Consider the following 72,089-nt stretch of genomic DNA (forward strand, 5'->3'; position numbering starts at 1 on the left):
TATTGTCCAAAAACAATATGTAATGTTTTTTATATTTAATAGTTTAACTTTTCCTCCCTTAGGACTAAGCAATGTGCCCTTTGGCCTATCAGGACGACGAATGCATGAGAAAAAAACAAAACAAGAGAAAGCGAGTTGCACAAGAGGCTTGCACAGCGTGTTGATGTTCACTAGAAACGCCACAAGGTGAGGAGCTAGAATATCAGCCTCCTGCTGTTAAAAAGCAAAACACCATTCATCTCTGAAGTGCCCTCCACACTCAGAAATAATGTAGAAATAATTTCACTTTTTATTACAGTAGCTTTCAGTTAAGATATATGCTACTGCTGTAAAAAAAGTATTTAAATATGTCTAGCACCTGTAGAGGGCGCTGCGGAAGTAGCTGAAATCAATGCAAGGGTTAATGCCGAAGAGAGATTTTAATTCCATCTCTGTAAAATGAGATTCTGCTCTGTGTGCTGATTACAGTCATCTCCCTGCGGAAAGGTCGCGAGGTCAAATCTCAGTGAAGGCCTATATGTGTGGAGAATAGTGTGTCTGGTTCTTTTCCCAAATTGAAAGCCATGCATGTTAAGTTAAACTGCCTGCCGTACATTGTGTGCCTGCAAGTCTTGTACGAGATGCATTCAGTAGGTGCAAAAATATGAGCAAGCAGGGTTTTTAAAAAAAAGAAAATTCAGATTAATTACACTGGGAAAATCTTCGGCTTTGTAAATTTAGATTTTTCCACATGACAAGTTACGCTGACTGCTTACAGACAAAAGCAGAGCTTCTTTAAAAGGTGCACTTCTTCCTCACAACAAGCAGAAGAAATCAGAAATCATGAGGAAGTGAACATGCCAGCTCTGTGCAGACCTCTGTGCAGCATGATCTGAGTAAAAGGTCATGAGCTGCAAGGGAGGTCAGCTGCTCAGAAACCAGGGAGCAAACCCTGAAGGGGAAACTTTTTTTTTGCATTTTAGACAGGATGTCATAGCAGAGCTGTCCTCCTCTGGCAGCTCACTGCCAAAGTCAATGCAGTAGGGAAACAAAATTACAAAGTGTTTTCATCTATAGTTCAAAAATAATAACGGTCATTTCAAAATCTGATCTACTCGCGATCGACACGTCAATCTACATGCTAGAGGAAGACACTGGGCTCAGTGGGAGTGGGCACGAGTGCCAAAACAGACGTGGGTGGGAATATTTCCCGCAGTTTCTCCCCACTTCAAGCCGACAGCGACTCCCTCTAAAAGTGCGCGGAAGCTCACCCAGGTTAAAACTCAGATATGGTAGAAAAATATATAGTTTTGATGAGATTTCTCTAGTTATTCTTTTCATCACTGAATTGCACCCACACATGTAGTGTTAACACATTGCAGTAGCAGTGTAAAGTGACAGGGATCATGATCGGCACTACTACAAAAACGACTGAGGAAAAAAAAATCAAAAATCAAACACACTTCCTCTCAATGCTCTCTTTCTCTCTAGACACTTCTGGTTATATTCTGTTTTGTTTTACTTGCACTTAAAAATTCATGGTTAATAGTTTGTCTTTCATTGGCATCATTAGGCAACAGTTTGTTTTTTTTAAAACAGATACTCTACAATATGGTTACAATGTAAACACCACAGTACTGAATTATTTTACCGTCTCTGCACAAAGTAAAACACGTTACAAGGCATGTGGCTACTTAAGCATAGATTTGTTCATGAAGAAAAAAAAAACAAAAAAACAGGAAACACACCACAAAAACATTAAACAGCTGGCATAGAGTTTGTTCAAACAAAAATAACTTTAGACTTTGTTCATCTGCAAGTCACCTAGGTAACCTTGTTTTAAAAGCTGGTGATGATCAGTTTGTTTTTTTTTCTAAATCACTTTCACTTTCAGACAAAATGAGATCAAAGGGATAGTTCAGGATTTTAGAAGTGAGGTTCTGTAAACAGATAATAGGAAGCTAAAATCTTTCCTGCAGCAAAAAATGGCGTCTCCATTAGGTTAAATGCAAACATGTTAATCCAGAGGCCAAAGCTAACTGCTCATATGAGTGACGCCAGTTTTTAAGCCCATCACCTTACAATCTTAAATGTGATTTTGGCAAATGCTACTATGCTAATGCTAGTGGAGATTCACTGAGAAATTATTTTCACAGCCAGATTCCAGCTCAGTGGAAACCAAATCTTTCCGCCATCAGTGAATGAAGAGCTGCCAGGTCGCAATAGCGAAAACACTCTTGGTGGTGTTGAAGCTGTGACTGAGGGAAGTAAATTCAAAGTTTCTTCTTACTTTTAGCATGAGGAAGGTGCTTAAAATATCAGATTGTATAAATTTAAGAGACCACTTAAAAAAGGAATAATATCTCTGACATGACTAAATTTTTCGGTGTGATCGTAACTCATAACCTGTCATATTTCATAAGAGTAAATTTGCCCAAACAGGGAGTGGAAGCAGAGTTAATGGTAAATATCCACTGAAATTAAGATTTCAATGTTTTTATGAGCATTGGGAATTAAAATCTCTTAGCAAAAATAAATTAATAAGTAATGGTTAAGTTTCAAAATAGCTTGTTTAAAAGTATTTAGGTTTGGACAAAACGGCTTAAGGATGAAGTAAGGAGACAACCTTTCTTTGCCTTATAAATAATCTGCACATAAAACGCTGGGATATTTTTAAGAGTTGGGTTGCTAACAAAAGTCTGTTTTTGAACCGACTCTGCTCAGATTAGCAATTAGCAGTAGCCTCTAATCCCAGTTAATTGCGATTTATATAAACTTAAGATCATAATAGTACGTTTAAGTCAAAATTTCCAACATCCAAGTCATAAATACAATAATGCCCCTTGAAATCAAAACTGAAATCAAGACTTTGAAAGTTTGGAGGTATCCAACAGTCCTAGGTTTAACATCCAAAATGGCTGCCAGGCTTACTGAATGTGATTGGTGGAGGTATAAACTACGTTTCAGTGCTTCTTACGGTTCGTCTTTCATAAATCAATGGGACACAGTGCTCCACAATCACTAGTTGTAAAACTGTTCCTTCAGAGTTTAAATGCATTAAACAAAGAATTTTGCTGTGATCATTTTTTATTGCTAATAGTTACCATGGATACCACTACCAAACAGTTTTTTTTTCTGACTTGCAGCTGGAGTCTGATTTAACTTCCAGATATGAATTCTGGCTTCAGAGGCAATATCATAAAATAACAAATCGAGTTTCCCTCTACAGGTTAGAAATCAACTGCTTACAAACTTCTAACAAAGCCTCACTTCTTGTAGTCCATGACCATCTCTTTAAGACAGATGTCTTATGATATTTAGTGTTATGAGCAGCCTGAAATCCTGCACCAGGTGTTAGGTGAGCCTTTACTCTGACTGTATGGAATCAAATTGAACCTTTAGCACCGGCGGGCAGAAGACGCCTCTGCACTGAGGCTATGCTGCTTTTTGCTGGAGTCCTCTTTCTTTACACGTTTTAGTGTTCGATATGATACCATTTATCATGTGAAAGTAGGGTTCGATATGACAGTGACTCAGTTGTATGTATGAAAATAAAGGCATAAGGATAAAGATATGTTATGGGACCTCGTCAGTTTGCGCTCGCACGCCTCAGCTCAGTTTTAGTGTTTTGGCATCTTTCGACTCTAAATTGGCATGCTGAAATGTTGACTTTGGCATGGATCGACTCTGAGGAGAGTGACCTATCTTCCCCAACCCAACCTTTCTGGTTCATTTCCTCAAACTGAGCTGTTTCCAATCAAAACACACTTTTTTCTCCCCTACTCTGAACCTCGAGCATGAATCATACTTTGTATGATGACGATAAGATGAAGAGCCAATCCCCGCCCCCTCTCTACAACAATAAAAACAAACCAGGACCCACTGCCAAACTCCATAAAGGACAGTATTTACAGTACAAATTACATTATAATACATCATTTAAAAATATGAGACTCATCTCTAAAAACATACAGGAGCTCTCCACAAAAATGAAAATCAAATTCTTTAGTAAATTAGGTTTCTATGGTATCATGGAAAATAAAACGTTGCACGACTCTCTTTTTCTGAGGCATCCTTTCCTTTTGGCCCCGGTTGTACCTAGCTGGCGTGTTTAAAAACGGACATGATGGATGGGTTGGTTAACCACACGCATGTCTTTTCTTATTTTTTTGTGCCAAAGCAAGCCGTAATACAACAGATCACACTCAGTCAGAACGACAATATGTACACTTTTTTTCCTTGTTCGGATATCAGATATGTGCTCACTAGTATGGTTACTTTTTTTTTTAATTCTTAATTTCTTTTTTTAATTAAAAGGTAAATTTCCTATTTTTGTATTTACAGCAGACTGAATGATGCATTTCCCCCCAAAAAGAGAATAAATATGAACTGATTGAACTCAAAGGAGTTGAGAGAATTTCCGGACAGAGCCAGGCAGCGTGGGAACCAACCCTCCTCACAGTACAACCAAAGTCCATTTGTAAACCTCTGCAGCTTCCTCAAACTCTTCTCCTTCACTTCACTCACTCCAGTTCCTACTTGTCTTCCCTCAACAACACCCAAGCTACGATTTCCTTCCAAGTTTCCCCTTCTCTGACTCCCCTCTTCCATTCTCCACCGCTCGCCCTCCCGGCCACTTCCCCCCTCAGACGAAGGGCAGGATGCCGTAGACGAACAGGGCCATGACGGCGGCGCTGAACAGGCCAGCCACCGGCACCGTGACGAACCAGGCCAGGAAGATGTTCCTGAAGAGGCGCCAGTCCACGGCTTTCTGGGAGCGGATCCAGCCCACGGCTACGACCGAGCCCACCTGGACGGCGGGGATGGAGAGAAGAGACAGAAAAACAATCAGCAGCAGAACTGAACACGTTTGAAGGTTGCAGAGATGGTGAAGAGCTGCAGGGTGTCTTTGCGGTTCTCAGGACTATGTGGCCAGAATATTTTCACTTCCATTAGACATCACTGTTATTTCTCAGCTCAGATATAGAGCTGTTAAAAAAATTTATTGGCACCTCAGGTAAAGACTTGTAATAAATTCTTCTGTCATCACAGCTGCATATTAAATATCCACCCTTTCTTGAATATTTATGCAAGTAAGGGGAAAAAAAAAAAGTAGCTCAGATATTGGTAACTTCTGGCTGCTCGTTCGTACATTTCCCCTTCTGTCAACAGGACAGCATGTTCCAAGACTGCAGCACGCGGAGATGGATTTTAGACGGTACCTCCAGATCATTCTGAGTCCTTTTCTTCTTCCTTCAGCTCACCCTACAACTTTTAAATATGATTTGGATCTGGAAGCTAATTTTATGTCTACTGAACTTTTATTTAATTCCTGATGTAGCCCAGGGGTTTGCAACTCCAGTCTTCTAGTGTCAGTGTTCTGCATCTGCTGGATGTGTCCCTGCTCCAGCACACTTGAATCAAGTAAATTGCTAACGATCAGGTCTTTGCAAAATTTCCTGAGTTTTCAGGTGGTTTCAGCCTTTAGATTCAGTCCATGCTGGAGCATGGATGCATTGAAAAGTCGCGTGACAGAAGATTCACTGCAAAAACACAAAATCTTAAGAGTATTTTTGGTCTGGTTTCTATTGCAAATATGTTAGTCAATGTGAAATAAGACAAAACTTACTTACAGGTAACATTTCCGCAAGATATAGCAGCTTGTTCTAAGTATATAATCCCGTCATTTTGATTTTAAAAAATTTTCTAGTTTCACTGTCAAATTATTTCACTTATAGGAAACATGTCTAGCTCTAAGTGAAATAATCAGCCATTGGAACCAATACTTTTTAAACAATATTAAGGCATCATTCACTTAAAACAAGCTCCTACATCATGCTGAGAATTTATGTGCAAGTTAGTTTTATGTTATATTAAGTTTACTAAGATTGTCGCTAAATCAAAATTACTTTGTAAGATTTAGTATTTTTGTAGCGCAGACCTCTGATTAAGCCATATAATTGCTTTAAAATTAAACAGTTTTTTATTTCTATGTAGAACTTGAATGTATCAGGAGGTAACTTGGTCATTGAGTGATGCATTGTAGTACTATTTATTCATGCTTTTTGCATATCTTTACCAGGGGTGCCAACAAATCGGTCTGTGTAGCTACTAGCTTCTTCAACAACTAAACAGATTGAATGCTACACTTCTGTGTAATCAGAAGCACTTGACTGGATTTTGTATATATTATTTATTTATATCTGCAAACCTGTAAAGGTTCCTATCCTTTCGCAATAAAGTTTAGTACCAGCCTTCTAAAAAAGAAGAGCCTGAGTAAAATTGCTAATAATATTTGAGCTGATAAGAAGTGACAGGTCAGCTGTGAATAGAAGAGCGTGTGCAGCCTGGAGCTCTTTACATTTCAGACTCAAATGAGTGTTAGTAACGGCAAGCCTGGAGGTTATTACCGACTAAACCAAAAAAAACAACTCTCGTGTGAAAGCCTGACACAAGCAGGTCTAGCCTATGAAACACACTGTGTCAGACTTTCACTTATGCATTTTTTAATTTACCTTAAATAGCAGGAACCCAGTTCAGTTGGAAGAAAAATACGATTTCAGACATGTTTGAGAATCATGTGCAGTGACTTGCTGTCAGTCAGAGCAGCAGGTAACACTTAGCCGTCTGCTCACATGCAGCCAGAGAAACGTGAGACGCCGAGCGCACTCTGATCTCTGCCGACCTCACCTGACACATTTAAATCGGTCCACATTTGTAGATGAAAGGTCGGACGGACAAACAGTGAGCAACACTAAGACCTGGAGGTTCGTATGGGAGATTCTTGTCAAATTGTTTGTCACCAACATGAACCTCAATACTCCAAGAAACAGTAAAAAAACCACAATTGTTTTTAGATAATTTACATGCAGTAACCTCAGTCTTAGTGTCACCTGCCCACAGATCCTCTGAAACAGCAAAGTCACTGTACAAGATCATCTTATATTGACTCACACCAAGGACCGGGCATCGATTTAGCCTCAACAAAAAGAGAAAAGCCAGATCTAAGAAACAGATCAGTCGGACCCGACACAAGTTAATGAAACCCAATCAATGCCCATAAATCCTCACACTCTCTCCTTCACACAGACTGAATCATTGGAGATGCACGGATATGAAGTTAATTTATTGCCAAAGACTTGAAGGACACTGAGAAATCTCAGTTTCACTCTCTCAGTTTAAAATAACAAATGGCTTTAAATCCAATCAATCTACAAATTAGAATTTAGTTTTTTAGATGGCATTTCACCAAAAACATCGGTACATCTCCAGACCAAGTTATTTAAAAATTACATAATTACCACAATCATAAACCTCTAACCATCATTAGATTTAACATCTTGGCAAAGCAGCAGATTATTCAAAATTTTAGAGAAGAAACATGATAGGGTTGTATGTGAGAAATGGAGATAAGGAATGGTGCTGATGGTGATAAGAGTGATATTTAGACAAACTGATCATCAGTAACTGGACACCAGTTTTGAGTCTCCTGCAGTTTCCCCTCAGGGAATTCAAGCCTCAGGATATGGACACCCAAAGGCACCAAATTCAATAACTCAACTACTAAATAACTGGGGAACGTTGATTTAAAAAACTATAGGCAGAAAATTTGTAAAATACAGAATTGTCTCAAAGAAATGTTTATGCTAAAGATGTACTATTCAATGACAGTTTCAGTATGCAGATTATTTGAAGCTTTTATGACTGAAATCTAAAAGTGCCGTCATTCAAAAACCGAATAAATTATTAACTACTGGTTTGGAATCAAAAATAAAATCATATGTAGATAAGTAAATAACTGAAAAAAATTAGAGATAATTCAATATGAGGGCCAATTATTATTATTCTACAAAAGAAGCAACTCATTTTCATTAATTGAAGTTTAAATATGGTAAGGGATTTAAAGCCTTATAATTTCAGGGTGAAAATAATAATTTGTTAAAGTAGGCTAGACTACGAATACATTTATGAGTAAAAAAAAAGTATCAAACCAAGCACAATCTTTGATGTTGCAAAGTTCCCCTTAAGAAAAATTGGAAATTTAGTTGCTGGAGAAAAACTGCAAGAGAGATCAAAACTTCAACTTCAGGAGTTGTGATTGATTTCAGTGATCAAGAGCTAGAGATGAATCGCTGAGGAAGAGCTCTCAAGGTGGAGGCTCCTCACTCAACTGCTTATAAACTCCAATACCTTGCAGTGGGTGGAGCTTATTGGGATGCCCACATTTGATGCAACAAGCACTGTTAGCGCACTCATTACTTCAATGCAAAATCCGCTGTGAAGACACATGAGTGGAGAGACAGAAAGATGAAGAGGGAGAGGTAAAAATAGTGGAAAACAAAGTGTGACGGGTGGGATCGGGTAGGAGGACGCCGGCCGGTGATGGGGGACGGTGGGGGGGAAGTCGGCTTACGACCGAGCACAGGAGGGTGGGGACCCACGCGCCAAACCATGCCAGTGTTGAGTGGGCAGCATTATGAGAGCTGGTGGAAATGAAACAGAGTAATGTAGGTGTGGAGGAGGGAGCAGGGGGCGGGGATCAGGCAGGACTGGGACTGGACCGGTCTGCCTCGCCTTCCAGTCTGGATCTGGTGTTCCTGAAAAGAGCAGGAGAGAGGAGCTGCACACTGAGGCCCAGGGCTGTCCGAGGACGGCTGGATGGGGCAAAATGTCCGATAGTGTTCTCCTCTAACTGGACGGTAAAATCTGGACTTTAAAAGGAAAAGTTGATAAAGGTGTGGCTGCAGAGAAATAGCTTTGGCAATCATTTGAAATGATAAAGTTGCTGGGGTTTTTTTAAAGTGTATATTATAGAGATATTTGTGTCTAAATAATGGCAAAGCAAAACCTCTTAATCTTAAAAGGTTGTTTAAAAACATAAACTACATTGAAGGCAAGAATATTTCCTTCAAAAACATTTTGGTGGTCATTATTACACAAAAATTGAGTATTTCTGACCAGATTTTATGGTTTTTCCAACACTTTTAATATTATTTGAAAATAATGATTTTTAAAAATTTGCTTTTTTATTTACTTGAGAAAACCAAATAAACTGTTTTGTAAAAATAATCTTTCCTCTTTTGTGGGTCATATTTCATACATTATGCTTTTGTGATCATATAATTATCATAAGCAAAAAGATCTCGCATGTAAGCTCCAAATTGTTTCTAAAACTTTTAGAAATTGCATGTATTTTATAATTTTGTGAGTGTCACAGTTTTTTGATCAATTGTTTAGTCACGATGAAAAAAAAACTCAACTGCTTATAAGCTAGTTAGCTCCTGCAGTCCAGCTAACACTGCTAGCACAGAACCGGTTTCACTGGTAAACACCATGTTGTTTATCATGGTGGAAGCTGATAAAACCTGAAACTGCTGCTGCACATGTTACTCAACAGGTTGTTGCTGGGCAACCAAAGAGTGAGTGAGTTAGTTGATGCTGCCCACCTTGTTTACCTAGCCTACATCCCCCAGAATGCTATGGGGTTCAGTGAAATTATTGAAAATTTGATCTGTCATCATATATTGATAATGATCACATGTCTATTGGGATACATATTGTTTTTGCTTTATTGCTCGACTCTAAAGGTGTGAACTGAAATTTGCTTACCCAGCTTCAACAGTTAATGCTGAGGATTTTATATAAATGACACACCAGGAATTAAAATACTCAAAAAATCCACCAAATCTCTGCTTTTTTTTTTTTAATTAATAAATTTGTCATATTTTATCAATGTTGTAGTCTTTCCATGTTTAGAGATGAGCTCAATCAAAAATATTTTCAGTAAAAAAAAAAAAAACAAAAACAAAAATGATTGTCAAAGCCATCAAAAAATTGCCATAAATCAGAAAATTTTAACGACAATAATTCAAATGTTAGAATTCAGCAATTTTTAGAGGATTTACTTTCTGGCTCCAGGGATAATCTAAGGCCCGGCGCCCTGGGAGAAAGTGTGAGCTCCCCTCTCCCCTGGAGGGACCTGCAGGGGTCAAGAGGTCAGTCTGAGGGAGTGGGAGGGGCCACTCGGTCATACCTTGCAGTGTGTGGTACTGACAGGGATTCCGATATTTGAAGCCAACACGACTGTGACTGCAGAGGCCAGTTCAATAGTGAACCCACTGTGGAAGGAGGGAGGGGAGACGTTCTTCACTGTAATGACTTGGACGGAGCTGCTAGAGGCACCGCCTCCCCAGCATCCACATCACCAAGCACATTTCAACAGTTCTTACATGTTTATACATCACACAGTCAAACAATAACAATGAAACTGTAATTACTAAAGCCCTTCATCAGAAAGCCACACACAAAGACCTTCTGTGAGGTCTTGAGTGTTTGCCGGTAATTTAAGGTATGGTGGCATGTGATCACAGACGGGTGTGACTAGGAAGAGCCTAACGCTTACAAGAAGACATAATTTCTCCAGAAATCACTCCCCGTTTCCAGGGATCTTTGGCTCTAGAACAATGGATGAACTGAAAGAGAAAATCGTTAATGCATTCACAGAAAATACACAAACTTTATGTGCATGTGTCAGAAAATTACAGAATTAAAATTATAGAGCACAAAGGCAGCAGCTTGAAACTAGAGGATTCCTTTGTACTATTTCTATTATTGATATTTGCTAAATAAAAAGCAGCAACACTGAAGCAAATTTCTGGGTGGATTTCATTTAAAATGTCATTCCAGTCACTGGTCACTAACAGCAGGGCTAATCTGTATCCCAGCAGGGCTCCAATGATTTCACCAAAGGTACTTTTGAGCAAAGCTTCAATCCCTCTGTAAACGGGAACTACTTCAGCTAAAATTTTAATGTTTCAGAGGCTATTTGAATCGCTAATGGGGCTTTAGTCCAGATATATTCCTAAGCCTTCTGTGAAGGTGTAAAATGGCAAAAAAAGGGAATATTGTTGCAGTCTCTTTCAGTAAGACATTATTATCTGCATAATGTACACCTAATATTCCCCTGAATCTCATCTAGAATCCTTCTGGGGAATCTCTCTCTGAAGACTGGTTTGCTTTAACAATCGAAGTGAGCTGGTAGAGTTCAGGCATTGCAGCAAGCAGAAATATTTAGAAGACTTGTTGAAGTTTAGCTATTAGTCCTTGGCAGTAGTCTAAGCGTTTTTGACAAATCAACTTTGCTAAACGTTACTCTAAATAGGTAGACAACTAAAATATCTACCTTAAAAAACTTAAAGTGACATGTTCACAGCAGTTCAAGTGGTATTTAGCTGACGTGGATTTCCTGATAAATTTTATTGTTAATTAGTCAATTATGATTTGACAATTCTCAATATGGTGTCAGAAACTGATAACACTCTGAAGTGAACAAAATAAATGCCATTTTGTCCCAGTCAGAGGTTTTACAAGTCAGGCTTTCACACAGGTTTCCATTTTTCTGTACTACATTTTTGTATGAAAACCACAAAAGTATGCTTTTTCCTCATACTGCTCATGCCTACTATAGGTGTTAGAAATATTATTTTGAATGTGCAGCAAATGTACTACAATAAAGCCTCCCTTTATCTCCCTCTGGTGTGATACACAATGGATAACTAGAGAGGACTCAAATTAAATTTCTATGCATTGAGAAAAGTTACTTCACTTAAGAGTGAAGTAAGCGTGACTATTGAGATTGGAAAATATGATTCTCTAACTTGAGGTTGAACTGACCGACTTATCTGGTAGTATGAAGATCTGGTTGCTTCAAACACACTTCAAACACACTAACTGCTGAAAGCTCAAAAAGCACAAGCAACATCTGCACCAATCTGATCAGGCCGAGGCTTGAGGGGAATGATGAAAATCCATACTCCAGGTTTGAAAATACCTCACCGTGCCAGGGATTACTGGGCTGATAAATATATGCCAGGGCATGTACTGTATACCACACAAACACACACAATGTTCTGTTTTTGCCCCAAAACAAATTTCTTTGTCAGGCTGATTCATGAAAACGGACTCTGGAGAAAAGCGAGGCTTTTGAACTGTGAACCAGAGCAAATTTGTCTTAGGATACTGGCAGCCCAGTTAGTGTGGGATGGAAGGAGAGAGATTAAGTGGAAAAAAAGGGTACACACACAAAGAGAAAGGAGAAAATAAAAAGGTGGAGAAATAAAGAAAGAGGGAAAATAATGAGATAGCATGAGCGTGGGAAGGACTGAGGGGAAAAGGGAGACAGATTTAAAGGAGAAAGATGAATAAAAGACCAAAGGATGAGGAAATCAACAGATATTTACTAAAGGGTAAAAAAAGAAACGACAAAGAAAGGGAAAAAAGAAAAAAAAAGGAAAAGTGCAAGAGGAGTCGCCAGGCTGTCGTCTCTCCCTGTGGTTTGAGAGGAGAAGTTCCCACTGTGGTTTGTTCCCTCATTCTCTCATCCTACTCTGCTTCATCCGGAATGCCAAACAACTTCCTGTAACCCTCTGTGATGCTCCTGCCAGGCAAAAACAACTTGCACACGCACACAACCTCATAGGAGCTTGTTGGAGTAATTAGGCCTAAATAAGCATGCATGCATACAAGCGCACATACAGTACATTCAACACAGTTTGTGCAACCCGCAGGCAAAGTGCTGTTTTTTTTCTTAACAGACATTGCTGAGGTTTGCGTGCACACATTCTTTAGATAATGCGTGGGAAGACTTAGGAGACAGCAAGAGACAGAGAGATGGAAGCAAAGACGAATGAAGAGCAGGGAGCGATTAACGATGAGCTCTGACTGCTGCTGCGGCTGCGTGAGTTGTTGGACAGCGAGCTGTAGGGGTTCATTTACTGTGGTCTGAAAGACGACCCAATTATCCACACGTATTATGTAACAGGTCAAACCAGAAACAGAACATATACTGCACTGCTTAGAAATGTTGATTTTTAGGAGGATTCCAACAATTAATAAGAACCTGCATGACAAAGAGAATATTGGACTCTTTATTTATACATCTGCATAAGTTCTTTATTGAAGCAATTTGACCTGTTCTCTGGATCTTTCAAATAAATTTCAAAATGTTGTCAAATTAAAAGCAAACTGAGGATCTCCGTCATATTCTTTTAAGCTTCTTAATGCAAACTTATTGGATACAATTTAACTAGTTTAGAATGGCATAGATATATTCCTTTACTGAAAATCTTTAGAAACACTTTAACAGATCTAGAATATTAAGATGTTAAAAGTGGTTGGAAAATTTTGCAAAGTACAATAGATAAATAGGTTCTGATTCATCTGAAGCGACGATGATTCTATAAATATTGTTTGAGCAGCTGGCGTTGTAACTTTAGTCAGTAACAGGAGTGTTTGTGTGAATTGGAGCATGTTCAGTTTAAACATAATGAGTCACAGGTAGCTCATGAGGCGTTTACAACCGCACAATGGAAGTGACTGTTTCCATGTGTTTGTGTTTTTCTGTCTGGCTGTTGTGGATTATTAACTACCCTCTAAGTGATCAATTACTCTAAACATTCTTCATGACCCTGAGTGCTGGGTCCTGTTAACGCTGTGTGTGTTTACTCACCACAGAGTCTGCAGAATTGGATGAACCTGTTTGTGTCAGCCTCTTTGGGGCAAGTCAACACAATCAAGTAGGAAATTCAATCTTTATCACATGTTCAACCACCCAGCCACGTACAAGCAGACACCTTTGCACCGTGTGTCCTGTAAGGAGACTCTCTCACCTTGAAGGGGTGATGGGAGTCAGGTCCTTCCCCATGGTCTGGATGACGCGCCGTCCCCACACCCACAGGCCGGCACAGATGCCCACACCGCCATAAAACAGCAGCCAGATCGGAGTGGTAGCGTCCTGCATGACTCCGCCCTGTTCATAAATCATCCACAGCGCCACCAGGGGCCCGATGGCATTACTGCAAATATCAGAAAATAATGCCTTCAGTTTATGTAATATCTCTGATTGAAATAGCTAACCTGAGTTAAACTGATCACCAAATATTGACCACAAATAAGAGAAGCACTACTTCAACATAATTTTACTTGTTTTTAAAAGTAAAAAGTAGCTGCTCAAGAAACTATTCAAGAGTAAAAAAGCATTAGATAACACGGCTATTCAAGTTCTGAGTAACTGATGTAAATATAAAAATAACATCATCAGACAGACCAAATTATAAAGTTATGTGGAAATGTTGATATTTTAAACATCAAAATGAAAATTCATATAAATAACAATTACAAAATGAAAACATGCAAAAATAATTATGTTTCTAAATCAATTTCTTTCAATATGAAACTTATGAAACATTAACAAAACATGCAGGTGTGTTTCCATATCTGGTGAGTTTTTGGTGACAACGTTTGTTCTTCATTTGATTTAAAATTGGTTATTGAACATTTTGAAACGATTCACAATTACCAGGGCTAGAAATTGTGATTCTTTATAGAATAAATTTTTCCTCTGTAGAAGTAAAAGTACTCCTAAAAGATAAATTTTTTCCCAAAAGGTTTCTAAAGTAAATGTAACTGAGTAAATATAATTAGTTACTATCCAACTTTACTCACCTGACATCATTGCCTCCATGGGCGAAAGAGCCAAAGCAAGCGGTGAGGATCTGCAGGAAGTGGAAAAGCAGAAACACCTCGGACTTGTCCTTCTCCTCGTGCTCTTCCTCTACCAAGTCATCAAGAGGCACCGGCGCTGGAGCTCCTTCTTCCTCCACCCCTCCCAGCTCTGTGGCCAGCTTCAGCTCCACTCCTCCCTCCTCTGCTTCGATCTCAGCCTCGGCCACGGCATTGCAGTACGAAGAGTAGCTGTCGTAACGTACCCGCTTTTTGGAGTAGGATACGCTGTTGCTCCTGCCACCGCCCTCTCCCACCAACTTCTCGCTGTCGTCACGGGACTCAGAACGCCTGACAGGCTGGACGGGCATGCCACATATCGCGGCTGTGTAGCAGGTGTAGCTGTTGTTGCGGCGCAGCAGACGGTAATTGTTGTCAGGCTGTTGTGACCGGTCACCATCATCCATGCGGCCCAGGTGGATTTTGTGGAGCAAGTCTTTGTAGAGGCCGGAGTCCTTGTGGACCGTGTGGTAAACCTGGCCGTCGCTACGCATGTGGCCATCGAAGGTGAAGCTGCCGTTAGCGATGGGTGACTTGAGGCAGCCGTTAGTCATAGAGTGGGTTCGACCTAAAAGGTGGAAACAAGGAGGGCATTAGGGAGAACATGCAAAGCCCTTTCAACAGTCAGTTTATTTTAGTTTTCCCTATTCAGTTTGAAATCTGAATGGTTTGAGATACATACTATAAATTTGGATTTAGGCCAAGGGCATTAACTGGACCGACCACGCTTACATAAATATGCTTTAATCTAAATATGTCCATCATCTCTCTGGCTGCACATTTAAGTTCTATTCCACTTCAAATCACCATTTAAATCAAGAATAAAAACCCTTAGAGTCACCCTTGATTTATAATAACTGGCACATTGGTCAACATATTTGATGTATATTTGCTTGATGATTTTCATGATGACATTTGACAAAGCGTAATGTTTATTGCCGTTTCATAATTGGTTATTATATCATGTTTTTATGGTGTAAAGCACTTTGAACTGCCTTGTTAGTGGAAGATGGTATGATTCTTCCACATGAACTGTGGACTTCTTCACTATTTCTTGGCTTAATGCTCTCCTTGCTGACCTGTGGATAGTCATGTCTTGGTAGGTTTGCAGCAGGAAGCTATGGATTTTGTTTTAGAACCAAACCTGTAATCTGCTGCTGGTTGTTCATAAATGTTCTCTAACAAACCTACAGAACTGCTAGATTTATACTAAGGTTAAATTACACACATTTGGACTCTTTTTACAATGCTGGTGACTTCTGAAGGAGCTGGCTGCATTTTATTTTATTTAGGGGTATTCAAGTAAGAGAGACAAAATACATATCCATGCAACACAATTACTTACTACAGTAAGAATAAACATAGTTATTCTTGTGCTTCTTTGTGTTTGTCTGCCACATAACATCCCCATAAAACACACAGAAGGCCATGCATCTCAGAAAGTGCTTTCTACAGGAACACATTCTTACCGTACACCCTGCCGTTGGGCAGGACGGTGCCTCCATTGGCCATGTTGGAGAGCTCTCCGCTGGAGTCCCGGGTGTTCCTGTCACTGCTGCCCCCTGTGAGCGGCACCACGGCCTCGTCTGTGCCTTTTGCCCCAGGCAGCTCCTTGAAGACGGGGCTCTCTTCTTCTTCTTCAGGGATTTTGTCCAGACTTTCATCCGATATCCTGGACAGAGCCTGTTCCTTCTTTAGGCGACCTGAGGAAAATCCAGAGATAATTAGAAGTCATGCAGACAAAATATTTCCAAATAATGCAATGTTTACAATGAAGAAATGAGGTGCAATAGGTGATTGTTCACATCCCTGTTTGAGTTACCACATAAGGTTGGAAACAAAGGTTTTAGTGTTTGTAATTAAGAATGAGACGACTAAGAAACTAAAGAGCGTAGACAACTGGATAATTAGCAGCTTATATATTTAAACAAATGGATTTATGAGACAAGGCCAACGCAGTAACTAGAAAACCTTCAGATGATTGTGAAATTGTGCCAAAAACTGATCATGAATCAGCCTTGTTGTTTCAAACCCATTAGGACTTTGAAATGCTCCATCTGTAATAACCGAAGCTTTACAGCTCAACTTTTATTTTAAAGAATGTCTGTGATTTTTATTCTGAGTTTAAGTTAAAACCTTTTGTTGAATTCTGGAAATGTTGAATTCTATAAATCATCTAACTTAATTTTACTTTCATTTTAATTAGAGACCTAAGGACCAGCCACAACAGAATTAAATAGAATAGAAATAGAATATATTGTCCCTCAGTAGGGTAATCCAAATTAAATCTAAGATCCAGACACCAATAAATTGCTGAGTTGCTAGTTACTACGGTGATTTCCACTTTTCCCAGGTAAACGTCAGAGGGGAAAGCCACAGTTCACGCTTTTCTTTCGAGGCAAACAAAAAAAGACAAGAATCTATACTAAAACACAAAGAAATTCTTGACACAAGTGGCCAAAATGCCTTTTGTTAATGATTTTTGAAGGAGATATAACAGGTTTAATGCACTGTTGACCTGCTGTTTTGAGAGAGGTTTGGGAGGAGTGTTACAATGGAAGTGTATGGTAAGTTGTACGTGCATTTTCTCTGATCTGTAGGGATTTTACAGAAAGCCCTGGGTAGTACAATGATTTGTAGGAATTTTAATTGAAAACAGACAAAAATTCCTACATTTTGATGCATAGATTTTATGTGTAATTGAGAAAATGTGGGCATAAAAGAAGTTTCAACCAAAACATTTCTGAATATTTCACAGGGTCAAATGTAATACTGGAATGCTGCAGGTAGCTGGATTTGGACTTTAGGCAATGTTTCTCTGTGTTAGACAAATGTACATTCTGTTGACAACGGTGTAGGCGAGGAATAGGTTAACTAAGAGTTTTTTCTCCAATCTCACCATCATTTAATAAGTTCCCAAAAAGAAGAGAGCTTTGTTTTGTTTTGGTTCTGCTTTTAGAAGCATTACAGCAGAACATTTTGCAATTGTTATGAGAGAAAACACATGAATACTTATAACTTGTTACAAAGAAATATAAAAATGAACTGTAACAACAGTACAACTATGCTTTTCCCTTGGCACCCTTCATGACTTAGAAAAATCCTGCTGGAACATTTTCACAAACACACACATCCATCAGCTGATCCAAACTAATCCCAGTGCTGGTGCTCCTGATGACGTGCTCCTGTACTGTAAGTACACAAACACTTTTTAAATCATTTCATTTTATAGAAATAACCAGCTTAAGACCCCACTACGGTTAATAATCCTGAAAGGTATTTAGAGTTCATGATATTCTAGCCAACAGGCCAATTCAGACTTAAAACTGCGCAGAGTTAAAGGACGGAGAGAACTAAATTTAATTTGAACAATAATGTTTTATGAGTAAAGTTAAGTCTTTAAGTTCCATTCTTTTAACAAAGTAAGTAATGTTTGTATGAAAAGAGCTTGGCATGTTAATTTAACCAGGTAGTTCTTATTTATTCAACACCAAGCCAACCTAAACAGACAAGTTTCCCTCCTCTATTCCAGACAGTCTTTCCACCGTTTTGGTTTTCTGTGTCATGAGTTTTATAATAGTCTTCCATGCTGTGGGCTGCTTCTTCCATTAAGAAAAACAATTGCTGGCTTTGATCTTAAAAGCTTTCTACACTGCAGGCATTGATCCTAACCATTTTCATCTGGCATAGTAGCTACATACAGAGAATACCTGCTCCTGAGGGGAAATAAAATGCAACATAATAAGAGCGCAGAGTACTTTGGTGGTTTTAATGACTCTAACCAACAAACAACAAAACCCACAGCAGCTCAACTCTGTTATTTAGCATCAGAACTTTACTAGAATAGAGGAGACCTCTCAGGATGTTGATCCGATGCTGAAAAATGGTTGGAACCACGCACACAAAAACATGCAGATACTCACTTGCTATTTTTCTTCTCATCCAAGGACAGACGAATATCCAGACCAAAGCTGCACAGACCAGCGACCCGGCTAATGTGATGAGGAAGATGGCCCAAACTGGTAGCATCTCTAATCCAAGCACTGTACATCACAAAGCAGCAGGGAGAAAATATTTCCTTATCTTACAAGTACAGTCACCACCTATTTTTCTGTTCTTTGTCATGATACATAAAACATTATATTAGTTAAGAATAACTATTGTCCAATACTTACATGGGGCTCCAGTGTACATGATAGAGAAAGTGTTAATCCCGATGGTGGAGGCATAGAAGACAGGCAGCGCACGCAGACCATTTGGGACAGAATCATCCTTAAAACAAAGCAGAGATTAAGTTTTAAATTATTATTCCAGTATTTTAATTTTATTTCAGTTATTATTTTTAAATCTTTTAGCATCCTTCCATCTAAAATAGTGAGTGAATGCCCTGGACTTGGGATTTCAATTCAACAACAAAGAAAAAGACAAATGTGATAAAGTGAAAGCAAAACAATTTAGTTTTCTTGTACAACTTTGCAGTGGTGACCTTAAAATGATCTGAAACCATTTTTATCCTCCTTATCCTTGAGTGCCTGCTATCACCTGTTACATAACATCAGATTTGCATGTGTTGCCAAATCAAAATGGGTTTTTATCAGTGCTGAAGTTCTCTGGGCAAGTTATGTCTACACATCAGCCAGAGTTTGACTTGTAATGTTTAAACTCACGCCACCTGAGAAGACAGGCATATCTTCATGTAACTGTGCCAAAATCACTTCCAGCAATCCAAAAAGACAATGACAGCTGTCCACTACCTAGACTTTATGATAGTCTAGGCTTAATTAGTATGAGATTGAAACAATTTGTGAAATCCACCTTATTGAGGATGAAGTGCCTGATGAGCATGAAGAGGAGTCCAGACATGAGTCCAGAGAGCAAGGGTGAGATGAACCAAGAAGAAACTGGAGGAGAAAGAAAAGCTTATTAGGAATTAACAAGACACAAAGAAAATCTCATTCCAAATGTTTTTGCTCCATTTCTTCTACTTTAATGTATTTCTGTATAACAGCAACACAATGCACAGATTTTTCTCCTGATATCCTTACCGATTCTGACCAGCTGCATCCACTGCACGCCCTTTGTGCCGATGGCCACCATGGAGAAGCCAATGGTCGCTCCAACAATGCAGTGAGTCCCGGAGATGGGCAGTTTGAGGAAGGAGGCGATGAGTTGCCAGACAGCTGACCCTGTGACCCAAACATGCACATCTATATGCTTATAGCTCATGGTGGCAGCATGCAGGAGTTGATCTGTTATTAAAATTCTTATTTGCTCTTTTTGTAGAATTTGTTTAATCATCTCTTTTTGGTTGAAGTATAGCTTTTTTAGACAAATAGTCTTTCAAGTTTTGAATGCTGTATCGCAGGAAGGATTTTTGCTCTTAGTTCTTTACTTTTTCTATCAGCTACGCTTCGTAACCATGGCAACAACGTATTTTCTTTACAACCAGGAACATTTGATTAGATGCTTAGCATCTAAAGCTCAAATAATACCTGAACTATGACCTCCAAATCTCTGTGGAGTTGAAACCATCGCTTTATGAATGCAGAGTGCAACCAAAGAGGAGAGAGGAGGAGAAAGTTAAGCCATCTAGACCTAAAAACCAACAACTAATAAACAGTTTTTGATGCACTAACATTTAGTGCAAAAGATACAGAAATGATGCTAACATGAACAAAATAAAATTCACCTGAAATTATTTTAATTATTATTATTGATAAAAAAATAGATTATTATTATTATTATTTGCTAAATGCTAGAATAATCAGAGGCAGAATGTTTAACAGATATTTTTTTTCCTTATTCAAATTCAGAAGTTTGCAAACATTTTCTGAATATTTGGTTCTTTCCTCATGATGCTATGTATTTTATGAACACATCAGTCCCTCCTGCATCAAAACACCCACATATCCTAAAAGCCTATAAGAATTTCATGTATGGTTTGACGCAATACTATCTAAATACATTTCAAATAAACTAAAGTAATAAAAACAATTTACTAAAAAGATGTACTTACCGACCATGGCGCTGACCTCCCCCGCCATTAGGACGGGCACCGTGTTGTTATAGAGGCTGACGTCTATGATGCCCTTTCGAATGGTCTCTCCCACTTTGGCCCCAAGCAGCATCGAGCCCAGCGTCTCAAAGATGGACGCCAGGATGCAGGCCTGCTTCAGAGTGACCACGCCGGACCCCACTGCTGTGCCGAATGAGTTAGCCACATCGTTGGCCCCGACGGAGAAGGCCAAAATGAAGGCGATGATGAAGCCACTAATCACCATCCACAGATACGGTTCCATATCCATCTTGATATGATTTTATCAGAGCACAAATCCAAGGAGAAGAAAAAAAAATGCAGGTAAATTATTCTAAAAGGAAAAAGGTGCTTCTCGTCTTTAGCGGAGGACTTGGTAAGTCCACTCCTTTTCTTCGTCCCCTGGTTTGGAAAAAGTTCGAGGGGAGAAGCACAGCCGCTAACTAAGCGTTTGGAGCTCAGTCCAAATATTGGAGACTAGTGATGCTGGGAGCAGGAAGCATTCCATAGCTTAGTGTGAGGTAGCCTGTGTGCTTGCTCTTTCACCTGCCAGAGACAAGAGAGGAGACATAGAAACAGATTAGCGTCATAAGCCATGATTACTCAGCTACTAGCAGACAACACCTCCATGTGACTTCCTCAGTAAAACTAAAACAGAGGAGTGGGGGCACAGAGAGCAAGAGGGAAGCAAGAGTAGGCGGAAGCCAAACACAGGGAAAATTGGTTTCGATAAAACAGGGAGAGCTCTCCAGCAGGGAAAGCTGGGGACATCTCGATTGCTGTAACAGGAAATTATAGAGCACACTGATAAATCAGTCCAGACCGTTCAGGGTTATGGCTGTCAGCATTGACAATGAAAAGACCTTAGTGTCCACAGACAGAGAGAAGAGCAATGCTCCCAACAACAGACACACCGTTCATAAGTAATCTGACAACAAAATTATACACTTTGGATAATGGATGAGTAGATGGATGAGTGGACGAACAGACAGATGAAAATCAACAGGCGATGACCAAACCAAAAGGTGGATGGGTTGGTGTATCCATTTGAGTGTCCGTCCAATAGACAAACTGACGAATGGAGATAAAATAAGGGACAAATGGATAATAGGTGGATGAATGATGGAAAACCAACGGAAAAGACAAATGGTTAGAGGTGGATGGGCAGATTGATAGATCAACCATAGATGGACAAGCAGATGTAGAGATAGATGGGTAATAGCTGGGTGATGGATGGATGATAGGTGATCTCTATAAGATTTGGAAAAGAAAATAAGATAAATTTCTGAATTATTGACATATCATATGGATGTCGCAATAAACTTTGTAAACAGAGGAGAGTAAATGTAGCAAATAGATTCAAGTATGAAAGTGTATGTCTACAAGCAGTTTGATCAAACAGATCTCTTTGAAGAAGCAGGGGAAACGTTAGCACTTTGACTGTCGCACTCGCTGACAGACGAGGATGTTTGTGTGTCTCAGACTCTCCTCCCATCGTTCTCTCCTTCACCATCAGCACTGCTGCAGCAGAGCTCTCAGAATGACAAAGTTATACAACAGTTTTAGAAAGCAGCTTCGGAGCACAAGTTCAAACAGAATCGAAGGCTTTGCTGCAGTTAAAAAGTGAGGAAAAAATGCTGCATTAATTTAAGACTGCAATGCAGCAGGAGCAACAGGGATGTTTTTCTGTTCTCACAAAAGAAATGGCTTTTTTATGGACCAAAATATGTGGCAGTGGGAATATGACCAAATTGCTTTGGATTCTTGTACTCTCTAGGTGGAAAGAACGCCTCCCGAATATGCTGAGGTCTGACTTAAAAAGCTAATGTAAACAGCGTTGTATATTTATACATATACTATGCTTAGATAAGATTTGGAAAGTCTAATTATTAAATTAAATTTTCCTCCAAGTCAGCTTCTATGATGATGAAAATTTGTAATCCATCCCTTTTATTGAAGATGATACGAAAATAAAAGGTTTTTCAGGGTTTTCCTTTTGGCACCAAGTTAACCGGGTTTCAGCAATGTTCTAGGTGAGTTTATCTCCCAACTGATCACATTAGATCTGCTGAAAACAACTTGTAAAAATGTACAAATGCGGGCTGTTTACATCATAACAAAATCAACATGCTTTAAACACACATGGCCACCAACACCGGAGCTTCTGGTCCCTGAGAACCCACCATCACAAATCACTTCTCCGTAACCTAGTTAGAGTCATTGAAAAGGAGTTAATGACATCACATGTCCCTCTAAGGTTTAAATCTGTTGTTAATGCGAGGCATCAAATGTAACCAGCTTGAAGGCTGAATTAGTACATTCTCTCGGCATGGTCCTTGTTGCATGGGGGGCAGGCCCCTTATTTCGAAATAACCCCCAGTCAGTCATGGCTCCCTCCTCCCAACAGAACTCCATCTGGAACAGTTGAGGTCATTCACAGCTCTCCTTTATCCTTTGTTGAACCACAACAGACACAGAATGTGTCTCTAGATCACATCTGTAGTGGAGCTCTCCACAAAATTAGGATCATGATACAGGCGAGACTCAAGTGTCTGCACATTTATTATAAAAATCAAGTCAGGTTAGATATAAAAGAGGTAAAAAGAAATATGAAGATAACCTATTGTTTTTAAAACTGACATAACCCTCAAGTAAAATCGCTACACAGGACTTTTCAAGAAAAGTTTCTAAGATGCGTTAGAGCTTCACAATCTATTTAAAATTCATCAATATCACAGTATTATTGTCAAAAGTTAATTTCAGTAATTTAAAAAGTTAAACTCCTTCTTATGTAGCTTTATTATAAAGGGATATATTTTGAGTGTTTACTTCTGCTCATTTTGATTGATTATAGCTTAAAGGTTAATAACACCACCAAATTCAGTTTTTAAGAAGATCTTAATATTACATAAGATTTTTAATGCATAAATTTAATATAATATTCTACACAATCATAAGAACAACTGCTGGCTTTAGAGCTGTCCAGCAGATAGTCATTGACGGCCTCGAAAAGGATGGTAAGCCACAAAGGATATCGCTAAAGAAGTTGGGTGGAAGGACAAAATGTAGCAAAAAAAAAAAAAAAGGGTATTGAAACAACAGGACTGACAGGCACCTTAACAGTCTATTCAAGAGCTTGATGCATTTTTATACTATGTGGACTGCAACTGGAGTCAGAGCTTCAAGAGACAGATGTACCCAGAATCTGGGTTAAGAAAAAAAAAGGACTGTTTTCTTTTCAAATTTTCCATTTCATTTAAGAAATCAAGCTCTCAAAACCTGGAAGAAGAGTGGAGACGAACAGAAATTATGTTACTTAAGGTCCAGTCTGTAGGTTTCAGATTCAGCTAAATTCTCCCAGCTAGGACTTCATAACATCTAAAGCTGTTAATTTACTTAACTCTTAAGTTATTGAAATTGTTCAGTTTTTAAACATGTATGGGCTTCTTTAACACGTCTGTTCATTGGTTAATAAACAATTTGTTTTGGAGTCAATTTTAAAGGTTTTGAAGGACTGATGATATGGTGTGTGAATGTTTAATCAAGTGAGCGGAGCTGCCTCAGGAGAACCAGATCACACAGGTCAGAGGCGAGCGTGACTCTCCACAGAGGACATCCACACACTCTAGATTCAAACAGAGGGAGCAGACAGAGCTCCCGCCAACTGCGTGTCAAATATACGCTGAAAGAAATGAAAAAGAGGAAGTGGCCCATTTATAACCCCATTTATTTTAACAGTATAACTCAACATGACAGCTGTACCCGAAACATTCTGGACACCATGAAGACCAGTCTGTACTCTAGCACTCCCAGTTGTAAACATAAAAACTACTTGTCAGCGAAATTTTTAACTCCCCATGATCGCCACGATCCAATTGAGAGTTTTTGTTTTTTATTTTTCCATCAATATTTATTTTGCTATAATAGGAACCACAACTGCCTCCAAATAGCAAAAATACTTGAGATCGATTCTAAAAATGCTTCCAACTACCTATTTTAATAGTTAAGACACCAAATGTCCCTTATATAAATATATATTAATACTCACTGTGGAAGCTGTCTTAGCTGCACCACAGAAGACAACATCCATGGTCTTTCTTATTTCTGCTCCTGGGGGCACAGCCAATCAGCACTAAGGAAAATTAATGGCACTCCTACATTGGCTACTTTGAGGATGCCAGCCAATAGCATGCCAAGTAGCACTGTGGCTAAGGTATTTTAGTTCCCCAAGCTGCATTTTTTTTAGAATATTTTATCTAGGCTCTATAAAAAAATAAAAAATAAAAAAATAAAAAATGGGAAAAGGCAACTTTTCCATGAAACAAATTTTAAATTATCACTAATAATAATTAGAAGATAAAATGAGATGAATAGTGTATTTACCCAACTAATTTCTAAAAAGAAGGGAGCAGATACTTTTCAGAAATAAAAGACATGAAGAAAATGCTATCAAAAATTAAAGTGTAACTATGCCAAAATGGAAATAATTGTTGGATTGTTGTCTGATTCTCTTTTTAACCATAACATAGTATTTAGTTATCATAATGAACAGGTCCAACTCCAGTTGAATAGCCGTCTGGGACTGATAAAGTTTTCTGAATCCGAGTGTTAAAGTGAACTATCCCTAAACAAAATAGTCTGATTGTGAAACACATCTTGAAGTACATAATAGCTATTCAGATTCTGCAATAGCACTAATGAGATCGGACATTTAGTAATCCAATAAATTGATGTCTTAAAATATCTATTGGTCAGAGGAGACCGCAAGCCAACATCTACAGCTGAGCTAATGAAATGGGCTCAGCAAAAGAGCTGAGCCCATTTCAGCTCTGAAGACAAGATGCAATCTGTAGAAAAGAAAATCAAAAAATGTAGATTCATTATCAGTGATGGCAACAATTTTCTGCAGTTCGAGTAAGAGTGCCATAAATGAGTCTGTTTTTTTCCTTTCTAGTGGAGAAAAATTAACCTGAATAGGAAGGTGAGATTCTGAATACAATTTGGAATTGGAAGCGTGTGCTATTTGGCTCATAAGAAAAAATGTTACACCTCTTCAATCAAATGAGCATTCTGGAGGTCACATTGAACACTGGCTTCTTTCACAGGCATAATGGGATAATATTAGCTGTGCTACCCATTTTAGCAATATCTAGCTGAATGTGGAACCAAGTTATCAGCCCAAGAATTAATTAAACATTTCTTTTAATTAGCAACTTTGCCAATTACCTAAAAATTTCTGACCAAATTTACACAAAACATCCTTCCAACAAGTATTACTTAACTGGCTCAAATAATCCAAATATAATTTAAGGATTAGGGAATCAGGTGCAATCAAATTCAGTGTCCTTGGACTGTTGACAAAGGAATACTATTCATCTAGATACTTTTAAATAAACAGATACATTATTGGTCATGTTTGACTGTATTTTTTCTGTATTTAGTTATTTTGACCCAATTTTGTGGCAATGCTAGACAACACAGTTTTTAGAAACTTGCCAGTAACTCATTGTGGTCCAAATCTTACGGTTTACTTTGCTGCAATGTCAATCTGTCCTCTAATAACACCCACCTCAAATTGTTTCGCCACAATTAGCACATCAGAGATATAGGAATATTTAGATTTAAAAGGTTCCAGAGAAAGCTCCTCTAATAAAAAACCTGAGTGACACATTGTATGAAGTGCCCTAATCGTCAACTTATTTCTGGCAGACCCAGTTTCTTTCTGTGAGCGTCAGGTGGCAAGCAGTTCACATAATGAGAGTTGTGACGCAGGCACAGCCACAACACGGGCAAACAGGACTAAATTGGGGGCTGTATGTCTGTTGGTGAAAATTGAGAATGAAGCAGAGGTCAAAGATGGATGTTTAGGAGCATCGCTGGCATCAGACATGCCTCAGAGCCTGTGGGAGTCACAGACAAGCCTCACAGGGCAAATGTGTCAGAATATTCAGACAACAGTGAAGTCAAGTTGTTATTTTTAATTCAAGACATTGTCTTTGTCAGTAACAAAAATCTACTGATCTTTTTGCTGTTGCATCTTTTTCCTACAGTTCTTTTACACTGACAGTCTTGGTGTCTGTCGCTACTTGCTTGTCTAAAAGTGAATGGTAAAAGTCAACAACTTGATGTAATCTGCTGGGTTTCCTTAGTTTTGAAACTAATTTCAATAACAAACTGAACTTAATGCCCTGTTTATTAAGTAAGATCAATGGAATGTATGCAAGACTGAACCTATATAAAACATAACATGTTGATAAGATACTTTCTTACCAGCCCTTAATGACCACACTTTGTATTATATATATTTTTACTCACTCAGTTGTTGAAACTCACCTAGAGTGATGGAATTTTGTATAATGGTATTTGTTAGTATGTTCCCTCTATGTTTAACTGCATACAATGGACAGGAACACAGTTATTGGCTTAATGCTACTGCAATAAGAACTGCAACAACTGGCAAATCCCATTTGTTTTGCAACTTCCAGCTGGAATAGACTCAACTTGTCTATGTTGAAAGAAATTTTGTTTGCTCACGTAGACCAACATTTCCCAAATGTTTCAGATTTGGCACAAGACAACTTATCTCACGACAGCACTGAAAAAAGCTGGGGAGCAAATTAAAACAAGACCAAACTAACACAAAGCAATAAAAATCTAATATGTGGACTTCATGTTTACCATTATTTTTATTAATTTTTTTTAACTTAAGAGTATCTTGAAATGCTACAAGAACATCTAGTATCTCAACATTTAGTAGGCGACCGAGAAATCGTCTGAGGAAAGAAATTGCTCTATTTTTAGTTTGATTTCGCTCAGACCACTGACTGGCCAGTTGGAAACTCAAAACTCCAAACACACTACTCACTGCAGATTTCTGCTAATGACACTCTTCCTCGCTGAAGTTGTTACTGAGCAAAAAAAGTCTCAAGAGATGTAAGTAAGTAAAAGAAGGCAGTTTAATTTGTGGCACACTGAGATATGTCTATGGTTGGTTCAGAAAGATGTTTGCCAACATTTCAAATTCTAGTATGTTCTATGAAGGACAGAGGTTGAAGTCTTTTAAAAATCTCAATATGTATAAAGGACCACCGTTTCCAGAAGCTGCAAACAAATACAGCTAATTTTGTAACAAGACTGTAAATTTTTGTTTTACATCATGTTTTACATACAATTTCTATAGAGAATTCAGAATATCAACAAGAAAAAATTACAAGAACTGTAGAAACTTTAAATCTGAAATTGGGAGCAATGCAACAAGACAGGGACAGAAAACTGCAAAACAGAGAGAAGTTTAAAACTCTGCAGACTATGCTGTTTAATTTTTCTTTTTTTGTTGTTGTATTGCTTTTAATACCGCAATGTGACTCTCACCCAGCTCAGGTTTTGAAGTCTGGCTCCAACTATTCAATTAGGGTTCACAATTACCTGGAGAGTCACCTGAAGGACATTTGGTCTTGTCAACTGAGTTACCACATGTACACCATAAAACAAGACAACTCAATTTGCATTCCAGCTGTAATCAGTTTCTGTCACATTAGTTCAACACTCTAAACATTTATACTTATGCTTTTATTCCAATATTGCCATCATACATACATAAGTTTAGCTTTAAGTTAACAGTTCAGAGTAAACTGACCTCCAGCATCTGGTGTGGCAGCCATTTAAAAAAAAGAAGGAAAAAAACAACTTGTGTGCAAACTACTTAGTGTGATTATTGTCCGAACCATTTGCTGTCACTGCTGTGTGATGCTCATTAATCTGCCTGGGATGCCACTGCACCACAGCTGGTGCAAAACAGTGTCACGAGCTGAAGTCTGCATTGACACGCAGCTACGCTTTCCACACGCTGATTCAACCCCCTCCTCTTAGCAAGCAGACTCATCTTTCAGCACAACTACATTGAACACACACATACAGAGTCACATGATGACTCACAACAGCATTGTTGCACCTGAAGCATTAAAAAACTGTAGTCTATGCCTCCAAGGACACAGAGTGGCTGTAGCTAACAGATGGCGTACCAAGTTAAAAAGAAAGACTCATAATTAAGGACAATGAGGACGAACCGGCAAGCATGAACAAAGCGTCAGAGGCAGTAAATATAGTCCACTCACCTTCGTGTTTCCTTACCTAAACATAAGATGGAGAAGCGGCAGAGATGAATGAATGCTTCAAGACAAAATGACACAGAAACAGAGAGAGGGAACGGAAAGGACAGGTTGAGTCTGAATTCAAGACATGAGTGAGAAAGAGAGCAGCTGATGACAAGAAAAGAGGAGCAGTGAGAAGGAGCATGAGGAAATCAGCAGGTTGAGGTGGTGTTGCCGGACAGAGGAGGAGGAGGAGAGCACCAGCTAACAGGCTTGGGGGTGGGGGGAAATGTGCAGCGGAGCCAGCTGAGCCGAGACTGCCTCTTAAAGGAGCGTATCTGCACTCAACACACCGGGCTATGGGGAATAAATGCCTGAGAAGCCAAGGTGTTCTGCTGGTCGGAGTATGGAATTGATCATTGATAGATTAAGAGGAGAAGGCGCACCTCTGGGAGAGAGAAGAATACAGTTTGATTAAGGAGCACCTCCATTTAGCTTGCCCACAACAAAACAGAGGAAGCAGATTAATCTAAAAGCCTCTTTGGCACACAAGAGCTAGAGAGTGCCATTAGAGAGCAACAGTTTAACAGCAAGTGAAAAGAATGGGCTTAATCTTCATCTCAGGTGTTTTTTACTGAAATCAGAATAGTTTTCTTCTTCTTGCCACAAAAGGTCGTCACACCAGAACCACGACTCCATCTCAACAGTATTTGGTTACAGTCCTCCATTTACTTTCTCTGCCTTTCTCTTGTTGCCACAATTGTCCCTTTTATCAACACGCTGAACAGTGTGTCTTTATGTCGCTGAGCTCTGGTGGGCAGGAATAGGAGCACTCAGTTGCTGACACAATGAAGCGAGAAGACCAGACTCGCTGTAGGCAACGAGACACAGGACCAGACTTCACTACTCAAGTGCCATAGTTCTCCAAGACATAGAGAATGCTAAACTGGCAGAAAGATAATTCAGACGCAATGGGGATGAAATGATTATAATTTTTTATGACAGTGAAACAGAATCAGAATTAAACAAATAGTTGGTTACAGAGTTATTAAAAACCGTCTACTGACTTCCCCAAGGCAAGGCAAGGCAACTTTATTTATATAGCACCTTTCAGCCGGAGACAATTCAAAGTGCTTGAGACACAGCGACTCATATTGTTTTGCTGCAGACAAAATCAGAAAAAAATAAAATTACAGCTGGGATATTTCAACTACTGAGAAGCAACATGTTTTAAATACTGCTGTATTAAGACTTTAAAACTGCAGGGAAGGTTGTTGGAAGATAATTTGTTCTTCACTGCATCCAGAAGGACACAACATTAGCAGTATTTTGTTTTCAGTAGCATGGAACACTAAGAACTTTTAGGCAGATGCTTACATTATTCAGCATGGTCAGGTTTGTTTATCAAACTTGCTATTGACATGTCAGATTTTCCGGACTATCTCTATTTTATTTAAATGTCTGGTTATAGTCAGCAGGATGGCCAATATAATAAAATGAGACTGTGGTTCAACAAGTATTTATGCTGCACAAGCATCAAATGAGCTCACATCAAACTTCCTATAAATCATCACAATAAAAGTTTTAAGAAGACTGTAAGTCTCTCAAGTTCAAATAAGAAAAACATCTTACAGTATTTACACCACTAGTATAAACAACAGTGTGATGGCGGGGTCTGCTGTTTGTTCAGGCAGCAAACTGTATATTGTGTGTGACAGCATTTAATAAAAAGGACAATTGTTAAATTTGCTAACTTACTGATTTGCAGTAAGCAGACATAAATTAGGCAGGTGCATAACCTACTAACCCAAAAATTTATAAATTTTGTGTTAGTTAAATTTTTCTTAGTTATGCTCGGCATTAATCTTGTGTCTTTGGGTAGCATGTTTTTTCTTGCTTTGTGTGTTGGTGATTTTCACTTTATTAACACAGCTTTTTAAAGAGAAACCATTTTGTGATTCAGTGAAATTATGAAAACTATTACTGACACTGGAGAAAATCAGATAAAGTCTCCAGTTTGTCAGGGACATCATTAGCTTGAAACAGCATTCTCTGCATAATTCTTACAAATTTCCATAAAATAGTGACAACACTGATAAAGGTGATGAATTTGTAAATGAGCTGAGGTCCTCTGCAGAGGTCAGGCTCTACTACACTAATTTACAAAGTGATGAATAGTAAAAAGCCATCTACACATCTAAATCTTTATACTAATATGAACATTTACTTAAAAACACCCCACATAAGATAAAACTCCATAACAGTATAATTCACCTGTAGGTACCTTCGTCCTCACATCTTATCTGTGAACTCTAAAAGCACCAGTTAATTATTCCAGAGGTCTTGCACTTGTTGAGGTCCTGCGGCTTTGTCCTCCAAAGTCTCTCACTTATCATGTCCCTTTCTGCCTCCCCCTCGATCTGGTCCTGCCTACAAAAAAGCCAATCTGCGTCAGCTGCACCTGCCCCCACCAACTCTTCGGTTCACAGCAGGGAGGCGCTGTCTCTCGGAACCCAAACACAAACACACACTGTACAATGCTAAGATCAGAAGGCTCGGATCAGGAAGGTGGGGGGTCTCTTAAGAATGACAACAACTGAGCATGTTGCTTCTCAACACCATCTTCAAAGCTTTGCCCTGCGCTCACATTTCCATAAAGCCTCTCATTTCTTTCTTTCTGCAATGCAGAATTAAGCAAAACAATAAATAAAGACGCATCTATAGTGAACAGACCATCCGTCAGACTTCTTTGTGACATAAAGGCAGTGTTTCCCAACCCTGGTCCTCAAGGCACACTGTCCTACATGTTTTAGAGGTTCCCCTGCTTTAATGTGCCTGATTCAACTGACTGCAGTTCAACAAATGCCTGTTAATCAGTCATCAATTGAAATCAGCTGGACTGAAGCAAGGAAATACTTAAAACATGCAGCGCAGAGTGCCTTGAGGACCAGGGTTGGGAAACACTGACAAAGGTAAACAAAAAAGAATAAATTCTGAAATATTTATTGTTCAAACATATCTCTTTCTCCTATTCGAAGATATAATGCTACAGGGACAGCAATTTTCCTACAAAATAAAACTGCATTGTAAGTGGTCTTGCTTTCAGCCTTTATAAAGTTGCAAAAACTCTTATTTACAGGGTTTCACTTTGTAAACAATCAATGCACCCTTAAATTAAGGTTATCATTTATTTCTTATCTTACAATTGGGGCAATAGGAATCATTTGTATATAAAAGCTTGAAAACAAGATGGTCAGAGTTGTTTCAGGGAGCAAAAGCATGACTGAATATCATTTGGATTGTTCCACACAAAATCAGCTCCGTCTTGGACTGCTAAGTTTTGCAGATCAAATTGATGTGGGAATAAGTCATTTCTTTCCAGCCTAATGTATTTTTCCTAAGGCTTTCACTGCAGAAGTGATGTAGGTGTGATAAAGGAAATATGAACCAACAGTGAGACTTAATCTTATCAACCAACTTCTGCAGAAGGCTTATTGACTGATTGTAGAGATGGATTCCGGGAGGGACTTTCTCTAACTTTTTAGGTGGGATGTGAACAAGCTGAAATAGATCTAAAAAGAAGCAGCAGCAACAGAAAATAAAATGAGGTGCAGTTGCTCCACCAGTGTTAAATTCCAGGGAGATGGACAAAGACGGAGGCAGTGATATATTTCTCAATACTTCATTAGGTGGAGAAATATTTTACAGATTCCAGGACGTTTTCTGACATTTCAATGAAAAAGGTCTTAAAGCTGAAAGGAAGAGATGGAAAATGCTTTTTGAATTATGTGGAGTTGAAATGACTCTTCAATGTAATCCATGACTTGGACTAAAACTGTGAACATTAAGGTCGCAAGTTAAATAATTTCTACTTTATCTTTTCTAGAACAAATTGTAAAATTACAACAGCTTTCCTCCAAACTGCTGTGTGTGTAGAAGGTTTCCTCCATGCTGTCTGCAGCAGTTTTGCGTTTGTGTGACTAAGTCAGCCCATCTCTGCTTCAGTCACTGACCGTCTCTGCTATCTCAAAACAAACAAGTCAGATACAGTTGATTAGTCCTTAATGAGCCACATTGGAAAAGTTTCTCAAATTTTCAGAGACTTAAGTAGTCTGAAGTATTAAAGTACTTTACGTAGGTGAGGATAAACATAGTTTGGAATCATAAGTTTCATTGCAAAACTTTCGTTTCCAAACTATTGCACAGTAGCACAACCACCATGCATTAACAAATAAAGAGTTAAACATGTTGCTTGTCTGCTACTTTTGCCCCATTTTTCTTCCGTATTTGACAGATTAGCTGCCTGCTTTTGTGTTAATATCCTGACACACAAAACTATCTTTGCATTTTGATCCTTTTCAATTGTGTATTTAAACTCAATATTAAATGAAGAAAGCAAAGTACTAAATTATATATTTTTGAAATAAAAGCCTGTTTCCAATTAAATTTGATCATATCTGATACTGAGTACTTAAAAATTTTATAAAATGCCTTGATTTTACTTCATACCATTCATGGCGAAGGCGTCAATTTGTACTTTGAAGTGCAAAACTTGTCTGCATTTTAATTTGTGGTATGGGAGAGTATAAGTTTGTTTTTTCTTGTGGAGGAAAAACAACTGCCTAGAAAACCTGTAGACAATGTTGGTAACCAGTCCAGGTTTACAGGTGGGCAAGGTTCAGAATGTCGACACCCTAAAAGGTCAAAGTAGTCTATTGACCAATATTTCAGCTACAGCTCTTACTTAGTCCAAAAAATGAAGCTATAAAATATTTTGCTGTTATTCACTTCAAATTGAGCCACTGTTGAGCTTCCCTTGCGTCAATGCCCATCTTCCACATTTAAGATATGTTCTGTAGATATGTTTTCGCATTTCTTTTCAAATTGATCAACCTAGGAGATTATTTCACACACCAGTTGAATTCCAAACAAGATTCCTTCTCCTTACACCACAAGAAATTCAAATCTTAAGAGACAATTGACCAAGCTTTGGCAGAAGAGGACACAATCAAGCCACCGTTTGGCTTTTCGAGTTGTGTAATCTTCAAGTTGAGATACTCTGCAGGTCAGCTCTCTCTGGTTTCAGTGGACACAGGTTTGACTCCTCACCCTGAAATGATACAGTGACATGAGTGGCTCCTCCCTGTTCGAGGATCTATATGGCTGTTTTAAGTAACTGAGACGGACACACTGCACTGTTCTCAATGTTTGTACCCATGATTGTTTCCAAGAAGTCTAAAAAAAGAACAGTGACTAGGAACAAAACAATACAAACAGATATTTTCTATGTCCCAAGTATTGGATTTTGTATTATTTCATAGTCAGCTGAGCACAAACACAAAGAACAAGCAAACAACAAACAGCTGCCACACAAAGAAGAGAGTTCTCATAATAATGCTTTTAGGCTCACAGACACGATTAGTCACCTCTTAGAATAAACTCGTACTCACAACAAGATCCCAATAGAACAATCGGAATGTGTCATTAAAACAAAAATAGAGCCAGCAATCCAACTGCAAGAGTCACTATTTTTGGCTCGCTTTCACAGCATATGACCGACACAATGAGGATCAGGACCTACCAATAACAGTGGTTTTTTGAAGCTGGTCTTCTCTTTCCACCATCTGTGTCCACGTTGCTGAAGGTAGGAGTCATCTTACCCTTGACCCTCTCTCCCAGTTTTCCACTGGTAGCTCCCCCACCCACCCCTCCTCCTACAATCTGCTGTAGCCGGACGGTTCCAGTTCTTTTCCACAAACCAGCAACCAGCTGACCGCTGAGCAAAAATGTCTTCACATCTGTCCTCCCTCTTTTTTTTTCTGCTTTTCCACCTTCTCTTCCAAGATCATCTCCTCTGAAATGTACAATGTGGTGATTTGTACAATGTAGAGTTCTCACAAAACACTGCAAGGGTCTTCAACCTTCCCACCTCTGTCTTAGCTGCTAGGACTGGTAATCTAGAGTTGGCATGCTCTGAGGTTTTCAACTGTGTTACTAGGGCAAAGTGGGTGCAGGTATTAACGAGTACAGAAAAAACTAGCACAAACAGGCTGAGAGACTGTAAGAGAAAGGTGCAAAAGCTAAATCAAAGAGAAAAATCACACATCACCACCTTGGTTTTGCGTTTTCTTTCAACATCTCTCTGCTTACTGACCCATGAAGTCTTAATGTGATTGTTAAAGTCTAAAAGTCTCAAGGAGCCTGCCATGTTATTTCATACATCAAAGAATCCATGATGACTACAGCACATTTTGTCAGAACCTATACAAATGTCCTAACTTAAGACAGACAATTTAGAGTTTAAATAACATTTTGAAAGCCATCAAAAGGCCATATAAAAGCCAGTTTTCAGTCAAAACTTTGTAATAAATCTTAAACTGTAACTGATAAGTAGCTTATTTTTCGGACTATAAACCGCTACTTTTTTCCCCACGCTTTGAACCATGCAGCTTATAGCCCGGTGCGGCTTTTCTGTGAATTTTTCTTCAGCCACCAGGGGGCTCTTTAGCAGGAAGTGAATCATTGGAAGTCAAAATTGGAAATCAAAGAAAGCGCTAATTTTTATTCAGAACAAGCACATGCTAGCATCAGACATTTCTTCAAACTCTTACCCCCTCATCATAGAAACAACACGAAGAAAAAGATGCCGCTTTTAAGTTGAAGGCTATGGATCGGTTGACAGGAGGGAAATGGAGCCACTGCACGTAAACTAGGCGTGAACAAGTTCATGGTTCGGCGTTGGAGAGGCAGGGCTGCGTCCTTAATAGCAGACTTATTGGAAAACCAGGAGCGGCTTATAGCCTGGTGCGGCTTATATATGTACGTTTCCAGTTTTTAAAAAATTATTTGTAGGTGCGGCTTAAAGTGAGGTTGCACTCTATACTGTAGTCCGGAAAATACGGTAGATAGAACCTTTAGTGATTTACTAGTCATACCAAACACTTAAATGTTTACATGAGGAGGCTCAAATCATACAGACAGCTATATATTCCAATTCAATTTTATAAAAAAGTGCAGTAAAATTTTGTTTATGATGCCATATGAAAAAATGCAGGCAAAACCTATATGATTGTACCAAGTCCTGTACTTGGGAACAAGCCTTCATACCATAAAGAAGCATGCGTCAGCTACTTGTTCGTAAGTGTTTATTTTGAGTTTAGTAGAAATCAGATCAAGATTAGCTGTTTACTGTAATTAAACCGCATTGCATGCCTGATTATTGTCAGACTTGTAGGATCAATGGATCTCTTAAATAGAACCTGTGTAACAGCATGAATCAGGCTAAAACGTCTAAAAAGGAATGGATAAAAGGATTGGGGGTGGCCTATTCAAAGTCTGGACTTAAATCTGGTTGACATGCTGTGGCAAGAGTTTTCATAAGCTATTTATACTCAAAATCCCTCTAATGTAGTTATTTTAACTGTGTAAAGAAAAGTAAAACAAATTTGCTCATAGTAATGTACAGGAGCCACTAACAAGTATCGAAATCCAAATAATGGCACAATTTTTTTGGTTTATTGTGCAATTACCACCCCTACTTACCCATTATACAAGGCAAGGCTGATTTTACTTGTAATAACAGAAAATTATCAGCTAAAAATTCCTTTCTTTGTTTACTAGGATTATCTTTGATTTTTTTTCAAACTATGAAACATTTAAATCTGGCAACAAAAAAAACCAATCATGTGCATACTTCTTTCATGGCACTGCAGTTTTTCATCCTGACTAAACAGCTATGATCAACTCAGAGAATCAGAAAAAAACTGAAATTCAACTTTAGAACTCTGCACAACAGTCTGGATCTTTCAGAGAAATGTATAAAGAAGTTTTCTTCTGGACAGCACATTAAATGAAAAGTCCTTCTAATATTCCCATTTTAAAAACAAAGGCGCTGTTTCACATACTATGTTTGTTTTGAATATTGCTTTTGGTAGTACGAGCTGTCTGGGAAAATCCTGCAGGGTGCTCACGTCCTGCCAGTACATCAGTGTGTGGTGAAAGATTACACAAGGACAAAAAGCATGCCCATAAACATCTGAAGCCGGTTAACATTATGTGCATGGCCTTTTTTTTAAACTGTACAAACTGTGCATACAGCAGAATGTTTGGTTACGCTAACTGTTCTCTCCAGTAACCAGCAGAACTGGTACTTGGATCCCAGTGTCCATCACATGTGACTTTAAGCGATGAGAAGAGAAGTGGAGAGGGAAAGCGGTACAGTGAGAGCGTGATTGGACCCGAGTAAGCTGATCTAGTGGCCTGTGCCCTCCTGCTCTTAATCCGGGTTTCCAGCACATGACCCAGCTAACAGCATTACAGAGCACTTTGATTAGACCTGCCGCTGCGCGCATGTTCTGAAAGACACAGCAGAGGCAGCGGGGTGGAACATGGGGGTCCTGTGTACTACTACAACGGCGGAATGCCAGGCGTTTGAAGACACATGTGTATGAACCAGCAGTATTTGACTTCAACGTACACAGAGGAAGCAAACATAGCGGGTCGGATTAGGCTCGCAAGTCAGCGAGTCAGTGGATTACCCTAGGACGGTGTTCTGGGAGGAAACTAAGAGCAAAGCTCAGAAACAGACCACAAACGTTACCGGTGGCTGCAGGTCAAGATGCAGTGACAAATTCACATCATGACTCTATTTTAAGGAACTGTGTAAAGTGTATAACTAAAAGAGAAAAAAAAAAAACAGACTGCTACTAAAAGCTGCTACACCAAGAAAAGAAACCAAGTTGCATCTATTTTTTTTCCAATCCAGAATCAAGTCCAGCACAAGTTAATCCCAGCTAAATTCAGTCATGAAAGGCCTCTGGAAATATTTCACATAAATCTGACTATAACTAATCTGATCAAAAGTCCTGTTTCAACATTTCTTTTCATTTCAAAATCCCATACTTTTCCAAACTTACATTATTTAGTAACTGTTTCTGCAAAGGTTTTCTACAAATTATCACACATTTTGAAGTTCTCAATCTCAGCAGCACCCAGGTACAGCTGTATGTTCTGCTGTGGTTCATAACAAAACTTTACAAACCTCCATTTATCCTCACCTCACTTTCACCATTTCTTCCTTTTAGACCCAATCACTCTTTGAAATCTTTGAAAATAGTTTTATAACACGGTTCATTAAGGAGAAATCAGATGTTTTATGCGGCTTGTTGTCTTTGAAATAGTATCTCAGGCAGAGTCAATGGGTGGAGCTGATCTCAGCTGACTTGAAAGTGTAACCTAAGTGTCATTTTAAACCTTCATGTCCTTTGATTTTCTACTTTTGCCTTTTAGCCTTAATCTCGCGATGTTTTAATAACCTTAGGAGTGATTCTCGCGAGATTATTTAGCCAATCGTGGCTAAGTATTGGGGTCACGTGTACCGTCGCAGTTTATTGGCTCGGTATATTAGCTGGAGCGAAAGGCATGAAGGTTAGATCGCGTCGGAAGGAGCAGAGCTGGCAGGTCAGTTAAAGCGTAGTATCATTTAATGTCTGTAAATATGTACGATGCTCACTTAATGTACTGAACTGTAGGAGCCCATTATTGTGAGCCGGAAAGGGAGATGGAAAAGATCCGGTAGTATGACACAAAACTGCGGAACTGGTGAGTGTTGTTATGAATGACTTAGCGTTGGCTTGTAATCACTGCTATTGTGTAGCCACTAAAAACTGATTGAACATTGCTTTTGATAACCAAAACGGGTAATTGAAGTATTTATTGAGCACTGGTTTGTATTAGTATTTTATATTTCATGTTAATTGATAATATGGCGTATATTTATTGAATGTTTCATGAATGTAATTTATATTGAATTTTAGATTTATTGCAATTGATTGAATATGATAGAATTATTTATTGAACCGTGTATACACTAAGAATATTAGAAAATATAATTATATTGAGGAAGTGGTCCTGTTTTGTTGTTCAGGCCAGATGGATGGTGAGCTATGAGACCAGGCCTAGAGCCAAGGAAAGAATTCACCTGTTGGTGATTAAGGACTGTTTACTTCTCCTACCCAGTCGGTAGGAGAATCCTACAAAGGACTCTGCTCCTTCTTTGATTGGACTTTCATTTACCCAAGACGTGAATCAAGCTCCGGATACTCGCCTTGTTGGTGAGCCTGATTGATCCCCATTCGGGGTGGATGGACTAAGGGGGGGTGTGAGATGAACTTTAACTTTGGGACCGATTAATTAATTAGTTTTTTTTGTCGTTTGTTGTTTTTTTCCCTTGTATTTTTCTTTTTTTTTATTTACATTGTTTTTTTTTCCCTTTTCTTTCATTCATGCCTATGTTTCATATCCCAATGTGTGGTTGTAAATATGTAAATATAATATTCACATTGCAAATACAAAATACTCGCAGCTGCAAAACTCTAGCCTACCTGCTCCTTTTTTGAGTCGCACCTACTCTTCTGAAAAAGGGAAGAAAACCTAGCCTGTCTACTTGGTTAAAAGCTATTTTATATTGAATAACAATTCAGTTATTTCCAAATATGCTACAAAAGCATACACAGAAAGACAAGTTTACTCCTGCAGACAGCATACATATCAGCTATTTGGATGTACAATATCAGTATATACACACAAGACTTAAAATATTTATGTCAAGGCAATAATTTAATCAACAATTACATCAACAAAGCCATAATTATGGCCATGCAGAAGTTTGGTGCAAAGCACTATATCTTTATTTCAATATCAGTGCTTTGGGAGTGAAACAAAAGGACTGGTTCTAAGTGGGCATGGGCTTCTGTTGTATTCACATTGCATCTGGGATTACCTCTGCTTCGTTTTGTAGTTGATGCATAACAATTCTGACCACATTGGTTGTCATCCTAAACAACTGATAAAAGTGAAAATCTGCGTGCAGAACCTGAATTATAATCTGAAATAGGGAGCTTTCATTAGAATACTAATATTTTATGGCAGGAAATAAATTTAATTTTGTTATAAATGTTTATGAAATGGAAGTCTCACTGTGAAAATGAGGCTTTAATTTTTCACAGTGAGGTGTTGACATGTTTGCAGGTCGAGCTCTCAAACCTCAGGGACTGTTTTTATTTTTCCGTTTGTGAACCAAGCTTGCACATCAGCATAACACCCAGCGAATAACACCAGAATAACTGTGCTGCCACCACCGCCTCCTCAGAACAAACAGTAAATACAATAATATTCAAAACTCAGCAAGCACTACATGAATCCCCACTACAGTCTGAACTCTGCTCTTGTTTTGAACATGTTGCCATTTTCCAATAAAACAGAGTAACACAAATGTATTACTGTGCCCAAAGGGGTCAGCATTTTGTAAAGTTACATGTAAGAGGTGACACTTTTTTTGCATCCAAATGCTGCTACTGCAAGATGGTTTCTGAAGTGAACTCATTGTGACAAGCGGTCTGCTGCCGTTATAATTACGGACAGCTTTTCCCCCTGGTTCGCCTCTGATTCAGCTGTAATCAACTATTCTAAGATATTAAACCACCTGGTCTTGTTTGGAAGCCACTATAATTTACAGTGCATGAAGAGAGTATTTTAGTTGCCATAAATGTCATTTGAAGTATAAACAGCTCACAGCATTTATTACAGTGCAATGTTGCTATCTATCAAAGTTACAGGACTTACTGGAAGTTGCAGGCAGTAAATGTCTGATGACACATTGCTGCCTTTTACAGTCATTTGATCCCAGTTTCTTCAAAATGGAATAAGGAATATAGCTACCTTAACATAGTATTGGTCATCTGCAGCTATAGACCATCCTACATTTTTGAGCCTTTGCTTAGATTTGTCCATTGAGAGCCTGAAAGTTTAATTTTCCAAATACAGGAGCCTTGTTTGGTGGAAAAATAGGGCGTCATTGTAAATGTTTTTAGAGCCTATAATGTTCTGAATCACTTAACATTAAGGATGGCCAGTTCAATAATTAATGCCATATACTGTCAAATCTAGATATTTCCATATATATGAAAAGTAGGACCATAATTTTAATGCGTTAATTTTGATAATTTCATAGATTTAACGCATTATAAATTTTAACATAATGAAATCCATGTTTTTTTATTGCATGCTAAAGTTTCAGTCATATCCTTTGTATTTGTGTGTTTTTGGTGTGCTTATAAATCTGAGAGATAATCGACATCTGCAAACAACGAACAAAACTGCAAGCCCCACTGGGGGTTAATTTTTGCATTAAAAAAATAATCTGAAGGGACGTTGGAAGAGGCAATTGATGTGTTCAACTTGTGCTCACAGGACTCAGCTTGTTAATTAAGCTTTTCAAGCCTAAAATCTAAGGTCAGTGCCCATACTTCTAATGTCAATGTCCCCAATATCTGGTCAAAGAAGTTACATGAATGATCAACGGTTCCTGAAACACATGAAAGCTGAATGATATAATAGAACTTTATACCAATCTGATGGGTGAGTAACCTACATAACAGATTAAAAAGTCTTATTAGCTTACTATTATGTTTATCTATTCAATAATTTAGCAATAAAAAGGGTTGTGAACTAAAAAAAAAGTTTCTTATTTTGTCTTTATGTGGTTTTTAGTTAAATGTGATTGTGATTAATTAATTACAGACCCTGCAATTAAACTCAGTTAAAAAAGTTTAACACAGTCCAAACACTAAATAAAAGAACCATTTTCCAACAATGGAGTATGGTGTAAAATAGTGGGAACATCATGTTGTGTAGCTGTTTTTCTGCAACAATAACTGGTGCACTTCACAAAGTAGACGTCATCATGCAGAAAATCTTGAATTAAGACTTGGAAAGAACTCGATCTTCAAAATGGATAATGACAACAAGCATATCAACAAATACTTTACTAAGTGGTTTCAGGACAATAAATTTACTGTATAGGAGTGGCCATCACAGAGCCCTAATCTAAATGACATGGGTAATCTTTGAGGAGAGCAGAAGAGGTTTGTGAATGAACAAGGAGGTCTACACATCTTACTCAGTTACACTGAGGAATAGGCCAAAAATAGAAATATTTTGGTTATTACCAAGGGGGAAATGCTGCAACAACACTTTTACTCTTTTACAACCCTCCATAAAACAACCTCCTGTAAAACAGAAATGACTGACATGTTTTAAAATCACAAAGCTACAATCCTTAAAGCACACTGGCAGAAAAAGAATTAACCCTATGATGATTTTTTTTAAAAGCCAGAGAAGTGTTTATGGTTCTAGATTACATGGCTGGTTTGTTGACAATGGTTCAGACAAAACATGGGTAATCTCTCTCTGTATTATTTGTGTGCTTGTTGTGCTAATGTCATAACATAGCTGAATGTAAACATTATAAAAACATCCTTACCTAAGCAGCAGAGAAAACCATGGAGAACATTTTATCCTAATCTCCCATAGTTTTTCATTCTGACATTACTCTGGGGAAACATTTGCTGCTCAAGAACGGCATCAGCTTATTCTGTGAACAAAGCACTTTCAGCTGCTTCCCAGGGGATTTTAGCAGGTGAGAAGAATTTTTATACAAGTGGACATATCAAGCTGTTTTCTAAAGAGAAGTTAACATTACACCCAGGAGAGGTCTAAAACACACCAATTATTCCATGTACTATTGTTAAACTCAATGAGGTCAATGAGATCTTTACTGGACTATTCATCATATTCCCCTGTCAGTTCAATTCTCAGTATAAACAAAAGAATGACTCCACCCGACCATGGAGGAAAAGTTTCAGACAAAACAATAAAGTTAGAAAATTACTCAGACAACAAGCGATGTATGGATAGCTGACAATGTTGTTTTTTCAGTTAAAGCCAAAAAGGTGGCAATAAAACAAATGTGATCACTTTGTTTCCTCAATCTAATTGCTGATTGTTTAAAAGCAACAATTCTCCTTTAAAATCCTTTTCCACTTCTATCAGCATTAGCATTCTTCCTTTAGTATCATAAAACAGAGTTGATGCCTTTCTACACTGTCTCCTCCTGTGGAGGAAATACTGAATCCTGATTGCAACCTGTGTCGAGTTTCCATAACATTGGAAGAAGTCGGATGCAAGTGCATCTGGACACACTGAGCATCCGACTGCTGAATAACTGTGTCAACTATTTCTTTACACCAAGAAAAGACAAAAAAAGACTGAATCTCAGCAGAAGACTTTTTTTCTGAAGAAAAACTCACTCAATTATCAGTTGTGTGTAGCTGTGCCAACAATGACACATCCTGATACATTCAATGCGTCATTGAGGAGTTGCGCTTCCTCCATGGAGAATGAGCTTACTCACAATTCTGCCCAGGAACAAGAGAATGAATAAACAGTGGGATCACAACACCATCTGACCAATGGAGATGTCAGTGATGATCTGTGTATTTTTCAGTATGATGGAGCACCATCTCATGAAGCAAAGCATGTAAAATTTGGAAAACTTTAGACATGTGGCCAAAAAACTCCCCATGTGTTAGCCCCATTGAGAAGTGGCCAATTCTGAAAAAGTGGGGAAATATGCACAAAGTGTCAAATCCAAGGTCTGATCACCATGAACCCCGAAAGTTAAAGCATGTCAGAGAGAATTACAGTAATTAGGAAAAACAGACATCCCCTAATCTGACAAATATTAACTACATAATTTTGAATTGACAGCAAATACAAGCTTTTCAAAATCTGTATGTTTGTGTTTTTTTTGCAAACCATTAAACATGCAAAAAAAAATCTAACCCCATTAAAGTCACCAAACACATCATTTGTGTCACTGTATGAAAGTTGCCCCGACAGTGATGTGTGTTTGGACAGCTGTGAAGCAGACCACCATTAGGCCTAAGTTTTGTTGTTCTTGAATATTTTCATATCTGCTTATCATAATAGCTTTATTTTGAATTGGTGGTCAACATTTTTGTTGGGTCACAATAATATTTCACAACAGAATGACATCTCAAGTTGGGTAAAATTAACCGCTTAGTTTATGTTTTATTTGTCCAAGTGTTTTTTTGTGAGGAAATGATTTACATGAACTTTTACTAGCAGTACAGCTTAGCCTAAACCTTTTATAAATACATTTTGAATACAGTGTTGTTGCGCAACACCCCCCCTCCCCCTTCTTTCTCTATTCTCTCACTCTCTACTTCCTCTTCTGAGAGGGGAGATGTGCTACCAGCTCTCCTTCTAACGGGTTAATTGAGTTTCCTAAATCTGCTGGGATTTACCCTGCCCAGAACTGAAGTAAACTCTGTTTAAGCTGGTTTCGAGAAACGATTCGCCTGGTTATCTGACGGCCAACATCCAGGTGTCCCACCCTTCTTCCCCCTGTGAATTAGCCAGACTGAGCAGCCTACAGCCAACTAGTTTCACAGAGCACACCTGTTAACGGTCGCTCGTTCTCTATTTTACAACTTGCATTTGTTATTGAACCAGGTAGGTTTTAGTGACTCGGGCGAGTCCCAAGGATGACGTTTTAAATTTGGACTACCAGCTACCTAAAAACATTTTAAACTTTTTCCTCTCCAGAATCAAACATCACAGCTATTTTACAACCATCAAAGAACTTTAAGGTGACTCATTAACTGAATGTCCACAACATCTTTTAGATTTTCTTTATGCTAAATATTTTATTAGTAAGGCAGTTTTGCAAGGGTCAGTACAGCTTAATTCAGTAGCAGAAATAATCAAATAAGTAAAATCAATCATCTAGTCTATCTTTCCCTACTGCTGACACTGAGAATTAAAAAAGGGAACCTTTGAGAGAGACGGACGGAGTTTGGCGTTTCGAACCCCAGACCTGGCTTGATGATGAAGAAGGTGTTGCAGCAGGAGGAAGACGCCGATCGATGAAGGCCAGGATCTCCGCAGGTCTGATGAGCCTCCTCTCCGCATGGATGGTGAGGTCACACAGGACTTGGTGCTGGCAGGAAAAAAGGCACCAGTTCTTCTTCTTTGTCTTTGCCTTTGCCTTTGTCTTCATCTTTGTCTTTGGGGTCTGAACCCAGCCGATGAGAGAAGTGCGATGTGAAGCCACAAGTTGTGGGCCTGACGGGTTGGTCTCCATGAGAAGGACAGTCTTCGGCTCTGTGGCCCCGGCTCTTCTTCAGCTGCAGAGTTCTTTGTCCATCTCTTGGCTCGAAGCTGCCCGGAGGATCCAACGAAAGGTTCCTCTTTTGCACCCACCTTATATAGGGTTTATCCACCCTTTTGGTGCGTTTTCATTGGCTGTCTGCTTAGACAGATGACCTCACATCCATCACTGTCCTTCAGACATTATGTCCTGATGTCTGTGCTAATGTCTCAGAGTTGCTCAACCTCCTGTCCATTGCCTGCACAACCTTTTACCTAAATAAGGCGTTGATCATCTCTGCTCTCCTGTTAGTTCCCCTTTTTCCCTTAACCGTTCACCTTTCACCTACTATCTACCTACAACATATCAGTGATGTTTAATTGCAGTTACACCTTTTACACCATTTCAAGTTCAATGTCAAAATCACATTTATATCACATTTATTTTCTTTAGCTTCTCTGATTTATCATTCATTTATAATTTTATAACCATAACTTATTAATTATATTTATTTTCTTCAGCTTCTCTGATCTATCATTCATTTATGATTTTATAACCATAACTTATTAGTTACTCTTATTATGATCTTAATGTGAGTTATTACAGATGTTTTTTCTGAAAAGAAACCAAGAATAATACATGATTCTAATTATTTACTACTAAAGTTACAGTTACTTGTTTTTCTTGTAAGTGTTCCCACAAATGTACGTGTAAATATTATTACAAGTAAACCAATATTAATATAAGTATTTTACTTTGAATCTTATCAAATTACCAAAATGTTTAGATTTCATTCTTTAAAACTTTAACCTTTGAGATAAGGAATAGTCTCAGCTATTTTTTATAAATCTGCAGGCTGGAAACTTCCTCTTTTTCCAGGAAACCTGCTTTTCCTGTTTCATGACTCTCTCTGTCTGACTATGATTTCTTATGATTAAATAGAGAAAAGTAGAATTAAAGCAAAGTTTGCATGAGACAAAAACAACACACACAACCAGATTGATTTTATTGACACTTAAGTCTACTGTTGGGCCTAGATGTCACTTGAGTGATTCATTTTAAAGATAACTTTATTTATTATTACTGTTAAACTAAATCTCCAGCATGGGGAAGTGGGATGAGCTCGGATTTTCTTGACAACAGTTACACAAGGAAGTCAGCTGGTGATGGGAATCAGCCAATTTAAGCTTGCTTTGGTGAACAGACAGTCAAAACAATAAACATAAAAAAAGAAAAATCTAATCAATAAACACCTCACGGCAAGTCTACCAGGTCACACTAACACCACTCTTTGCTGCAAATTATGTTTCTTAGCAAAACTGTGTCAAAGTTAATCAAATTTGGTGTAAGCAAATTGTTGAAAATAAAATGAGTTGAAACACAAAGATGCCAGAAGCTGTTTAACAAGAAACATTTTTCAAAAGACACATCAAAGTATGTCAGGCTGCAAAAAAGTGAGCAAGAGCAAGACTTTATGGATAAAACGATGTTGGCTCTGGAATAGTTGTCAGCTTTTTGGAAAGCTGAGTTATGGTACAGACCTGAAATCTCAAGAAAATATGCATAAGGACTGTTGTCATAAATGCCAACTACCGTAATCATTGTCTCTTTTAAAATAATAAATAAATAAATAAATTACTGTACAGCAGAAACTGCTCGCAAAGTGGTATGGACTCATCTACTAATATGAATAATTACCAACAAATGAAGTAGGATGGAAAACAAATAATCCAAAGAATTCCTATATTTTCTTATATCATCAAATAGACTAAACTGAATTGGCAGTAATTGAAATCAGCTGTTCAAAACTTCCACAAAAACAAACAAATTAATCAGTAAATAAATTCACATTCTTGGACTGCTTTTCTGAAGAGATGCAACTTGTAACCATCTCTAGCTGGATAAAGATAGCATAAAAAGTACTTATTAAGAACTGCTCTGGATGGTAGTCTATAAAGATACAGTGTTTCAAATCTACAGACAAAAAAATATAAAAAATAATTGACGCTTCATCACTGAGTGCTTAATTGATATCTTGACTTCACAACTAGGTTTAATGATCCATTTAATTTAGCAGTGCGCCTGCTTTTTTTCCATGCGACTACCAAAAAAATGGGCAAATACTGTCTAACAAATAATGGACCCATTATGACAACAATGAGGAAAGCAAACGCTGTCAGTAAATAGCGTCATTTCATTTCTGTTTTATTCAAAACAGAATGACTGAAATGTAATTGTCTGCTGAAACCAGTTAGATCTAATCACATAAGGTAATGTTATGAAAAAAAAGACAGAGACCGCTGGTCACTGACAAATGCCCGCACCAACCAGGCTCACTCCTCTGAGGTGTCACATTTCCACCACTCACTCTTGTTGCTAAAGGCAGACAGGAGAAGGAATGAATTGGCTAGAAATAGCATTGTCACATGAGCGAGTGCAGTGACCAGTCAGCCAGCTGCTCATCCTTACATGGACTACTGCCCCGTCCACCCATTCTCACCGTAAAATACAAACAGGCCACAACATCATCAACACCACAGTCTTTGTCTCTTGAGTAGCTGAGAACATTCTTCAAAATGGTGGTAATTTGTAAGCATTGGACAAATTACTAACAGAACAAACACAGAATGGTTTGCTATTTTAAGAGCAGATTTTCCATGCTATTGTCAGCATCTTCTGCAACGCTTTGCAACCAAACATTTTTCTAAACCTCACTGACCTCAGGCATTAGAGGCAAGGTTTTGACTCACTAAAGCTGAGAGGCTCCAAAAGCAGACCTATGACTGAACATGAGGAAGAAGAAAAGGAAAATGATAATGACATCCATGGCATCTATTCTACCTTTAGGGACAAAACCACAATGCCTCACAGTTTAGCAGTAAGCCTCGTTATTAGCATAGTTAACACGAGGCCAGCGCCCAAACAAGAGCTGCTCTGTGTGACAGTGCAGTGATGCGCAGAAGGTTACCAGTAAGACCACAAAAAAGCTCTCAGGGGCCAAGTGGAGTGCAGAAAAGGGGCCAGAAACACAGCAGATCGAGCCAATTCCACCTCTCTCCCTCTCACACATTTCATACTTTTTTAAAAATTTGCAGTTAAGTATTTTTAGAGTAATTGTGTGAGGTCTAGGTTAGTAATTGTGTAGAGCTGTACAATATATTTAATTGCAGTTTTCACAATAAAATTGTTTTGCAAGCACAAAGGACCCACGGATATATTTCAGGCATCACCTGTGTGGCATTTTAATGATATATTTGCCAAAGTGGCTGTTCCATTGACATTTCATTCCTTCCTACTTTTATTTATGCCTGCAAGCAAACCATTTTGGATCTACATACTGTTTAATTCTTTGTGAACAAGTAATTACATGCAGTATGGAGAGAATCAATCAAATCTAATGAAAACACTAATAGCATAAATTAATTTAATTGTATACCATTTTCAGAAAATGCTCAGTTAGATCCCATTTCCATTTCTTTTGATTCTGATCCACATTTTAGTCTGTTAACTGAAAATTATTTTAAATCATCAGCTGTCAAGGCGGAATGAAACATCCCTGGGCATATGTCAATATTTCAGCTGCAGATGGTGTCATTTTTACCCCCCAAAAAAGTCAGAGACAAAATGACTAATACTACAAAGGTTTGAAGTGGCAAAGGGGGAAAAAAACAACAGTGCATTATCAAAGCAACAACCAATAAAATGCCATGAAAGTATTGATTACGTTATTGATATAAAGTATGATGTATTTCTGCTCTTGTCAAAATTAAGTAAAGATCAGAATTTGCGAAATATATCATATTTTGTGTCTTTGAAGCAGCTACAAAAAACATTCCTTCAGTTATCCCTCATTAAAAGGTTAGACAAGAATCTCCTCGCTGCATTGCGAGCAGAAGAACTAAAAGGCAGCAAATGGTCAAGAACATAATTTAATTACAAAAAGAGTTCTCGCTGTAAATGCCAACATTTTTTAGAAGAATGTTAAAGATACCACAATCAATCACTCAGGAAATGTCAAATCAAAATCAAATCAAATCAAATTTTATTTGTATAGCACATTTCAGCAGCAAGGCATTTCAAAGTGCTTTACATCATTACAAACACAGAAACACAATGCAAGATAGAATCAACAATCAAAACACAGCATTAAGTCAAGTTCCATCAAAAAATTTGTAATTGATTACATTTCAAATACAATCCTAAACAGGTGGGTTTTTAGTCGAGATTTAAAAGAAGTCAGTGTTTCAGCTGTTTTACAGTTTTCTGGAAGTTTGTTCCAAATTTGTGGTGCATAGATGCTGAAAGCTGCTTCTTCTTGTTTGGTTCTGGTTCTGGGGATGCAGAGCAGACCAGAACCAGAAGACCTGAGAGGTCTGGAAGGTTGATACAACAACAGCAGATCTTTAATGTATTGTGGTGCTAAGCCGTTCAGTGATTTGTAAACTAACAACAGTATTTTAAAGTCTATTCTTTGAGCTACAGGGAGCCAGTGGAGGGACTTTAAAACTGGTGTTATGTGCTCTATCTTCCTGGTTTTAGTGAGAACGCGAGCAGCAGCATTCTGGATCAGCTGCAGCTGTTTGATTGATTTGTTGGACAGACCTGTGAAGACGCTGTTGCAATAATCAATACGGCTGAAGATAAACACATGGATGAGTTTCTTTAGATCTGGCTGAGACATTAGTCCTTTAATCCTGGAAATGTTCTTCAGGTGATAGAAGGCCGACTTTGTAGCAGCAAATCACCGGGTGATTGAGGTTTGTTTCTAAGACAGTGCAAGGCTATGTAAAAACAAAACCATAACAATTATCTCAGCTAGCAAACATTTTCATTATGCTTGGAACTGAACAAGAGCTCACTAGAAGCCTTTACATCCAAACAATACAAATTTGGCAAAAGAATCAGAGTTTAGGGTGACATTTGCTCCAATTAAAATCTTAAATGATTTTTTATTGTTTTTCCCCCCCTTCATTTTTTGTTACTCTGACCCTTGAAACGTGACTCGGATTAAATAAGAGCCTTTCTGTTCCCTCATTACAGAACTAGCTGTTTGTTCAAACACACAAGGTGCATTTTAAATACTTAATATTTTAATTTTTAACCAGCAATATTGGCATAATATTTGCACCACATCATCAATTATTCTAACCAGGTTTTTTTTACTGCATGGATTAGCATAATTAATACAAGCACAACAATACACACACGCAGCATGAAGATCCACACTCATGTGACACTGCTATAGCAAAACAGGGCTCCGACATAACCGAGTCATTGTGCTCTCAGGGTGAGGTGGGCTGATCAGAGAGGCAGACTGTTCTCCGACTGTGACTCTCCTGATCCCAGTGCCAACTGCCCTGCCACCCACAGACTCTGACACACCCACTGGCAGAAGGGCCAGCCTGCATGGAGCCACGCCATCATGGAAACCGAACCAAAGAGCATTTACAATGCTTCTGTTTTTTTCTCCTTACTCCTCTCCTTAGTTCTCAGGGTCAAAATATTTTATTGTTATACAATCTGACATTTATAGAGCTTATTTGCTCATTTAAAAATACATTCGGTTCCTACTAGTATACGATGCCAAAAAAAAGTTTGGGATATGTGAAGTTTCGCACATCTATGAACTGAAGCTTTTGCCAATTATTCCTCACAAAACAGTGACAGTTCATTTTTTTAGGGCTGGAAACAAGTTCTAAACTAGATTTAGATCTGGACTTCAACTTCATTGATGTCTCTCTTGTGTGTCTCCCTGTGATGGATTGGTGACTGTTCCAGAGTGACCACTGGAGAAAGGCCTGGATGTTTAAAGCAGGACATAAAAGTAAATATGTATCATACTTTATTAACCTTAGCCATGGCATATCTTGAAAGAAACAAATAAATATCCTTTTAGAGAAACACATCCTGCATAGAGTAAGACTAGAAAGTAATGTAGTGTGACCTGCTCCTATTCCCCATATGAAGGACACCTGCTGTGGGCAAAAGCCTTAAGGTGAATTTGACACTGATCTGAAATAAAGTGGTGACTCATTAATAGCTCACAGTTCTTAGAAAATAAGACTTCCTAATAACATGTGTACTGAGAAAGAATACCCCCATGAAAATCAGTCTCCTTTCTCTTTAACATTCTGTTGAATATGAAAACAGAGCAATACCACTTCTGTACATGTAAACACCAACTTCTTTTGACAAAAAACTTCTTCAAAAAACCCTGCATGACACAAGCTCCAGATACCCATGTTTTCTTCACATAAAACATGCAGTTCTGTGTTTGTGATGAGGCTTTTGGTTTTATGGATAGCATTGCCCCCTTTGACCATGTTGTGGCTGAACGCTGTTACGCAGAACCAGCTATTTAGAGTGAATCACTCCTTCCTTTTTTTTCTCCAAAAGGATTATACTCACAAAAGGCAGGTCAAAGTACAGTCAAAGTATGCGTTTTCTGAACCCGCCTTAATTCCCCAAGATAATAGCCGAAGTTCTAGAGACTTTCAATGAAAAGCCGTACGCCAACAGTCGTATTCATGTTTGAACATGGCTAAATCTGTCGCCCGAAACAGAAGGAAATCCTGATTCCTAAAAACCAAAGCATCCAACTGTCCACATGTGAGAGCTATATTTTGATTTTAAATCCATGCACGATTCATGTGAAAACCAGGCAAGCATGCTTGGAGGAAGCAAAACATTTAAAGCCATAAACAAGAATGTATGGAGACAGAAACCAGTTTCACTTTCCTGTTTGTCCTTGCTTTGATTAAAAAAGGGTACAAATGGTAAGATTACATTAGCATGGTCCAAAAATGGGTTGGTATGTTGTCAAACACTGTTGGGATGGTAGAAGGAGGGGCCAGCAACATGTTCCTAAGAAACGTGTCAACAAAACTCCAGACAGTCCACTCCTATGTTCATGCCTAGCATGTAAAAAGAAGGAAGTCATTAATTTAACTACCTTATCATATTGCAGGTCCATATCTGTCTTACAGCTTTTAAAACGAGCCAAGACACAGCAATTAGTGTTAGGCTCTCCCAGCGGGGAGGCTTGGCTGTGTCAAACAACTGATGCTCATATTTATAAGAAAAGCTTTTCATGAGGAATAAATAACTGAAAAAAAAACATAAGGCCAAAGCAGAACCAAACCTTCTTCTTTCACATACTTTCTTATCGCTGTAGTCTAATCAATAATTAACCCATGAAACCTCATTCTGGCTGCCTTCAGATCCACAGTATGTAAGTAGAAAATAACTCAAGATATATTTAGCATACTTATCAGTGTTATGAAATATGGAAATAGCTTGTAAAACACATGATAGTAGCATCTAAACCAAGTACCACCATATGATTTCTAAAGCTCTTTTGTAGTTTTATAAATTTTTACTGTGCAACAAATAATGTAAAATGATCAGCAGGTGAAAATATTGTTATACTGAGGAATACATTTGATTTACTCCTCTCTATTTCAAAGAGTATTTTGAAAGGTGATTAATTTACTTTTTTTCCCTTTCATTCCAATTTTAAGCATTTCAAGTCCATTTTGGCCCATTTTTAATGAATTGACTGTACAATAAAGTCAAATTTACAAGCAAAGCATCTGCAGTACTGGTCTTTTGTACTCCACAGATACAGCAGTTTGTCACTGAAGGAGCTCTCCTGTTCTGCAACAGCTTAATGCATGGGGTGGGACCTGAACTGGACTGAGAGGGCTTCCCGGGACAGAGCTGGCCTTCCTGATGAGCTAATTTATCCGCTTCCTCCCAGTCGTTGATAAGCTGCTTCTCTAACAAACTACACTGAAACTGATGGCTGATAGTACCCGAATCAAAAAAGTTCTCCAAAAGATTTCAATCTTCTTAGCAGGGAAGGTCTGCTCTGACCCATCCTTTAAAGAGCATCAGTGTTGTGGCTCCAATCCAGTTAATTTCTGAGGTGACACCCAGGAACTTATAATAGTCCAGTTTCTCAATGTCAGTTCCAATGTCAGTGTGGTGGGTTTGCACCTGCAGATAAGGGTTACAGGTCAACGAGGGAAATCTTGGGATTCCTTCTCCAGCCTATTCTGGGAGATCGCACCTCATTCAAGCCTGGATTGACCCTCAACCTAGAAGTACAAACAACGTTTTTCTGTTGAGAACCATGAACTCAGACTTGGAACCACTCCAGTGGGCATTGAAAGTCACAGCTGGAAGATTACAACAAAACCTACATTATTTGAAAAAAGCAAAAACAAAACCCTGATGTTCCCAAATCTGAGACCCTTTCCTACGTGACTACACCTTAATGATCTTATGCAAGATCACCACAAACAGGATTGTTACAAGGGTCAGCCCAAGTAGAACCCAGCCCACACCCACAACAAGAACAACTTTTTACTGTGAGTGCAGACACAGCTCCTGCTGTGCACAGGTGTTAAACTCCAGGTTTTGAGAGCCAGTGTCTGCAACTTTTAGATGTGCCTCTGCTGCAACACACCTGAATCAAATAATTAGGCCATCAGGACTCTGAAGAACTTGTCTACATAGGTAAAATTGATTGTGGTGTGTTGAACTAGTGGCACATCTAAAAAACCATGCAGGCCAGTGGTCATTGAAGACTGGAGTTTGACACCTCAGCCTTATTGCATCTCAAGCCTCCAGTCACACCACTGACAAAAAAAACTCTTAAGCAGGCATGGTCACAAGCCATCTGCAAATCTACAAAACCCATGTAAATTGGACAACTCCTCTGAGTCTCTCAGCAACTCCACAAAAGTATAGAGCTGGTCCACCATCACTTAAAGCATGGTCCCTTGATAGTTAGCACCTTAAAGCTCATTATCTTCCTTTCTCACACGTAAATAGAGCCTCTTGTTGCCAATGCTGTCAAGTGTCACTAGACTCACGCTTTGTTTTTTAACTTTGTATGGCTGTTTCATAATATACTCACTAGAGAGCAGCCTTCAGTTAGCTTACAAATTTACAGAAAAGTTTCAGACATTAGCAAACATGGGGTGGAGGGTTGTCTTTCCAATTTATTACATTATAGCCTGCGAATGGAGAGGTTCCACCATTGCTAACACTGTCTTCATCAACATCTTTATCCTTTTTTAGTATTTTTATCCTGCACCATACTGTCCCCATGATTATTGGTGGTATTGCTTCATTTGTTGGGTTTGGGTATGCATCTGGAAGATTCCAAATGACTAACTTGCACAAATTGAACACACAAAAATGGACAGAACGCTGCATCCAATATGTGTCTGCGTATTTAACATCAAACACAAATTGGTGTTTTGAGTCAATGCAGCCAAAAGGCACTGGTCATTTAGTTTTTGCAATTTTGTACCTGATGTTTTCAGTTAATGCACCTTTCTCTACACAACAACATAATTGTGGTGTAGCAATTATGTTTATAAGTTCATACAAGCCAAGACAAGTGATCATTTAAAGTAACTTTTAATAGTGTGATTAAAGTCTAGTGCAGGCCGATACAGCTATGCAACTTCAGTATGTAACATTTACTGACAGAAGGTTGCTCGGTTATTTTGGTTTGATGACATCAAAATAACCAAACATAACTTTGTTATGTTAGGGTCATAACAAAGTATGACCCTAACATACTTTATTAGCATCAACTGGCCAGTAGAGTAATTACAACCAATACAAATGGAATCAGGTTGTAATACAAACTCTCCACACAATAATCCATAACAAAATTAAATTATATGCAATCATTTTCTGACTTGTTTGTCTCCACAATTCACAAAAACACTCAACTAAAATAAATTGTGGTTCTTCCTCTAGCGCACTAAAATGAGTTTAAACCATAGCAATAGCATCATAGATAATTTTAGTTGTTTTAGAACCAACAATTTCAATAAAATTAAAAATAAAATAAAAAAATCTATATACCTTGATATAGGTAACTGGCCCGTGCCTATTCTTCACGCAACCCTCTACTGTGGGTGTGGATATGCTTGGAAGAAAATAGCCATAGAAATAATGAGACGCAATGCATTAATGACAAACTTGTTATACTGCATACAATGTCCCGTTTGTCTGTGCAGTTGTAACTCCTGAAAACAATTCAAACTGACATTATTAAAACACTGAGGCAGTAACAGACCGGGTTTGGGAGATAGAAAGATCAAGGGAAAGTCTTCTCAAGCATTTCTGGCACTTAAACAATCTTTTCTTATGTCACTACTATTATTGGACAATGGGGAGACATCGGCGTCACTTAGTGCGCATGCTCAGAACAAAGATTACTCTGAAAAGCTCAACAGAGGAAAATAAACTCGAGTGATAAACAACTAATTGACTTGATAGGAGGTGAATGCATCTCTTGGATGCCTGGTTTCGTCTTTGGTTGGAATTTGCAGCTTCTCTTAATCGTTAAAATACAGCGGTCAGGCTATAAATTAAGGAAAATGAGTTGGTGCTATTGTCAGCTGTAGAGTCAACACACGTGCAGCTCCATTCACTCATATCTGGAAACAATTTTCACTAAAATTATATAGAGATGAAAGATTGACACTTATTTTAGCTTAAACGTGCAAAAATGGCGAGGAGTTTGAAAAAGCAACAGAGAAATGCAATATGTCACTGTGGTTATTGTGGCCAGCTAATTTAAATATTTGTGCATTTAAATGCTGTATTCACACTCAGCAGGCCCGTTTCCTTCCTAGAATGTAGCCCACACAGATGCCAAGCACACAAGAAGAGCCGCTAACCGCGACAGAAATCCCACCGAAAGGACAAATCCACATGGTCAGCGGGGTTCTCTAATGTTAAACAAAATGTACTTACCAACGAAATAGGACACCGCAAGCGGAGAAATGTCCCACCGTTCCCTATCCGCCTCCTACTTCTCCACGCCTGTCCGTCTTCTGCGTGTATTTTCCCAGAACAGCGTCTACGTCGGCTGCGTCGAAAATGTCAAGATTCCAGCAGTGGCTGACGGTTCTGTCGCTCCAGTCCGACCCCGGTTGATTACCCTCTCGACTCGGCCAAATCATGCGACCATGGTGCCCTGAATGTCGCCTGCTGCTACTGCTTTCATCCGGGCGTTTGCGGGAGGAGGGGAAGAGCCGTCCGTCCGTTTCAGCGCTACTCTGGATGTCAGATTTGAGATGAAGGAGGGCGGGCAGGGAGAGCTTATAGAGAGGCAGGAAGGGAGAGAAAGTCAATCTGGTTATTGCACGGAGACAGCATATAGTGGGATGAAATATTTTAACATCTGCAAGACAGGTTTTTAAAAATGTTGAGTAGATCTACATTTTCCCGGAATGCACATTTTATTATAACCTGAAGACATATTAATCTCTTAATAGATTTCTACTAACACTGCTGTAAATCAGTGATAGATCCATGTGAATACCCATTCACTGTGTTTATTTATTTTTTTGCACTGTGAAGTCATTTTGTTCCATTGCACCCACGCGTGTAGTCTGGCTTATTTTTTTCTTGAAACATTGAGAAATGTAAAGATGGAGGGAAATAAAGATCCACTTCTGGAGACTTTGGAGGCAATTAACCCATCAACTTACCTATCTACGGATGGATGTTTCTGTATGGATGTCCCGACCATGCGTCCTTCCCAGACGAACCTTTCGCGCACTTTCACCAAGACAACATTAATGTTTGGGTCATAGTGTGGGGGACCAGTTGCTGGGGACTTTAGATCAAGGAACCCCACCCTTGCATTAAAATATGATTCTGTTCTCTTTCCTATGAATATTTTGTTTTGTTATTATAAAGCACTGTGTTTCATTGTCCATGTTAAGCTGAACATTCATACATGGTAACTATTCTGGCTGAGAGTGAAATGAATTTATAAAGGGATCAGTTTTTAACAGGCACTTAGGGCAGCCTTGGGTCCTAAGTTTCTGTGTTGAAGAACGTAAACTCAGTAGAACATAGCAGCCAAAGTGTGACGCACGTCGGTCGGATTTATGAATGTTTGTATTTTCAGGTAAGCCGAAGTAGTGAAAAGTTACCAACAGGCATTGTATGTTTGTGACATTAAGTTGTAATTGCTGCATTAATAACAGCGACATGATTATCTCAGTCGAGACAGCTACGTTTCTGTGTTGAAGAACGTAAGCTCAGTAGAACATAGTAGCCATAGTGTGACGCACGTCGGATTTATGAATGTTGTTTGTATTTTCAGAAAAAAAGGAAGGTAAAGAAAATTTACAACCACAACCATGTCTCCACATCACAATGGACCTTACCAAGCTCCGCCCACAACCGACCCACGTGACCGCAAGTCTCACAAACAAAGCCTCCAGGTGCGTTGTTTCTATGTAAACATGACTCGATTAGGGCATAGTTTCTACCGGATTTTCACAATATATCAGCTACTACAATGGCTAGAGGAACTAACAAGTTCATGTCATCATCTGGGAGGAGGTTACTGGTTTCTCAGTCACAAGCTGGTTGCAAACCTGAGGCCAGCAGGTGTCAGTCAGTTATGGTAGATCTGAAATTTGGTTTGATGACCTCAATATGAGAAGCTACAGACTGATAGAAGGAACCAAAGAGCTCTGTAAAGGTAAAGGCAAATCTTCTGAAGTTGGGATATAATTAATTTAATTTCACATAATTACCACGGTAGAAGCCATTTGTTGTGTATGAAATATATTTGTTCTATTTGATGTTTGTTGTGAATGACGTTTACTCACAAACGAACGAGGCAATCAGTCCAACGTTTAGAAACTACAGCGGCTGTAATGCGCCACAGCAAAGGGAAACAAAGGTAAAATAACCCGAACAGGTGATCAACTCAAAACCACTCACCTTGTTACTCTCTCTCTCTTTATAGTTTAAGCACACCTGTGATTACGGGGCAACGTAATCTTTGCCCCGCAAGACGAGCAAAGATTACATTAAAAACATAACATTCAGTCCGTTACGATATCAAGTTATCAGCCTTGATATTTATTTCTCAATTATTAATCAGCGCTTCCCTGAACACAGCGATGGTTGATTGACTAGCTGTACTTGGTGCTAGAGTGGCTAACACGAGTAACAGTTTAGTCCAAAGCCTTTTCTGCTCAAATAAAATCTTTAGTGTATGTCAGATACAGTACACATTGGATATTGATCTGCTTAGCTAACGTAAGACTGTGTAGCAGACAGGTTTCAAGGTGTAGAAGTTGTATCAGTGCTGCCATTATGCTGTACTTAGCTAACGGGAAGCGTGTGTTTGTGAGATGGCCACGCACGTGACCACGATGAATGGGCATCAGCCAATGAAAAGCGGCCCCTCTGGTAAGGTCCATTGTTCGAGTGGGAGTCTCTTCTTTCTTGCGTTAAGCTACACCATAATAGTTTAACGCATGACAAAACAGAGGTAGATTATGTAGAAAATTTTATATTAGCCTTAACTGTCTAGTCTATTAATTTAGGAGGGGATGCATTTTAATTTCTGAGCCTGCCAATATCTGCATCCCCTGTTAATTGTCCTGTTGATATGAAAGTTATACCAGTAGCTCAGAGAACAAGTATGATTATGTGGAAATGGCGAAATCCCTCTTAACTCTTTATTTCTCAAAGTTAGGAAGGGGATGCATTTTTGGCATAGGAAATTCTTAGTTTGCTGATAGCTGCATGCCCTATCTATTTTCCCCAAATATTATCCTGTTGATATGAAACTCGTACCAGCAGTTCAAATAACAAATGTGATTATGTAAAAATTGTTATTTCACTCTTAACTCTTTATTTCTCCATGTTAGCAGGGGCATGCATTTTTCGGCAAAGTCTATTTATTAGCTGCCAATATCTGCATCCCCTGTCTATTGTCCTATTGATATGAATCATATACGAATATGAATAACAAGTGTGATTTTTGGTGGAGTATTTTTCAACAACATATTGAACAGACTTATTATTTACGTCTAACTCTGTTCAAAAGTAAGTGTTTTCTCCTCCGCTTTAGGTTTTTCTGCTATTAAGGACGCAGCCCTGCATCTCCAACGCCGAACCATGGACTCCCTAGTTTACGTGCAGCGGCTCTATTTCCCTCCTGTACTACCCGATCCATAGCCTTCACCTTAAAAGCGGCATCTTTTTCTTCGTGTTCTTTCTATGATGAGGGGTATCAATCAATCAATCAAATTTTATTTATATAGCACATTTCAGCAGCAAGGCATTTCTAAGTGCTTTACATCATATCAAACGCAGAAACACAAAGTCATCAAGTGGGGGGTTCTTGCTTTTGCATCCATAAAAGGTTTACTGGTTACACTTGTACTGTGTTATATGGAACGAAATACCTATTGGTATTTTTATTCCCACTCACGCTCACAATCACGCAGTTTAAAACGATGTAAACAGCCTTTCAACGAGCTTCCGGCACTAGGCTCTGTACACCTCTTTCACGGAATTTCGAGCAGGGACTCCGTCGTCCCTCACCAATTTTTGTGCAATTCTATGGTACCTGTTAGTGTCTAGAATTTACAGGGTTTCTGTTACGCCCAATGACCCTCAGTCACTCGCCGTTTTTCTTCCGGCACGAGGCTCCGTACACCTATTTCTTCTACTGAGTTTGAAGAAATTTCTCCATCGTGCCTGCTGCTAGCATGTGCTTGTTCTAAATAAAAATCAGCGCTTTCTTCTTTGATTTCCAATTTTGACTTTCAATGATTCACTTTCTGCTAAAGAGCCCCCTGGTGGTTGAAGAAAAATCTACTGGGCTATAAGCCGCATGATTCAAAGCGTGGGGAAAAAAGTAGCGGCTTATAGTCCGAAAAATACGATGTGTGTGTGTATATACATATATATTTGCAAATGCTATCACCTTTGCAGGTGTCAGAGTGTGCTGTTTGCCAGTCTGCAGGACACAAATAAAGGACTCCGTTGAGCACACCCCAATAAAGGTATTGGTCTTAACGAAACAATTAAAGGAATATTCTCTGTTACTCTACTTTGACAACCATAGCATAACACTAAATGAAATGTTTAAATCCAATCTGTTATTGTATATGTTTTTTCCTCTCTTTTTATATAGGTTTCACAACCGTTTGAGCTTGTTGGAATGGACCTAATAGGGAAAGTGAAAACCACAGAAAGTAGAAATCATTACATCTGCGTGATGACTGACTATTACACCAAATGGACACAGGCATACCCGATTACCTCATAAACAGCAGAAGAGGTCACTAAACAAATACTTAAATTTCTTTCAATTTGAGGTACCAAAAACTCTGATCAAGGCACAGAGTTTGTGAATTTGGTAAAGTTTTATTTCATCAACATTTCTGTTTTTTAAATATGACATGCAGTTCTTTGACTTATGAATTTTTACGGTTGTGACAGATAAACAAGAACGTCTGTGAAAAACTTGGGATTGAAACGATTCTCTGCACACCGTACCATCCACAGACAAACGGTTTGGTAGAAAGAATGAACGGCACTATCCAATGGTGACTGTTACTCATCTGCAATTAGAGTCCCAATTTCACAAGTTTTAATCATATTATAATGTTAATATTAAAATATTTCTTTTCAGATCTCTGTGCAAACTTGTGGGGTCCAAACCAGAAACTTGGGACGAGTTTCTGGACACAGTAATTGTTGGAGCTATTTATTCTTTATTTCTTTATCCATTTGAATTTTGTTAGTTTATTCTTAAATTTCTATTTTTTGTATTATTTACAGAGTAAATTTACAGGTTAATAATTGTTGATTCTATTTATCTTTTGTTTTATTAATTTTCTTATTTGTTCTTTCTGAGTCAGACAGGAAGTAAGGTGGGTCAGTCCACTTTCTATAAGTGTAGGGGCCTGGTAAAGGACCAGCAGGCATTTGGGTTTGGGGCCTATGGTTTTTTAACAGAGCAAGAGAGGTAGCATGAGAACAAAGGAAAGTTTGAACTCTGTAATTGTTTGCTGAAATAGGAAAATAAATCATCCAGAACAATCAACAAGTTTGGACAATGAACCTTCTTTTGCCTGCGTACAGAAAACTTGACCCCAGTGCCTTATAGTGGCTTGATGGAACTTTCATTTTATGTTTGTGGTTAATAAAGTGTTGTAATTAATTTTCTACTTGTCTATGTCTTTTCTTTCTTAGCTTGATCCAGAAAAATTCAAGATAATTGTGAGAATTGTTAATAAAGTCACCATTGGAGGCAACAAGGTGAGTAAAACAAGAAAAAATGTTTTTTTTATTATCGAAAATGTAATAATTGGTTTACTAGAATGTTAATTTAACATTTTATCCTCTCGCCAAGCGCATTTATGAGGGATGAAAGTATCAAGGTGGAAATGTGAAACAGTCCAACATGCCATCCAGCAAGATGATGTTTCATGTGGTGTGTTTGATATCAAAGTGCTGTTTTCAACAAAAATGTGTACTTGACTAGGATTACTTATTTTCTATGTAATGTGGAACATTGTCTGTTTACAAGTCAATTTATATAACCTTATTGTCTATTATGCTCTCTCTTTCCACATACATCTATATCTACAGATAGATAGCTTTATCTTTGTTACGATTTGTGGTTTTGGTGATGATGAGGATGGACACGGTGGACCCAGGTTGCAGACTAAATGATGGTTTTAATGGTGATGACAAAGGGTACAAAAAGTCCAGGCAGCACAGGTGAGCATTTAGGCAAGGAACTCAAACACTGGTAGCAACTGGAACAGAACTAGCCAACAACAGATAGGACCAGGATCCAACAAGGAGCAGTGAACACAGGTGGGATTAAATACACAAGGGGTAATCAGGGAACACGAGACACAGATGGGAGCAATCAAGGGCAAAGAGACAACACAGGAACTAAATTGACACACAAAAAACCAAATCCTCACAATCTACCAAGATGTTTGTATAGATGTTACTTTATGTGCTGGTTTTGATGTTGTAAACATAAATATCAATATGAAAGTGGTGGTCTACTAATCACATTGCCATTAATCTGATGCTATTTTGTATGAGTAGAACTTTTAAGATGATGAACAGTTTTGGCTAACTTAAACTGTGCATTTCTGCCTGAAATAGAATGTAGTTTATGAATTCTATTGATTTATTACATGGTTGATTCATATTAATGTCTATTGAAAGACTTTAAAAAAATTTAAAATGTTTAATTCTTCATAAAACCAAAATATAAATTGTTTGTACATGTTTTACATTTAGCAAGGTTGCATTGTCAGATCAATTTCTTTTAGTATCCTTGCAATAGTGACAATAGTGAAATTATGATAACCGACAGTTAAATACAAAATAGAACAATTAATGCATAACATTAAATAATTAAGTTACACGAAATGGAAGTTTCAGATGGCCCAAATCCTTATTTCCAAAAAACGCATGCCCCTGTTAACTTTGAGAAATAAAGAGCTAAAAGTAAAATAACACTTTCTATATAATCACATGTGTTTGCTCTCTTAACTGCTGGTGTAAGTTTCATATCAATAGCATAATATTTGGTGAATATAGAGAGGCCATGCAGGTATCAGCAAGCTAGTGATTTGCTATGCCAAAAGAATGCATCCCCCTGCTAACATGGATTAATAAAGAGAGAAGAGGAATTTCACTTTTTCTACATAATCACATTTGTCCTATGAACTGCTGGTAAGAGTTTCATATCAATAGGATAATACTTGGAGAAAATGGACAGAGCATGCAGAAATCGACAAGCTAATAATTGGCTATGCCAAAAAAACAACAACATGCTAACATGGAGAAATAGAGTAAAGAGTGAAATAACTTTTTGTACATAACCACACTTTTTCTCTTCACTGCTAGCATGAGTTGCATATCAATAAGACAATATCTATGGAAAATAGACAGGGAATACAGATATTGGCAGGCACAAAATCCATATTGCCAACAAATGCATCTCCCTCCAAACCTGAAGAAATAAAGAGCTAATAGTGAAATATTTTTTCTACAAAAACACACTTCTTCCCTTAACTGCTGGTAGGAGTTTCATATCAATAGGATAATATTTGGGGAAAATAGATAGGGCATGCAGATATTGACAGGCTAATAATAGGTTTTGCCAAAAAAATGCATCACCCTGCTAACATGGAGAAGTAAAGAGTTAAGAGGAATTTAACCTTTTCTACAGAATTAGTTCTTCTCTGAGCTACTGGTATAATTTTCAAATCAGCAGGACAGTATACATGGGATACACATATTGTCTTATAATCTTAAGGATTTACCCAATGTCGAGGTGATCCACATAACTAACTATCTGGTTCTCCAGAGTTCATAACAACGAGCCAGAAGAAAGTTTTCAAAAACCTGGAGATTACAATCATTTAGTTTCAGGTTGGGCCAACCAGTTAGGATCAAAAGAAGCATTAAATTACTATCGACTTGTTTCTGCCGGATGAGTAGCGAGTTGTGCTATTTTAAGTAATTAGTCTACCACAACAATGCTATTGCTAACAACGAACTAACCCATGTTATTTCTATACGAGTGGTAAATAATTTATTTAGCTTCTGTAAACCCAAATTCATGCTGGAGTTGTATGCTGAGTTGTAAGACGCTGGATTCACGTCCAATGTAGGTAAACTATTCGCTGCGATCTACCGAAACCCTGTGTTCGTGTCCAGACACGAACCATGCGGGGGAATAGTCACGGCTCACTGACTGTATGGTAGGTTAAATCTAATTTATTCAGGTTTTTTTTCGTATGAAAGTCCCGCTGAATAAACATATTTTCTGTCCGGGACTCAGCACTGAGCTAGCTGCTAACAAAGTTAGCACTCTGGGGACTACCAAGCTAGGGCGTAAAAATAACTTATCTTACCTTACATTTGAATGGTTATTCTTCTAAGTAACTGCCCAATAAAATATCTGAAAATACAATTTAAACAGTGCGAGCGTTTCTGTTAGAAAGTGGGCGCTGCAAACTCTGGCATTGTTAGTTTCCGCAGGTGTTTTTAGCCGTAGATTGTTGAGGCAGTTTTCTTGTATTTTTTCGGTAAGTTTTTTAAATTAACTCCCTTGTGACCAACTGCGTTCGAAACACGAAAATAACGTTTATCTTTCTCTCCATTGGTTAGAACAATTGTACATGACACAAACTTTAGGCATTTTGCTCAACAGAAGTAAACGGGCCGCTTTTACTTCCTGCCTCCATCTGCATTGTGTGACTTTGATGCTTTTTTTTTTTTCTTTCGAAAATTTTTATTGTTACTTTAAACATTTAAAAACTTAACATATTACAATTATACAGAAATGTTCATGTTCTTTAAAAAAAAACTTACAATTTCATCAGTTTAGACCAGGGGTGTCAAACTCCAGTCCTCGAGGGCCGGTGTCCTGCAACTTTTAGATGTGCCTCTGCTGCACCACAGCTGAACAGAATAATTAGGTCATTAGCAAGGCTCTGGAGAACTGATCTACACAAGGAGGAGGTAATTAAGCCATTTCATTCCAGTGTTTTGTACCTGTGGCACATCTAAAAACTGCAGGACAGCGGCCCTTGAGGACTGGAGTCTGACACCTGTGGTTTAGACTAAAGGAAGCTAAGAACAAGAATACAAAATCTCTGTGTGTTAAAAGTTGAGCAAGACCGGGGCGACTCCTTCAAATGTCCGGGGCCTTCCCGATCTTCCAAACAGCGCTGGTGCTCAGAGGGGAAGCCTGCCCTGAAGCTCCTTCCCTCCTGCCTCACCCGGAGAGCCAGGCCGCCGCTGCTTGGACCTCTGCTCGTGGAGCGCCGGCTCCTTCGTCCACAGAGGCGCAGGCGATTCTTCTTGGTGGCTGTGTCCTTGGCGCGCCACCTGCAGCCCTTGGTGTTTCTCTTTTTGCTGCCGCCATCCGGATCACAGCCACGGGGGGGCATCTGCCTGCGCCTGCTCACCAGCAAGTTTCTGGAGGTCCAAATGGCGTCTTTTATGGTGGCTGGGGTGAGCCACATCTCAGCAAAGTCTTTTTTAGTCATTTTCTGTTGGCTCACCCCGTACAGCACTAGCTGTGCATGAAGGACCTCCCCTTGCTGGCAAGTGTGGGAATTGCACGGAGCCGGCTTTCACCCACAGGTCCAAAGCAGCGCTGCACTCCCACAGCAGGTGCCTCACCGATTCCGGCGCGCCACAACCGCAACATTTTTCTCCTTCTTCTATTTCTCTGCTTCTTAAAATCACTCCCTTGCTCTTTATATCTGCTAAAATGCTCATTTCTTTTTTTACTTCTCTTATTTCTTTATTAAAATCCATTCCCTGTTGGTTTAAAATGTGATATCTCTGTAATCTTTTCTGCAGCCCCATCATGCATCTCTGTTCTTACTTTTTCTTTTTCCCTGCTTGTCTAAAGAAAGTCTGGGTCCTACCTTTCACCATCTCCCACCACTGTGCTCGTGTTTCGTACAGGTCTTGGAGGGTCTGCCACTCGCTGTACCGCTCCCGGTACTGGCCAACTAGAACCTGGTCCTCCAGCAGGGAGCGGTTGAGTTTCCACAGACCTCTCCCGATCGTCGCACCTGAGGGAAATGAAAGCGTGCAGGACAGAAGGAGGTGATCGGAAAAGAAAGCCGGTGACAATCTAGCATCAGTTAGGGCTCAATCCCTGATGAAGAAATAATCGATACGAGAGGCCATAGAGCCGTCACCACTGAACCAGGTGTGGCCCTCCTCTCCAGGATGCATGGTTCTAAAACAGTCCACTAGTTTAAAATCCCTAACTATTCTCTGTAATAAAAGTGATGTTTTGTCTACCTTAAAATCCTGTCTATTTCTTTTCCTGTCTTTTCTAGATAAAATACAATTAAAATCCCCCCAATTATTAAAGGTTTTGTTCCCAGCATGTGGGGCTGCAGTTCCTCTAAAAAGTCATACCTGTCGTGTTTGTCATTAAAGCCATAAATATTTAAGAGGTTAAAATCCTGTCCGTTAAAAGTCAGATTTGCTAAAAGTGCTCGTCCCTCTCTCACCACGGTGCTCCCCTTCACCAGGATGTGCGGGTTGTTTATTAAAATGGCCACGCCGTCATTTTTATTTTTGTTCGAGCCGCTCCATATAGACGGTTGTGGCCACAAGTCCTGCCACTGGATGTAGTTCTTTAAAAACGGGAGTGCACATTCTTGTAATAAAAACACATCCGACTGTACAGAACTTAAAAAGGATAAAACACTCTGGGCTCTAACTCGCGACTTCACACTTCTAACATTTATGGTTGAGAAGGTGAGAGTCATGAGTGTGATGGCTAAAATCAAGTACGACATTTTAAAGGATTAAAACAAGATAATACTAAGTTAAAACCATGTTAAAAAACGGGCGGTCGTTAAAAGGAAGCGGGTTCAGAGACTGTCCTGTGAATAGAGCTCCTCCTTCCCACATGGTGGTGCAGGTCGGGCTGGAGCTCCATTCCCCTTTCGGACTCTCGGTGTCGGCCGTCTTTCTAAAGCCGTCACCTTGTTTGGGTCCTCCGGGGTTGATTGGTGAGCAAAGTCTAGGAACGAGACCTCATTGGATGAGCCAGCGAGGAAGGCTCTGGATTCTTCTCCGAAAGAACCGAAGAGTTCCTCGAGCCTTCCTCTCTTCCCTACCTTGGGGGTAAGGTCGGAAGGTGACTCAGATGCCGGCCTCTTAGCCAGCTGGGCGTCGGGGAGGGGAGCATCATTGCTGCTGTCCGTCTGTTCTTCCTCAGATGCCGAGCTAGCTCCGCCTTCGGTTAGCATCTCTCCCCCCCTCACTGGATGTTTCGGTCTGGGGGGGGCTTCCTTCCCCTCCCCGCTTCCCGCCCTCTCCTCCAATCAGAGGACCTGGCGGGAGATTTGAATTTTCCGACCCAGCTGCGTCCACTTGCTCATTAACCGTTTCCGTTAGCGTCTCTTTTCCTTTTTTCAGTTTGTTCGCGAACGATTTCGGACAGTCTCTAAACAAATGATCCTGTCCACCACACAAATTACATTTCCGCCCGTTCGTACATTCATCAAAAGTGTGTCCCACTTCTCGACATTTGCCACAGAAAACCTTTTCACAAGTTTCGGCCAGATGACCATGCTCGCCGCACTTCCGGCACAGTTTGGGTTGGCCTTGATAGTGAATATAGCCTCTGTTCTCCCCCAGGACTATCATTGAGGGGAGATGCTTCAGGCCCTGGAAGCCTTGGGGGTCTTCCCATTGTTTGATGGGGACCCGCCAAGCACAGTTCCAGATGCCGTCCACATCCCGCACCTTCATAGCCTGGCCTCTCACAGTGCAGTATCTACCCAGCCATATACAGATATCTTCAGCACTGACAGTCTCATTGAACATCCTGACAATCACCGTTTTCAGGGAGTTGTCAGTCAGCTTCTCGACGTCAAATGCTGAAAACTGGGTCTTAGCATTTTCAAACCGTGTCCAAAATTCTTTGAGAAGTGCGGCAGAGCAAAAACTTACATCATATCCCTTATTGAAAGGCAGGGTAAGGATACAATTCAGGTCATCTGGCCGAAACTTCAGTACCTGTTGAATCAGTTTTCTTGAAAAGTCCAATCTCGTTACTCTATTTTCTTCTACTTTTTCATTAAATAAAAATCGAACACTGTGGTGCCTCTGCATGCCGGCATGGCTAGCTGCCATGGTGGAGGCACCACCAGTTTAAAGGTTTAAAACTTTTACTAAAAACAATAAATAGTTAAGACACCAATAAATACAAACCTTAAAAGGTAAAAGATATTTTCCACTACTTAGTGGTTAATATCTCAACCGGGGACAAAATTTACTGAACCTCTAAATCAGTGGTAACAGCCAAGTCACAAAGACTACCACTATCACCACCCAATGGAGGGGACCGCTGTCTTAGCCAAAAGGCCGAGAAGCGATCTTTGATGCTACGTCATCTGAAGCCCAGCAATAGCAAACCATTTGCGCAGAACATATTCATCAGAAACTGACTATAAAACTTTCGACTCATATGCCTCAATAAAGGTGTCAAAACTTTATTTATTTCAATTCATCTGCGAAATAAAACCCACCATTTTAGGGCTTTCATGGTTAAGAAACATAATGTTACGAATATCTTTAAGAGTTGTCTCTTTGGTCATATTTCAGTCCGTTTTTTCATCAATCTGCGAGAGTTTTTAGAGCGATGCGCGTTCCCGCGACTGGGCATGTAATTCTCGGCAGGCATGCGTTTCTCGGCTTAACACCAGCATTTAATATAATGGTAGCCTCGTGTTTAAGGCGTAAATGTTATGTAACCGTCCGTGCCAGTCAACAACTGGCGAGAGTGGGTGGGAGAGAAGAAGGAGGGGTGCGTTTTAGGGCAATTAAATGAGCTTAAACTTCAACAAGATTTCTCCGTTTAATCAAAATGCCTAATAACCGAAACAGAAAACAAACAGTAATCCATTTGTGCCAATTCTTGTTTGAATTTTCTCTTCCAAGAAAGGTTGTAAAACCCTTATAAGATCAAGTTAACACAATTAAGTCTGACCTGAAACAGATTTTCTCCTTTCATTTATTGGAAATTGTTGAGGCATGACTGCACCAGTAAATTACTGTTCTAGACCAGAACAACTTAATACTCTGACAGTTTGTTCAGGTACACACATTAAAGCCATGTTTTTTTTAAGTCACAGCTATAACACATTAAGTTTAATTTCTGACAATATAATATTGTGAAATCTTATAACTGTAGAATATACAATAGTATTCAACAGGAGTCCATTCTCTTAATAAACATCTGCAAGCAAAACCAGGTGTTTAGTTAACTCTTCTACTTTGCTGCAAAAAAAAAAAAAAGCTGAATATTCTGGCTTTGTGGAACTTTTTCTCAGATCAAAATGAGGAAAAACATACAAAATTAAAGGGCAAATACCTACACAGATCAAATTATGAAAATTTCGATACATGTGGAAGCAGGTAAAGCTGCTTCCACATGGATTGTACAGTGACAAGGTATTCACCCCATTTTAGATTTCCTGTTTTGACTTTTTTGGTCATAAATTGTTACAAAAATATGTACAGTATATCAGCCAAATATATCTAAAGTAAACACAGGAGTAGTTCAAAATAATTTATGTTATTAAGGAAATAAAATATCCAAACTTCATGTAAAGTAATACATTTATGGCATGACTTCCAAGTTTTTATCTTATACGTGTGTGTGAATTGCTTTGCTCTGGTACATATGTGCAGTAATTGTTTCATCTCTTTATTGTAAAGTTCATACTGCAAAAACATCTAACCTACCCGAAGTTACCTGTCAGGTTTAGCTCAGAGGTTAGACTGTGTATGCTGCTGCATCAGACGTAGCTCAGAACCGAAGGGTCAGCATCCTGTGCTTCAGATGTACAGTCAGCAGTCTCACAGTTACACAACAAATATCACAGCTACATCACAGCTGCATCAACCTGATCGACTTTATTTTTACTTTCTCTGAGTTCTCTCATTCCTTCTGAGGTCCAGATGGCTATTGTAATATTTACAATGGCGTTTGTTTGCTACTGGAAAATCAAAAGTAATTTTGAGGTCTCTGTGTGTGTGTTTTGAGTTATGTAACCATAATATAAATCTGCCTATCAAACATGTATATATTAAAAACTGCAGATTGGTTTTTATGTGCTCTTTAAATTCATGTCCAGGCAGGCCTGGTTTGGGTGCGGTGTTTACCAAGATTTCTACCACCACTCCCACCACACAAACAAACCTTTACTCTAAATGTGTCATGTGTTCCACAGTCTTTAAAATCAATAACTTGTTTTCAACCAGAACTAAGTGATATGAACTGCTAAAAACAAACAAGACTCAAAATCTTGTCTATTTCTTTTTTCTTTTTTTGCCAAGCCTGGTACTTAAATACATTAGAAACCTCCAGTGTCTGATATTGAGACAGTTTTTACAAAATTATTTATGTTCTTGTCATTTTTTTCTTTTTTTTCCTTTTTAACAATAGCATGCTGCATTATGCACACATCTGTGATACTGGTTGTTAAACTTAAACATTTACCATGGTGTTGCTTTATATAGAGCTGAGTAACTGGTGCATGTTAGTTTACAAGCTTGCCCTGAACATATAGGGAGCAGCACAACAACATTAAAACGTAACAGTTTTATATGCATATATATAAAACATATGTATGCATATGTGCTGGAAAATATTGGCTAATGTTTGCATGATCTCTAGATGGATGTAATGGGGTAGGCAGGGTTTATGTTAATACAGAAAAATAACAATAGAATCATGTTTTCATGTCAATATTTGCACATATTTAATGTATGAATCTGAAAGTTAATGAAAGTGTCTGTGCTTTGCGCTACAAGAAAGTGCTGTGATGGTGCAAAGATTTATTACTTCGAAAGATAAACAAGAGTCAAGATATAAAATCATACCAGAGTTTTCACCAATAATGTCCGTCTTACTCCCAAAAGTCACCAATCTGCAAATTTTCTATAATTGTAAATCCCTGTGAGTTTGCGGTACAGTATGAGTGATAACTGATAATTCCTTTTTTAACCATATCTTAATTTTTATTCTCATACAAATTATTCATTTTCATAGATATTTTCAAAAACTTTTGTACGTTAGTGTAAATGCTATTTTTATACTTCAATAAAAAAAACAAAAAAACAGTGGATTTCTTTAATCAGTTTTAAGTAACTATTTGGATCAAAAATATCTTAAATCGTAGAAAGAACAGACAGAGATGCCTTTTCTGCTCCTAAATTATCAGGTGTGACACAATTTATTTATTTCTTTTTTTTAATTTACACCATTTCATTTGTATTCTTTATTCTGTTTTTACATATAATATATTCTATTTTGTGTGAGTCTATTGCTTCGACTTCATGTCACTTTTGTACATACAATTCCTGATTCTGAGACAATAAAGAATATTGCGATTCTATCCTTAATAAAACAAACATTTGCCGCCATCTTGTGGCAAATTAGTGTAGCACCCTTATTTGAGTATCCAGTTATTCTGGAGAATCATGTACAAACTACAGTCTAATTTAAAAATACAACTATCTAAAGGTGCAACAAGGACTAAATGCTTCCAATTACACCAGTTTGACATAATACATTTTATGTATTAGTGCTTCATTTAGAAAATACTTTTTAAGACTGTGCCCCCAATATTAAGGTTTGATTAGGAAACACACGTTTGACTATTAAAAAACAAACTGCCGTTCTAGAATGTTCTCTGGAAATTATTTTTATTTCAATAGTTTAAAATAAAAACGTTACAATCACAATTGTAGGAAGGGATACAACTGTTGTTGAGACTTAAAAAAAATACTAAAGCTGTATATAATTGTTTGTTCACACTTGGTCTAAGTGTTTCTATTGTTTTTCTACTTTTTGTCTTCATTATTATTTCACATTCATACCATATTTAGGGTTACATGCATATGGTTGCTTCAAGTAATATGATCTCGCAGGAAGAAATTGTAGCAATATTTTTCTCATCATATGCTTGCTTTTTGTATGCTCTGCCTTGAACAGCTGTTTATGTTAGATTATGTTTGATAACTGTTATTTTTATATACCTTTCTACGTAAATGTTTATTTGACGGTTGAACATCTAAGCGCCTCTTCTTACTAAAAATCAAAACATACTGTATGTAGAACATGTTTCAAATAAAACCTATATTACCCATCCCCTTTTGTGCACGCACGTACACACGCACGACGTCCACACGCACAAATATGGCGGCTTCTATTTCACCTCTACGCTCCTCCTTCAGGATTTGCTCACCGTTAACTGCACACTTTCACTGCTGCCGTGCCAAACTGCGGATGCACAGAAAGTACGAGAGTCAAAGGAGGCATCTGTACCACTCTGTGAGAAGGTAAACGTTGTCACATTGAAAATAGTGCCATGTTTTGTTGAAATAAACGGAAGGGATGGAGTGCGGCGTTTCGGCACCGGTGGAAGCAGTGCGAGTACCGTACGTCAGATGTCAGAGGAAGGATTGTAACTGTCAGCAGTATTCATTGTAACCGGTAGAGGGCGCAAGGTAAATGGGCGTTAAACGGCATGGGGGGGAAAACAAACTTACTTAGAAACGAGTGTTTGCTAATCATGTTCACACTCACTATTCCATTTGTATCGGTTACTCAGTGACATTGCTGAAGGACAGATACAACGTTTGTTTAAGTCACAGGTGCTCTCCGTGTGATACTTTATACTAGATTTATTAGTTATTTTACGTTTAAATCCCCCCCATATATAGCCATATCCATGGAAAAAGGTTACTAAGATCAGTTGACACTTTCATAGTCAGTAAGAATTTTTTCAATCGCCAAAATCTTTTCTCTCAAAAAATAAAATATGTACTCTAAATATGTATAAATTTTTAATAACAGTTTTATTTCAGTTGCTTCTCAAAAATAAATTATTTCTTTTCTTTAAACTTCTCTAGGCACAGTGCTGTGGTGATTTCAGGAACAGAGTTGGCCCGTCAGATTCACAGAGAAATCCAGCGAGATGTGGAAGAGCTAGTTGCTCAGGGCAACATGAGACCCCACCTTGGCGTA

The 72,089-nt window shown here is 38.6% G+C and overlaps 2 protein-coding genes and 1 long non-coding RNA gene across 7 annotated transcripts in view; 2 read left to right on the forward strand and 1 right to left on the reverse strand.

Annotated features, from left to right (window-relative positions):
* Nucleotides 1-292: 292 nt before the first annotated feature.
* On the reverse strand, nt 293-55,793 carry slc20a2 (solute carrier family 20 member 2). 5 transcript variants are annotated; one of them, XM_032579712.1, is made up of 11 exons: nt 55,460-55,793; nt 20,555-21,118; nt 19,584-19,724; nt 19,354-19,439; nt 18,714-18,810; nt 18,462-18,581; nt 16,008-16,241; nt 14,482-15,106; nt 13,647-13,832; nt 8,170-8,254; nt 293-4,789 (listed from the first exon to the last, which is right to left on the reverse strand). In XM_032579712.1, exons 2-11 carry the CDS (start codon nt 20,841-20,843, stop codon nt 4,625-4,627), a joined length of 2,028 nt encoding a protein of 675 aa, XP_032435603.1. In that variant the 5' UTR covers nt 20,844-21,118; nt 55,460-55,793; the 3' UTR covers nt 293-4,624. The 5 variants fall into 5 exon arrangements, with proteins under 5 accessions (XP_032435603.1, XP_032435599.1, XP_032435601.1 ...); XM_032579708.1 differs by lacking the exon at nt 8,170-8,254 and adding an exon at nt 10,013-10,097 and having other exon boundaries at nt 55,460-55,791; XM_032579710.1 differs by lacking the exons at nt 8,170-8,254; nt 55,460-55,793 and adding exons at nt 10,013-10,097; nt 34,244-34,352.
* A 3,588-nt stretch (nt 55,794-59,381) lies between these two features.
* LOC116730204 (uncharacterized) lies at nt 59,382-60,578 on the forward strand. Its single transcript, XR_004341280.1, has 4 exons — nt 59,382-59,532; nt 59,664-59,888; nt 59,972-60,078; nt 60,165-60,578. It is a non-coding gene; the product is annotated as an uncharacterized LOC116730204 (long non-coding RNA).
* A 10,532-nt stretch (nt 60,579-71,110) lies between these two features.
* Nucleotides 71,111-72,089, forward strand: part of mthfd2l (methylenetetrahydrofolate dehydrogenase (NADP+ dependent) 2 like) — a 13,315-nt gene continuing 12,336 nt past the window's right edge. The window contains 3 exon segments of the mRNA XM_032579739.1: nt 71,111-71,199; nt 71,201-71,401; nt 71,975-72,089. The exon segment at nt 71,975-72,089 is cut by the window's right edge and continues 70 nt beyond it. Of these exon segments, the coding sequence (XP_032435630.1) occupies nt 71,111-71,199; nt 71,201-71,401; nt 71,975-72,089 (405 nt within the window).

This window comes from Xiphophorus hellerii, chromosome 12 (assembly GCF_003331165.1).
Source record: "Xiphophorus hellerii strain 12219 chromosome 12, Xiphophorus_hellerii-4.1, whole genome shotgun sequence".
In the NCBI taxonomy this organism is placed as follows: Eukaryota; Metazoa; Chordata; class Actinopteri; order Cyprinodontiformes; family Poeciliidae; genus Xiphophorus; species Xiphophorus hellerii.

Bases quoted from the DNA above. Each gene is read 5' to 3' on its own strand.
- slc20a2 (XM_032579712.1), bottom strand. From the start codon at position 20,843: ATGGATATGGAACCGTATCTGTGGATGGTGATTAGTGGCTTCATCATC. The intron at 18,811-19,353 runs GTGGATTTCACA...CTTTGTTTTAAG, and splicing joins GGCACTTCATCCTCAATAAG to GATGATTCTGTCCCAAATGG. The intron at 16,242-18,461 runs GTGAGTATCTGC...GATTTTCCTCAG, and splicing joins GATGAGAAGAAAAATAGCAA to GTCGCCTAAAGAAGGAACAG.